The sequence below is a fragment of the Phaseolus vulgaris genome, chromosome 2 (genome assembly GCF_000499845.2).
Source record: "Phaseolus vulgaris cultivar G19833 chromosome 2, P. vulgaris v2.0, whole genome shotgun sequence".
NCBI classification, from domain to species: domain Eukaryota; kingdom Viridiplantae; phylum Streptophyta; class Magnoliopsida; order Fabales; family Fabaceae; genus Phaseolus; species Phaseolus vulgaris.
Window position 1 is genome coordinate 36,548,339 of NC_023758.2, and position 72,089 is coordinate 36,620,427.

A 72,089-nucleotide genomic window follows, 5' to 3' on the forward strand; every position below is an offset into this window, starting at 1 on the left:
AATAGTAATAGAGTTTCCAAACCGATGTAAAAATTCTTAATCATTACAAAAAATAAAAAATCACATGTAAAAGCTCTTAATCATTACATAGGGAAAAAAAATCTGAAGTGAATACTCGTAATTATTACATACGAAAAAAAATTCATATATAAATGCGTCTAGTCACTAGGAAAAAAAATCGTACGTAAAATTTCATATATTATTACTAATATTATTATTATTTATTATTTATTATTTTTATTCTTAATAATAATAATAAAATTAACAATAATAAAAATATTTTTATTATCATTAATAATAATAATAAGATAATAATAATATTAGTAATAGTAATAATATCAATATTATTACTAGATAAATTTAGTTTTTATATTATTATTACTATAATTATTATAAACATTATATTCAATTATTTCCCAAGACGAATCACCAAATCTATCAACCCACACTACCTTCACCATATTGATGTTCTTGCCTTTGAGCTGGGTACTCTAATGATTTTCAATCTTAATTGTTTTTACTTTAAAAGACATGTTATCCTTGATTTGCACATTATCCATTTCCGGTTGCAAACTCCAAAGGCTTTATCTTCTAATCTGCATATGATTTCTGCCAACTCTGAGAGGCTTTCATCCTTTCATGTATCTGTCTCACCTTCTCAATGGTATGCCTTAGTAACTCTGGCCCAACCAATGTTGTCTCATCATCTTGGTACCAACCTAACGGAGTTATGTGTTGAACCAAGTGGTATTCAATGTTTTGAAGAATCCAAATCCTTTGGAGGATGTTGAAGCCTCTGCTTTGCTGTGTGTTGTTGTGCTGGTTTAAGCTTTGTTCTGGGGTAGTTTAATGTTGTAATCCACCCTTAGATTAAATCTCAAGCAATTAGCATCTCAATCTTTATCAAAGTAAAATGTTTTTCAAACTAAGTTGAAACAACCGATTGTTTTGTCGAAACAACCGATTGTTTACACTTAGGTGTTTTGAGAAAGTTTGAAAACTGTTTTTGAATGGTGAAATCTGTTAAGTAACAAAACAACCGATTGATTCGAGGAAACAATCGATTGTTTGTTTTGAAACCATAACAGAAAAACTGTTTTCTTTGACTGAGCTTTAAATGCTTTAACTGAATACGCTCCAGTCATTAAATGCTTTGACCAATCTATTTTAAATGCAATTAAGAGTTTGTTAAGATTTGATAACAAACTATATTCTTGAATATATTCTGAAAAACTATTTTTAAGGTTTAAGAATCTTGAGACAAAGTTTAAGAATAACAACTAAGAGTTTTTCAAAGAGTTCTGAGATTGCTTAAGAGTTGAGAGATTGATCAAGGTGCTGGAATAGGATTCTACTTGTATTGATTTCAGATATTCATCTGTAACAAGTGTAATCATTTAAAACTGCTGAACAATTTGTGTGTGTGCTTTGCTGAGATTGGCTGTGTGTTCTTGAGGTGTTCAAGATCAACAATCTTAGTGTTGGCCAAGGAGAGTGTGTTTCTTGAGGTGTTCAAGGTCATTCTCTTGGTTGTGGTGTAAGTGATCAAGTGGTGATTGCTTAGTGGTTATCCTCAGGGTTTCTGAGAAGACTGGATGTAGCTCTTGTTGGAGTGAACCAGTATAAACAACTGTGTACAATTTCTCTATCCCTATCTCTTTAATTCAGTTTTGATATTTTGGAACTGGTATAAACAACCGATTGTTTTTCCAACTTTGTGCTTTTGCTGTTTGTTTTGGAAAAACTTAATCCTTAATCAAGGTTCTTTTGAAGAATTTTCATTCTAAGATTAAAAGTTTACAAAAATCTTTCTTAAACAATTCACCCCCCCCTCTCGTTTAAGGCCATATATTCTAACAATTGGCATCAAGAGCTTGGTTCTTGAAAGTTATTCAAGTTTATCTAAAATATTTTTTCTATGGCTAGAAAACTATCTTTTGAGGAGGGTGCTTCAATCTACAAACCACCTTTATTCTGTGGATTGAATTATAAGTTTTGGGTAGCAAGAATGAAAATCTTTATTGAGTCTATTGATCAAAGAATTTGGGACTCAATTGAGAATGGTCCTTACATTCCAAAATTCAAAAAGGATAATTCCTTTATTACAAAACCTTTGTCCATTTGGACAAATGATGAATGTAAGATGGCTCAGCTTGATAAGTCTGCTCAAAACATTATAGCTTATGCACTAGATACTAATGAATTTTTCAGGATATCAAAGTGCAAAACTGCTAAGGAAATGTGGGAGACACTCAAGGATGCTCATGAACCAAAGGAAGCAATGACAAAGAGTCAAACAAGAAGAAAGAGAAGGCAAAATAAGAAAAGCCTCAATCTTTGCTTAATGACCAGAAGGGAGGATGACTCATGTAGTGTAAGTTCGTCAAATTCTTCAAACTCGGAAAATTATGGTCAATTGCTTCAAGCCTTTCAAGAAACGCATGAAGAAGCCAACAGATTGGCTCTCTTGAACAATCGATTGAAAGAAAAGAATAGCTGGCTTGAAAACAGAGTAAAGGCACTGGAAGAGGATTTAGAAAATTCAAAAATGGATTTTGAGAATCTGGAAATCATTTACAAAAACTCCTCTTGCAAGTGTGATACTCCAGTTTGTGAAAATTGCGAAAATCTTGAAAAGAATGTCCACTATCTTGTTAAAACAGTGGATAAGCTTTCTAAAGGCCAATCTAACTTTGAGAGTGTGCTAGCATCTCAAAATTGTGTTTTTGGAAAATCTGGATTGGGTTTTAATCCACAAAACAAGCAAGATAGATTTTCAAAATCATTTTCGAAAATGCCAGAAAAACAATCGATTGGACCATCGAAACAATCGATTGTTACATGCTTCTATTGCATGAAAAGAGGTCATTCTGTGCGATTCTGTAAAATCAGAAAACATGTTGTTCCTAAAGGGCTTATGAAGTGGATTCCCAAGAAAAATAAAGCTTGTATTGATGAGTATAAACCAGATGGACCCACATTCATAAGGGGACCAAACCTATGTACTTGAAAATCTTTTTTGTAGGACATCTTGGAGGAAAGAAAGCAACTTTGGTACTTGGACAGTGGATGCTCCAAGCATATGACATGGGACAAATGAAAGTTCCTGAGAATATCCTTCAAGCAAGAGGGTCATGTCACCTATGGAGACAACAACAAAGGAAGAATTCTTGGAAGAGGATCCATAGGAGATGAGAGAATCTTGGTGATCCATGATGTGCTCTTTGTTGAAGGCCTAAAGCATAATCTTCTGATCATTAGCCAACTATGTGACAAGGGGTATCAAGTGATGTTCAAGAAAAACTCATGTGAAATCTGTCTGCCCAACACCAAAGAGGTAATGTTGGTAGGTAAGAGAGTTAACAATGTGTATCTTCTAGATATCTCTTCACCATGTTCAATTGGATGTCTTCTATCCAAGCAAGATGAATCTTGGCTTTGGCATAGAAGAATTGCTCATATTCACATGAATCATTTGAACAAGCTAATTTCAAAAGATCTCGTGATTGGGCTGCCAAAACTCAAGTTTGAGAGGGATCACATTTGTGAAGCTTGCCAAAAAGGGAAACAAGTGAAAAGTTCTTTTAAAACCAAAAATGTTGTCTCTTCATTGAGACCTCTTGAACTCCTTCACATGGATCTCTTTGGACCCTCTAGAACTATGAGTCTTGGTGGAAATTATTATGCTCTTGTTATTGTTGATGATTTCTCTAGGTACACTTGGACTTTGTTCTTGGAATCAAAGAGTGATGCCTTTGTTGCATTCAAAAAGCTAGCAAAAAGGCTTCAAAACACAAAGAACAACAACATAGGCTCCATAAGGAGTGACCATGGAGGAGAATTCCAAAATGAGAAGTTTGTCAAGTTCTGTGAGAAGTTGGGGATTCTACACAATTTCTCTGCTCCAAGAACACCACAACAAAATGGAGTTATAGAGAGGAAGAACAGATCTCTTGAAGAGCTTGCAAGGACAATGCTTAGTGAGTCATCACTTCCTAAGTATTTTTGGGCAGATGCAGTGAGCACCTCTTGTTATGTGATGAATAGGGTGCTTATAAGGCCCATTTTGAAGAAAACTCCATATGAACTTTTCAATGGAAGGAAGCCTAACATCAGTCACCTCAAAGTCTTTGGTTGCAGTTGTTTCATTCTCAACAATGGAAAGGAAAGTTTGGGAAAATTTGATGAGAAAGCTGACCTTGGTATTTTCATTGGTTACTCACTCACAAGCCATGCATATAAAGTCTACAACAAAAGGCTAATGACTGTAGAAGAATCAGTTCATGTAGTCTTTGATGAGGTAGATCACGAAATCAGTGAGAACCCAAAGATCAGTGCTGAGGAAGACGAACAGAGCATCAGTTTGGAGAAGCTAGATATCTGTGCAGAAAAACAACCGGTTGATTCGCAGAAACAACCGATTGAAATTCTGCAACAGAGTGAGCTGCCCAAAGAATGGAGGATTCCTAGAGATCTGTCTGTGGATAACATCATAGGGCAGATAAAGGAAGGTGTCTCCACACGTAGCTCCATCTCAAACTACTGCAGACACACAACTTTTGTTTCTCAAATTGAACCAAAGTCAATTGAGGAAGCTCTTAAGGATGAGAAGTGGGTTGAAGCTATGCATGAAGAGCTAAACCAATTTGAAAGAAATGAGGTATGGTTTCTTGTCCCTAAAACTAATGAAATGAATATTATTGGTTCAAAATGGGTTTTCAGGAACAAGCTAGATGAGGATGGAGTGATCACTAGAAACAAAGCAAGGCTAGTTGCCAAAGGCTACAATCAAGAAGAGGGCATAGACTATGGTGAAACCTTTGCTCCTGTGGCTAGATTGGAGGCTGTGAGGCTGCTGCTGGCTTTTGCTTGTATGAGTGGTTTTAAACTCTTCCAAATGGATGTAAAGAGTGCCTTCTTGAATGGCTACATCAATGGGGAAGTCTATGTAGATCAACCACCGGCTTTGAAGATCACAAGTATCCCAACCATGTTTTCAAGTTGAAGAAAGCTTTATATGGACTGAAGCAAGCTCCAAGGCAGTGGTATGAGAGACTTAGCAACTTTCTGCTATCACATGGTTATGAAAGAGGAATGGTAGACAAGACTCTCTTCATCAAGAAGTCAAATGCAGAAATAATTCTTGTGCAAATCTATGTTGATGACATCATCTTTAGTGCCACACAAGATAGGTTGTGTGAAGAATTTGTGACTGCAATGAAAGGTGATTTTGAAATGTCTATGATGGGAGAACTATCTTTCTTTCTTGGATTGTAGGACAAACAAACAAAGGATGGGATCTTCCTAAGTCAATCAAAGTATTGCAAGGAAATTCTCAAAAAGTTTGAAATGGATAATTGCAAATAGGCAAGCACTCCAATGCCATCAAGCTGCTACATGGATGCAGATGCTGCTGGAAAGAGTATAGATCAAACAAAATACAGAGGTTTGATTGGATCATTGCTTTATCTAACAGCAAGTAGGTCGGACATCATGTTTGCGGTGTGTCTATGTGCAAGATATCAAGCAAATCCTAAAGAATCACACTTCAAAGCTGCAAAAAGGATTCTGAAATATCTAAAAGGAACATCATTTGTAGGACTATGGTATCCTTCTCATTCTTTATTACATTTAATTGGTTATTCAGATTCTGACTTTGCAGGTTGCAAGCTAGATAGAAAGAGCACAAGTGGCACTTGTCACCTTCTTGGCTCAAGCCTAATCTCATGGCATAGCAAGAAGCAAGCATGTGTTGCTCTCTACTGTTGAGGCAGAATATATAGTTGTTGGTAGTTGCTATGCACAGATCCTATGGCTCAAACAACAACTTGCAGATTTTGGTTTACAAATCAGCAAAGTTCCTTTGATGTGTGATAACACAAGTGCAATAAATCTTACCAAAAATCAAATCCAGCACTCAAGGACCAAACATATTGAAATAAGACATCATTTCATCAGAGATCATGTGCAAAATGGGAACTGTGAAGTAAAGTTTGTGGAGACCAAACTGCAGCTAGCTGACATCTTCACAAAGCCTTTGCCAAAAGAGAGGTTCTTCTTCTTAAGAAATGAATTAGGTATTCTTGATCTTAATAATCTCTCTTAAATATGTCTTTGATACATGTTAAAGTCTATTTGTAAAGACAAATAGGGGGAGAATTATTGGTTCTTGTATATCTGTGTCTTATATGCATAAAATGTTTAAATCTCTGAGTATAAAAGTGTTTTCTGTTGCTGCTGATAGAAACAACCAATTGTTTCGTGTAAACAACCGATTGTTTATTATGTTTAAAGAGTTATAATCTAACTTGTTGCTGTAAGAAGCTTTGGACAGTATAAATGTTTTTTTTGCAAGAATTGCTTCAGATTTAATCAGTACAACACAAGCACCAGGGATTTGTCTTCATCAAATAGGGGGAGATTGTTGAACCAAGTGGTGTTCAATGTTTTGAAGAATCCAAACCCTTTGGAGGATGTTGAAGCCTCTGCTTTGCTGTGTGTTGCTGTGCTGGTTTAAGCTTTGTTCTGGGGTAGTTTAATGTTGTAATCCACCCTTAGATTAAATCTCAAGCAATTAGCATCTCAATCTTTATCAAAGTAACTGGAAGAAAGTGAATGCTCTTCAGTAGTCGATCAACTATCCCCTAAACTGGATCATGACCCCTTACTGCTCTTGGTAATGGGTAACAAAATCCATAGCAATGTTATCCCATTTCCACTCATGAATAATAATAAAAAAATTATATTAATAATAATAAAAAAAATTATATTAATAATAATAGTATAAATTATATTAATAATAATAGTATAAATTATATTAATAATAATAGTATAAATTATATTAATAATAATAATATAAATAATAACAATAGTATAAATTATATTCATATTATTCATATTAATAATATTATTAATACTATTCGTATTATTAATATTATTCGTATTATTAATACTATTCGTATTATTAATATTATTCGTATTATTCATACTATTCATACTATTCATATTATTAATACTATTCATATTATTAATACTATTCATATTATTAATAATAATAAGTATAATAAAAATCATAATAATATTAAAGAATTTGTTTGGTGTTGTGGTTAAAGTTTTTTTAGTTATTGAAGGAACTTTTGTTCGAATCTCATCCAATGCTGATTTTATTTTAATTTCCCTTTCATGGTGCCAAAGTTACATACGAAAAAATATGTATGTAATACCTGTTTACATACGGATTTTGATCCCCTGGATAATTCATCAAATGAAAATCATAATTTCATAAACTCCACCCATCTTCTCTACTTCATATTCAACTCCTTTTAATCAAACAAGTATTTTAGATTTTTGTGATCCTTAAACACCTGTAATTAAGCTCCATACAAATAATGTCTTCAAATCTTCAAAGTAAACACCACAAATACCAACTCTTAGTTATAAATAGGATAATTTCTCTTATGAACTTTGAGTTGCCTTAAAGCATATGTTGTCTTCTCTAACATTAAAACACAATTCAATCCTTTACGTGAAGCATCATAATAAACCTTGATAGATTTTTCTATATGAGAAATCACCAACATTGAATTACTAACAAACCTTTTCTTCAACTCCATGAAACTTTCCAGTATCTCTCAGTGCAAAAGTTTGATTTTCAGAAGTTAATTGTGTCAAGGTGCTTCTACCTTGAAAAAATATCCGAAACAAAAGTGTTGTTAATTAGTCTCAAACAGATAGGTAGTATACTGTGTTATGAAAATATTTGCAGGTTCCTTCTGTGTCCTTTTCAACTTCATCTTCTCCCTTGCAACCAGCGATATCGGTGACTTATTATCGCTTGAATCTAACTCATGAGTGAATGAAGTCCAGCTCTAGCAACTAACTCAAAACTGGGAGAGAAGGAGTTCGCGACGGAGTTTGTGGCGGAGTTTGTGGTGGACTAGGTGGTTTAATAGGCTTTAAAATACTTTGAAAAGAATGGGAAGCAGAGGATATAATGGCAGGAGGGGTAACGACGGGTACTCAAACGAGTATACCACCTTCTTCTTCTCAAATTTCCCTCATGGATATGGGGAGATGGACATGGTGAAGATTTTTCAAAAACAGGCCAAGGTGAAAGAAGTTTTTATCTCACGAAGGTTGAACAGATGGGGGAGAAGGTTTGGTTTTGTGAGGTTTTTTTACGTGAGAAATGTGGGACGCATGGAGAGAGACCTGGATAGCTTATATATCGGGAACATGAAACTTCACGTAAATATACCGAAATACCGAAGGAATACAATGGGAATACATAAGGGGGACAGGAAGGATCCAAGGGCATCTCACTCTGGAAGGAAGAGGGATGGAGGGAAGCGTAAGGAGGTTTGGGTGGAGAAGAAAAGGAATTTGTCCTATGCTGAAGCTGTGAAAGGGGAAGTGCAGTAGGAAGAGTGGAAGGGGAGAACGATAGAAGTTGAAACGCATAGTCTCCCTTGGATGGAAAAAAGTGTTGTTGGGCATCTTAAGGAAGGCATGGACTTCGATCAACTGAGTGAGGATTTAGTGAAAGAAGGCATGAATAGGTTGAGAGCAAGAATGTTGGGAGATAACCTAATCCTTCTAACCCCAAGAGAAGGGGAGAAAGCTAGGGATATTATCAAGGATAACAATGAATGGTTTGACAATGTCTTCACAAGCATAAAGTCGTTCCTGGAACGGTGAAGAGCATGCAAATCAATAAACAAAGGTGTTGTATCCTTATTGAAGAAGAGACCCCTGTTTACTATGGTGACTTGAATATGGTAAACGAGTGTGGTTATGGATCGTTTGTTAGTGTGTCTTCCTCGGACACATATGTAGAAGAAACAGCCTTTTCAACCAGAAGCGGGGAGGAGGAGATTCATTCGGGGTTTAGGGAGGTTGTTCGTTCAAAAGGGGAGGAGGTGGTAGGTGAGACGACGGAAGACGGTGAGCAGAGTAGGCAAAAAATAAATTTGCCTTTTGGGAAATCATATCCAAAAAATCTATCATGTCAGAGGAGTGGGTGCAGTTCCTTCATGAATGAAGAAAGCTTAGGCCAGAGGGTGGCTCAAGGTGCAAAACTAGATTGTGACCTTACACAAAATCGTAAATACTCATCCAACGGCTATGCTGAAAATGCTGAGCTGGCAAAAGCGGTCATAGAGGTGGAGTGTTACACCCCGATGCGAAAAATCTGGGCCACGAGCTGGAGGCCCATTATCACGTATTATAGTCCTCAAATCCAGCCCAATCCAAGGAGGATGATCCAAGGAGGATGGTTATGAGGCAGGGCCTTTGCAGAAGGGTTGTGAATGTGGGGAAGGAAAAGAAGACCGTTTGGACGACAACACGAACGGTGAAAAGGAGGAGGGAAGTGCCGATGAGAGTGAAGGAAGCGATAAAGGGAACCCAGCGAAGGCGCATATGTTAATGACGTCGAATGCGGTGAACGAGTGTCTACAAGTAGGGGGAGAGGAAAGAACTCTGATCCTGGACATTCTAGAGGAAGCAACTGAGGGAGGCAACACCTCTACTCCGCCACGAAGACGAAAGCTGAAAGGGCTCTTTGAACTAGGGGATTCGATATCCTTTCTGAGAAGATCTGTGAGACTCATTTCAAGGAGTGCTAAAGCTAAGCCCTCTTCAAGTGGTAGAGACGGTATGTGCTCAAACTCTGTATCTGATGGGGGAGTTGTCAATTGCAATTTACGTTTTTCTGGGCCTAGTGGTATGGCGGATCCATCTAAACGGTGGGAGATTGGAAAGAAAGCTGGGCTTAAATGTCGGGGGGATGAGGAAGAGGTTGTTAATGAATACATCTGTTTGGAAAAGAGAGATACAGAGGTTATGAAGAACTATGAGGAGGGAGACAAGAATGATAATATATGTTGATTGTTAATTTGAATATAAGAGGATTGGGGGGAAGTGTTAAGGCTAGGTACTTGAGACATATTATTGCAAGAGAGGATGCGAATTTTGCTTGTATTCAAGAAACGAAAGTGAATGCCATTACGGATGCAAGATGCTTCAACCTATGGGGGGGATAACAATGTGGGGTGGCTACATTATGGAGGTGATAATGGTAGTGGAAGCTTGTTATCCTTATGGCATAAAGAAGCGTTTTGCTATGAAACACATGTGATGGCGAAGAAGTTCATTGCTGTTTTTGGAAAACATATTAAATCCAATTGTAGTTGTGTGGTGGTAAATGTTTACGCAGCCTGTTCTTTAAGTGACAAGTTAGTGTTGTGGAGGGAACTGTCAGATTTAAAAAAGGCCTCCTCAGATGTGGTATGGTGTTTCTGTGGTGACTTTAATGCCATTAGAAAGAATGGTGAGAGGAAAGGTGTTAGCATGAGGGACGGCAACACGAGCGAAATGAGAGATTTTAATCTGTTCATCGAAGCTAATCTTTTGTTTGAAATCCCTTTGGTGGGTAAGCCCTTTACGTGGTTTAACTCTAATGGGAAGGCCAAGAGTAGGTTAGACAGAGTGTTGGTAACCGAAGAATGGATGCAAACATGGCCTATGTGTAAGCAGTATGTGCAAAACAGGGAGGTCTCTGATCACTGTGCAATAGTGGTGAAGTCTGTGGATAAGGATTGAAGCCCAAAACCCTTTAGAACCATCGATGCCCGGTTTATGGAAAGGGGTTTTGGTGTAATGGTTAAGGATAAGTGGAGTTCTTATGTAATACAAGGGAATGCACTCACGGTATTAAAAGAGAAGATGAAGAGGTTAAGGGTGTTCTAAAGGTATGGAACAGGGTTGAATTTGGTAATATGGAGAACACTAAGAAGGCTATTTTGAAGGAAATAGAGACGCTAGACTGCCAAGACTGCAATGGTGCTTTGATGAAAAGTGAGAGGCTACATAAGATTGGGTTGGTGAGTAAACTGAAGGAGACTGATCAGAAGTTGGAGTCCCTTATATGCCAAAAAGCTAGAGCCAGCTGGTTTAAGAATGGAGACTCATGTTCTAAATTCTTTCATTCAACCCTGAGATGGAGACGCCTCAAAAATGAAATTAAAGGGGTGGAGGTGGGGGGTCAATGGTGCGAGGAACCGCCTACTGTTCGTAAGGAAGCAAAGAAGATGTTTGAAAAAAGATTCAAAGCCTCAAGAGACTTCGAGGTAGTATTAGAAGGGGTGGAGTTTAAAGCTTTAACCCAGGAAGATAATACCAATCTGATGGCAGAGTTCTCAGAGAAAGAAATGAGGGAAGCAGTATGGCGTTGTGATGGGTCGAAGAGTCCAGGACCTGATGGGTTTAATTTTAACTTCATTAAGAATAGTTGGGAGGTCATAAAGGAAGAAGTTATGGGTGTTATGGCTGCCTTTTATGCTTCTGGTTATATTCAAAAGGGATGCAATGCTTCTTTCATAGCACTAGTTCCTAAGGTAAGGGACCCCGTAATGCTAGAACAGTATAGACCTATTTCTCTAGTAGGGGCTATGTATAAGATTATTTCTAAGGTCTTAGCAGAAAGATTAAAGAAGGTCTTACCCTCCATTATAGATGAAAGTCAATCGGCTTTTCTAAAGGATAGAGGGATTCTTGATAGTGTGCTTTTGGTCAATGAAGCGATTGAGGACCTGAGAAGGAGAGGGAGGAGTGGGTTATGTATGAAGGTAGACTTTGAGAAAGCGTACGACTCGGTCAGCTGGGCTTTCCTCTATGACATGTTACAAAAGTTGGGGTTTCATAGTAAGTGGATTGCTTGGATCCGAGGATGTATGGAAAGTACCACAGTCTCAGTGCTTGTTAATGGAAGCCCCACGGAGGAATTTAAACCCTCTAGAGGGGTGCATCAGGGCGATCCATTAGCCCCATTCCTTTTCTTAGTGGTAGCAGAAGGCTTGAATGGTATAGTAAGACAATCTCTGAAGGAAAGGCTGCTCACAGGCCTCAAGTTCGGTAGAGACGAGATCGAATTGGCTATTCTCCAGTTTGCGGATGACACAATGTTCCTATGTGAGGATTTTTACAACAATGTGGTGACTTTAAAGGCTATTCTTCGAGGATTTGAGGTGGCCTCAGGGTTGAAGATTAATTTCTACAAATCAAAATTAGCAGGTATCAATGTCCTCAGACACAATATGGCATGTTACACAAAGACTTTGAACTGTGCACAGATGAGTATTCCGTTTAAATACTTGGGTTTGGAAGTGGGAGGGAACCCTAGGAAGAAAAATTTTTGGGATCCGGTGGTTAACAATTTAAAAGCCAGACTTAATGTGTGGAAAGGGAGATTCTTATCTATGGCGGGAAGAATATGCCTTATCAAAGATGTGCTTACTGCTATTCCACTCTACTATCTATCTCTTTTCAGAGCACCGGTAGCGGTGTGTAAGAGTATCACCAGAATTCAGAGAAGGTTTCTGTGGGGTTGGGGGAAGGAGAAGGAACCCATCTCATGGATTAGTTGGAAAATGGTTTGCAAACCAAGAGAGGAAGGTGGTCTGGGACTTAGAGATATTCAGAACTTTAACATAGCTTTGTTGGCTAAATGGAAATGGCGTCTTATAGGTGAAGAGAAGGGGAGGTGGAAGGAAATGGTGGTCTCCAAGTATGGATCGGGTTAAGAAGTCCCACAAATACCAGTGAGACTCCAATCTTGGTGGTGGAGAGATCTGTCTAAAGCTTGTGGGGAGGGCGGAGATAAAGGATGGTTCCAAAAAGAAGTAGGGTGGAAAGTAGGATGTGGTGACAAAGTAAGGTTTTGGGAGGATGTCTGGATTGGGAATTCTAGCCTTAAAAATATGTTTCCTAGATTATTTACTCTGTCCCTGAATCAGGGGCAAAAGGTGGAAGAGGTTGGTAGGTGGGGCGATGTGATATGGAGGTGGAACTTAAGGTGGAGACGTGCAAGATTTGAGTGGGAATCCAAGTTGGAAGAAGAGATGTTAGTGTACTTGTCTACGACCAGTTTGCTCCGAGAAGAGAAGGATGGGCATACGTGGGGGAGTGAAGATGAAAGGTGTTTTTCAGTGAGTTCTGCATATGTGTGCTTGGCTAACCAAGGAAGAGGACCACGCCTTGGGGTGTTTAAACTTCTTTGGAAGGCTAAATCTTTCCCTAATGTGGTGACCACGGCATGGAGGGCCCTGACGGATAGTCTACCAACTAGAGAGAGGTTGAGCAAGAAAGGGGTGATGTTGAATAATCCCCTATGTGTCCTTTGTCAGACTAAGGTAGAATCCAGTCAACATCTTTTTATGGAATGTAAACATGCGCTGTGTGTATGGTCGATGTGCTTAAGATGGGTTGGTATAGTGCTTGTCCAACATAATGACATAAAGATCAACTTTGAGAGTTTCCACTTGTACCATGTTAATAATAAACAAAATTTGGTTTGGAGTGGGGTTTGGGTAGCAATTGTGAGGAGTATATGGGATCAAAGGAATGAGGTGGTGTTCAAGCAGGGAGTAGTAGATGCATATGAGATTTTCCAAAATGCCCAAATCAAAGCATGGTTATGGTTAAAACATAAATCAAACTTTTTCACTTACTCTTAGGTAGATTGGATCCTAAATCCAATGGTATGCATCACAAGCTTGAAGTAAGTGGGGCGGAAGGCAGCTACTTGGTGTGACGAAGGCAGGAGGTGGTGTAGGTGTATCTGGAGGGAGATGTTATCACAAGGAAGAGAGCTGACGTGAGAGGGATGATATGGTGAAGGAGCTCTCCTCTGCTGCAGTTGTACGATATCTGTGGAGTCATTGTATTCTGTTTTCTATGCAGGTGTGCGTAAGGATGGAATAGATTCTACGTTGGTTAGAGTAGTAAAATATGTGGAGCTATAAACTGGTGTAGCTGGAACTTGGTGGTGAATACATATGGGAGCCGAGTAGACGCAGAACAAGTTGGAGCTGCAGAAGAGGTCCCGATGATGCAGAGCTACGGTGGTAACAAGGATTCATCCTCCTTGCGACTTTGGATGCGGAAACTCTTCCTATGCCAAGGTTTTTGCTGATCATTACAGTGTTTCATGTTTGGGATAGCATCGCTGTAAGTTAGTTTAGTGCCATCAGGTTATGCTTTTTAGCAGGATGGGATTAAGAACCATTTTATTTTGTTGTTGTCTAGCTTTTATTGAAAACGTGGTGAAACCCACGTGTGTAGGGCCTTGCTGAGAGGTTCATCTGCTGCAGGTTTGGAAGCCTAAATTACATGGGAGCTCCACATGTGACGGATGGGTTGTTGTATAAGGGTTGGGACATCCCTGAAATGTTCCTATTAATTTATTTATTCTTTGCTGATAAAAAAAAAAATATTTGAAACAAAACTAAATTCACAAAACTCCTTATTTCTTTCTATGACTATCTTATATGTTTCTTAGATATTCCTTTTAAAACACTGTCTTCCACCTCGACCAAATCTACGGAGATTTCCTTAGCTGATATCACATCTTCAAGTAAATTAACTTCCTTCAGCTAGAACATCCCACTAAGTTGTATCTGTATTGTTATCAGAGTTGAATCTCCTTTCCTCTCTCAAACAACCCACAAGTTGTATCTCTATTGTCATATAATTCAATCACATTTTTAACGTGAGGCAACACGGAAGATATTCCAGCTACATTTTCTTTGGCTCTCGTTTATACACGTAAGTGAGAGTGAATATGCGGTTCCCTCAAACAATGCAGCGTACGTAAACTGTTATATATATTCATCATATATATTCAAAATCTACCCCAACATAGCACAGTGACACAACTGAAAAGTGTGTCTGCATTACAACATTAAAATGTATTTAGTATCGTACATGATCATGAGTAGCAATGTGTACTAAAAAGTTTGAGTCCCAGAGTCTTCACTGTAAGTCTGTGGCTCATTCAAACATGTCCACTCCTTTACTCTATCTCCAAAATCCTTGAAGCCAACTTCTGCATAGTCCTGGAACGGTGCAATAATTATATAAAATAACTTTTAAGATTAACTAAAATATATTTGCTTCATCTTAATTGATCATATTTTGTAATCTGTTTGGCTACAGATTAGCTTCGTGATCTGTGGATGTCACTGTATTGGTGTAGTGTTTTGTAAATTTTTTCATTGGTAGGTATATTTTATATAAGGATTGGGTTCATTTAATTTATTTCTTTTTATTGATAAAAGAAATCTTAGTTTATCCGCACGTCTTAATTTTTTTAAAAATATAAACATATTGTAAATCTTAAATTTATGCTAATATCCTTTAATATTGTTCTAGAAACGAAAAGGTGATTAGTCGTGGTAACTTTTTATTCAACGTAATTATTAAATTCTAAATCCCAAAAATATCTCATATGATTTTCTTCCACCATTTTATTTATAATGTTAAAAATACTCGTGATTCTAGTATTTCGAATTTGATAAAAATTAAAAATTAACTAGTACATTAGCAAAATATTTAATTTTAATTCATTCAATATTATTGATAAAACTATCTTAAAAACTTTTCCATGATTATGGTTGGATGATAATCGTTAATTTATAAAACTCATATTATTAGAATAGATTTTATTAGTGTAATGTTTAAATGAAAAAGAGGTTGTCAGAAAAATGTATTATTAAATTTTGAATACTGTAAATAAAACAATAAGCATTGATCAACATTCTTTATTTAATTCCTTCTACGTGCAAGCAACTTTTTCTTGTATAAAGAGCTCGATCCTACATACCGATAGCTATTAAAAATATTTATTTAACTGAGTTTTTCTTTATTAAATATGAAACAATGAAAAAAAAAATAGACATTGTCCACATCAGTTAAAATAATGTAAAAAAAATTTGGCGCTTAGGTAACCCACTATCTACACTTATCATGGAACTCACATTGGTACCTTATGTTTCAAATTCTCCCAGCAGAGCTGCATATATGAATTACAGAGACCTTGATATTGGGGTAAATAACAATGGCTACACAAGCTACACACAAGATAAATAATTTTTTAATTTATATTTTGTTAAACATGTACGATCAATTAAACTAATATTCACTACCAAGTAGTACAGTCAACTTAGTTATTTCTAAGTCGATCGACACAAATAGAATTCACTTAATATTAGACTATAATTCACTTAATATTAGACTATAATAGAGTAGGTTTAATCATTCTAAGTCGATGCTAATTATTTTAACATTCTTAACCAGTAAAAATATTTTATGTTAGTGTTAAATTAATGTTAATTTTGTCAATGCTAACTAATATAAATATTAAAATTAGTAAATGATGGAAGAAGTGTCTTCATGTGTGACAAAACTTGAATGATGGTGGCGAAAGCATATGAAAGAGGCATGCAAGGATCTCCTAAGAGATGTGGTATCTTTAAAGGTGCATGAGATGTATGATGAGTGATAGGTTAGGCCTAATCACTTGAAGGGTGAAGAATGAAGATCAAACGTCTATCCTAGGAAGAGTAGAAGACAAGAGTGTAATTGGCATAAATTTTGCAAAAATTCACTCATATGCTTAATTTTGCAAATACATGAACCAAGCTACTCATTATATAACAATTGAGGGCTGAAAATTCAAATGAGGGAAATTCAAATGAACTTTCCACCAAAACGTGGCGTCTAATGAAACACATGGGAGGGGTGTGACTAGTGTTGTACGCTCACCCCCTTTATGGGCTTTCTAAACCGACCTTGGTTAATTTAGAGGTTTTAGAAACCCTAAATTAACCTAGGTTGGTGTTTTAGGTGCCAAAATTAATTCTAAGAAAAAATACAAATAATTTCCTATTCTAATTAAATTCTACTCTACACTAGAGTTACGACATCCTTGATCATGTATTGGGAAGTTTCTCTGTTGTCAGTAGCCATATCCCAGTCTTCTTGGATCTTCTTGGCTGTAGCTCTAGTGGTAGGCCCGAATCTTCTCTTTGTTGGACTTGTATTTGAACTTGTCCTTAGACCTCTTCCATCAGTAAGGTTCGTATAAACCTAGTTGATGCTAATATTATTTATTGTCTATTTCTATTATTTATATTTATTAAGTTAGTGTAAGTTAGATCAACATTAATTTCTTTATTTTATTACTTATTTAAGTTAAGTCAACAATAGTATAATATATTTTTAATATTTATTTAAGTTAGTGTCAGTTAAAATGATGTTAATTCATATGTTATGAATTTATGTGTATTGGTAAAAATAAATATAAACCATGAATTATTTTTAATCAAAAGGCATTCATAATTTGAAAGTGAAGATCGTCCTCAACATATCATTCATAATTTCATTAGTTTTAAAAAATTACATAAAAAGAAAATAATGTAATATATTTAAGACACTGTAATAGTATATATTCTATAATAAAAGATTGAATAAACATAATAGTATATATTCTATAATAAAAGATTGAATAAACAGGAAGAACCATAATGTAGATTTTTTTTTCAAAATGGTATAGTTGATATGAAATTATCTTATGTTAATGAAAAAACACTGAATTGGAATAAATGCTTTCTCTTACACACAGAGGAGAAATTTTTCCCTATGATTTATTATAATAATGACAAAACTTAATTTTACGAAAAATTGATTCCTAAGAAGAATAAATGGAAGACTTGCATTTTTTGTTGTTTTATGTTTAATTATAGGTGAGAAAGATCTTTTTCCAGCATGATAACTTGTTAAGATTTCAACATCCAACATGTTCATGTAGAATCCACAACATAGTAATCTTGTTCCATTACATAACACAAATTTAGGGTCTATGTTTCACAAGAATGGTGCCCCTTTTATTAAGCTTTAAAATATGGGGTGGCAAGCCATCTAAAGCAATGGAGTGCAAATACTCTTGTTGGTATATATTATGTGTGTCTCCTTCAACCTCATCAAAAGACAATAAATGGTGTTGTTTTCCCGAATAATTATCAATAATCATGTCATTAATTTTTTTCAGCAACTTCATGTTTTGGAGTCAATACTCTCTTAACCATATAAAATGCAATCCATATATGAAATTGCAATTGAGGAAATGTTTCTTGTGTAAGTTTTTGTATTAAACTCACTCATTCCCATGGTATTGCTAGTTAATGGAGTATTTTCACCATTTTTTTATTAGCAAAGAATAAATAAAATAAAATGAGGCACTCAAGGGTGTCCCCAACCCTTATACAAATAATCCCAACACAAGCTTCTTATCACCCAACCAATTGGAGATCCAACAAACATTATGACACATCAACAACATTAACATACCATAATAAGATACAAGAGAACATCAATATACAATTACATCAACCCTCCAAAGGAACACATTCTCAAGACAAGACACAAAAGTCCAACAACTAAACTCAGTCTTTGTCAGTAAACAGAAGTAAACCAAACACCCAAGCGCCAAATCCATCAAGTCGACCCTACGATGAGGATATAGTAGTCAAAAATCCTGCACAAAACACACCACGTCTTCCAAATCTGGACAAATCATTGAACAAGAATCATCAAACATCAGTCTCTTAAATATCTCATATAACATAAAGGTTTCAAATACCAATCCGAGTAGGATAAATCAACTAATCTTTCCTTTACCAGAACCCAAGACCAAAATTGGAGTATTTTCACCATTTCATCAAGAATTGTAGGTTCAATCCCTTCTCCGATGTGCTTGAGATATTCTACAAAATTGTGATCTTGTAATGATCATATGTTTTGTTGTAAATGTAACACCTTTGTGTTACTTCATAAAGGAGATTTGACAATACATGCATAAATCATTTCTATCTTTGTACTCTTTTGAACGATTAACAATACTCAACAAAAATCTCCTCCTAATATTCTCACTTTTACCTCAAATGGAACATCACAACTAGAATCTCATTTAATGATCGATCTTATGTCTTCAAAGCATATCTGTTAGTCATGGGTGTTTCATCACAAATAATTGTTTTTGTTTCTCTTAATAGATTTGCAAGATCTAATTATTTGCTTATTGAACAAAAGGAACTAAAGAATGTGAAATTCGACAACTAGGTAACAATGTTGCTGCTATACTAGAGAAGTTTGTTGCTAAAATAATTTTTCCTTTACATTTGTAATATGCAATTTATGTACGGTAAAGGAATGTTTTACTAGTTCCTCTTAGTCCATCCAAAAAAAATATTTGAATTTGCTTATAATGGATTATATCTAAAATGGTATTAAAAGCAATCAAATGGTCAATGTTTAACACTACAAAAAAACTTGTATGTGGTGGCGGTTATTAAAAACCGCTACAGTTAGTTGTATAATACGACAACTTCATAACCGCCATAATTTTTCTTTAAAATGTGGCATGTAGAATCACCATAATTATCCTCTGAAATAAATGTTCTCCCGCATTTTGTTCCCTAAGTAACCTTCCTCTTTCCTAATGTTTTTTTTTTCGTATTTCATTTTTTCACTCTTAAATATACAACTTTGACTCTTTTTTCGTATTCGGCCCTCACTCACTGAATTTTCCCCTCTTTTGTATTCCCCTCGCTGAACCTTCTCACCGTAACACAACCTCTCTAACTAAACCTTCCTCTATTTTGTATTCCCCTCTCTTAGTGAACCCTTTTCATTGCAACTGTTCTCATTCTGTGCAACCCTTCTCTTCTCACTCTCATTAGAAATCCTTCACATTCTCAATCTCACTGAAAGCCTTTCATAGTCTCACCACAAACCCCTCTTCTCACTCTAAACGAAAACCCCTCTTCTCATTCTTACCAGAAACTCTTCTTCTCAATCTCATCGCAAAGTGTTCTCACTCTCACTGTTTTCAGCCTCATTGCAAACCATCTCACCCTCTCACTCTTCACACCGTAATTTTTTACCGCCATTGCCGTCGCAATCATTGGTTTGTTGTTGCAACAGGTACATCGTCGCAACGAATCTACTTTTTTGCAATGTTATGATTTTGAAATTGGATTGAATATATATTTGTTAAATACTGTTTGAGGTATGAGCTGAAATGCATTGAATATGATTTTGAAATTGGAGTAAATGTATATTGCTAATATAGTTTGAGGGATGGACTGAAATGCATTGAATATGATTTTTAAATTGGATTGAATATATATTGGCAAATACAGTTTGAGGGATGTGCTGAAATGCATTGAATATGATTTTGAAATATTGGATTGAATATATATTGATAAATACAGCTTGAGGGATGGCCTTAAATGCATTTTTTTTATCAACAAAAGCCTGAAATGCATTGAATATATATTGTTAAAGTTTCGTGTAAATATCCTTATCTAAGGTTTGGGAGACTATAAAAGATGTTGTGTTGAGTGATATGAAAATAAAATGTTTTCAAGGATAAAATATAATTAAAGGGTTGACAACAGTTTATTTGTACCTTGTAATGCGATGAATGGGGTTGACTTTTGTTGAATCTTAAATGTAATAATAAAGTATAATGTTAAACTGATTATCTCTTTTCAGTCCTTAAGCATTTTGCTGTCCTTATGCATTTCCTTTTTCATAAATGTAATAATAAAACATGATGTTAAACTTCATATGTAAATGCTTCTAGTTATTATATATGGAGAAATTTTCACACCTAAATGCTTCTGATTATATAGGGAAATTACATATGAAAAAACTTCAACATGTATACGCTCCTAATCATTATATAAAAAAATAAAAATTCACACGTAAAAATTTCTACTTGACTATGACGTCATTGTCTACCAAAATATTCGTATATGAATAAAAAAATTGTATATAAATTCCAATTATATTCAAAATATATAAATGCGCCTAGTCATTAAAAAAATTATTATCATTAATATTATTCCTATTAATAATAATAACAATATTATTTATTATTAATTGTTATTATTATTGATAATAATAATCATAATAATAGTAAAATTATTATTATCATCATTAATAATAATAATAATTATAAAAAACTAAATTAATCAGTAATTTTTGTTATATATTTAGTTATAATATTTGTGTTCGATTCTACTCTAACAACACAGTAATATTAATAAAAATAAAAATATTAATAAAAATAATTGTAATAATAAAATTAGTTATAATCAAAATAATGATATTAATGTCCAATCATTGCCTAAACAGTTTATAAAATTTTAATACCTAATGATATTTGTTGATAATTTTTGAATGTTCTTTCCTCACAAATAACGTGGTATCTATATATTGTCAGAACAACTGGTCATTTATAATTCTCTCGGTGTGCTCTGGAAGTTTGTTTGCTGCAGATTTATTGCAGCTCAATAGAGGACGCAATGCTGCAGATGATGTGAAAGAATTAATTGCAGTAGGTGTTTCAACCACAACTGATGAAGTTCTTTTATATCACGAACATATGGATGGTGGCCTGATTGTGATTTTGGTTGAGTGATACAAGGTGCAATCTTGGTACACAGGAATAAAGCTGAAGATCTCGGCAGGAAGTAATTCTGGTTGCTGCTATAGGTAGTTGAGAGAGGTAGCACCAGTTATTAAGCTTTGGATGTGGAGGTTGTGTTGCAAGCCACTCGTTAAGGTAGTTGTCAAGTTGGTGGGAGGATTACGTTGGTTTTCTGGTGGTTTTGAAATCCTGTTTAGTGTTATTTGCACCAGTCCAACAGAATAATAGAAACAGAATGGAGGCTGGTGTAGGTTGTTTATTTATGCAGTAGTTTTTATTTTCCTCCTATTTTGGGGAGTTCTTTTTAGAGGTCTTAAAACATGATTGAGAGTGTGTAAAGGGTTAGGATATCCTTTTCTATCTCTCTTAATTTAATTTCATTCCTGATAAAAGAAAATGTAATATATAATTCAATAACATTTTTAACGTGACGCAAAACACGGAAGATATTCCAGCTACATTTTCTTTGGCTCTCGTCTATACACGTAAGTGAGAGAGTGACTATGCGGTTCCTACAAACCATGCATGCAACGTACGAGAAATCTCATATCTATTCAATCATATCTATTCAAAATCTACCCCCAACATAGCACAGTTACAAAACTGAAAAGTGTGTCTGAATTACAATATTAAAAGTATTTAGTCTCGTACATGATAATGAGTAGCAATGTGTACTAAAAATACTTATATGAACTAATTCTAGTATTTCGAATTTGATAGAAATTAAAAATTAACTAGTACATTAGGAAATACTTTAATTTTAATTCGTTCAATTTTATTGATAAAACTATCTTAAAAAAAATTCCGTCATTATGATTGGATGATAATCGTTAATTTATAAAATTCATATTACTAGAAAAGATTTCATTAGTGTAACATGTTTACATGAAAAAGGAAAACTTATCTTTTCACACTAAAACACACACTTTACAATTCTTTATAATAATATTTTTAATTAAAAAATAAAATAAAAATAATAAAAATATTAATATTTTAGGATGTTACATTTCACAACTCTTTATAATAATATAATAATATTTTAAATCAAAAAATAAAATAAAATAAAATAAAAATATTAATATATCACTTCTCAATAAAAAAAAGTTGTCAGAAAAATATATTATTAAATTTTGAATATGGTAAATAAAACAATAAGCATTGAACATCCCTTATTTAATTCCTTCTATGTGCAAGCAACTTTTTCTTGTATAAAAAAGTTCTAGTCTCTATACTTCTGCACTCAGGATGTTAACATAAAGGAAATAATCTCGGATGCTGATATGTTACCACTAAAAAAAATCTACTTCTCAAATTAATAAAATAATATTTTAATCATATTTAATTTATTTTTTTAATTTTAAATATTATATTATTATTATAAGATGACTTTTTTTATATATATTTTACTGTGTATGATGTGGAAGAAATCTTTCCCAACAACCTCATTCTTCAAATATATTTTTTTTTAATAAAACGTTATATTATAATAAAATAATAATTTATTGAAATATAAAGTAAATGTTCCAGTTAAGGATATCAAAGAATGAGTGGTCTAACATCAGACTCCAGACTACTATAAATTAGGGACTCCGCATTGCTCTTTCTCAAATTACAATTCTCATATCAACAACAAACCATACATAGAAATGAAGTATCTAAGCTCCTACTTTACCTTTGTTACTGCCATTGCACTCTTTTTTTCCTTTCAACCTTCTTCAGCAGATTCTCATGAAAACTTTGTTCGATGTCTTTACAATTATCCCCACATCACCAACACAATCTCCAATGTTGTTTACACCCAAACCAACTCTTCATACTCCTCTCTCCTAGATCATACCATTGAAAATCGTAGATTCTCCAACTCAAGCTCAAAACCCCTTGTCATTGTCACACCACTGGATGTTTCCCAAATTCAAGCCACTATAATCTGTTCCCAACGCCATGGCCTGCAGATTCGAACCCGAAGTGGAGGCCATGATTACGAGGGTCTCTCCTACGTTGCCCAGGTTCCATTTGTCCTCCTTGATCTCTCAAACCTTCGACAAATCGCAGTTAACGAAGAAAGCCGAACTGCATGGGTTCAATCTGGGGCAACCCTTGGTGAACTTTACTACAGCATTAACCAAAAAAGCAAAACGCTAGGGTTCCCAGCTGGTGTGTGCGCCAGTGTGGGCATTGGTGGCCACTTCAGTGGAGGTGGTTATGGACTCATGATGCGTAAGTACGGTATTGCTGCAGATAATGTCATAGATGCTCACATAATCGATGTGAATGGTAATCTTCTTGACAGACAAGCCATGGGTGAGGATCTGTTTTGGGCCATTAGAGGAGGTGGTGGAGCAAGCTTTGGAGTCATTGTGTCTTGGAAGGTAAAACTGGTTCCAGTTCCATCAACTGTGACAGTGTTCAATGTTTCAAGGACATTGGAAGAGAATGCAACCGAGATCATTCAAAAGTGGCAGCTTGTGGCCCATAAATTGGACGAACGCATAATGATTAGGGTGGACATAGCAAGGGTTAATTCAAGTCAACATGGAAAGCTAACAATACAAGCCAGTTTTGTGTCCTTGTTTCTGGGAGGAGTAGAAGAGCTTATTCCATTGATGCAAAACAACCTCCCAGAGTTGGGTTTGGACAGAAACGACTGTAAAGAGACGAGTTGGATTGGGTCAGCTATTTTCACCAATGCTGTGTTGATTGGATCTTCAGGGAATGAATCCCCCGAATCTATGCTCAACCAAACTCAAATTCGTTCTGGGTATTTCAAAGCAAAATCTGATTATGTGAAACAACCCATTCCTATTGAGGGATTACGAGGATTATGGCGTTTGCTTTGTGACGTTAAGGTTGAATATGCTCAACTTCAATTGGCTCCTTATGGGGGCATAATGAACGAGATTTCAGAGTCTGAAATTGCGTTCTCGCACAGATCTCAATACATTTTTCATATCGAATATGGGGTCACCTGGCAAGAGGAAGGGGACGAGATAGCACAAAGGCATATGGATTGGATTAGAAGACTCTATAAATATATGGAACCTTATGTTTCAAATTCTCCAAGAGCTGCATATATAAATTACAGAGACCTTGACATTGGGGTAAATAACAATGGTTTCACAAGCTACACCCAAGCCAGCATTTGGGGTTTGAAGTATTTCAATAATAATTTCAAGAGATTGGCTAGAGTGAAGACCAAGGTTGATCCTGAAAATTTTTTCAGGAACGAACAAAGCATTCCTATACTGTCGATGGAAGAATATTAAATTATTTTTAAACCATCTAGTATGTAAAATTCAAATAAAATAAATTTAATGAATGGTAAACCATCTAGTATCTACCATTCAAATAAAATATGTTGTTATGCTTTTAATATATGTTTTTTCTGAAGTAATTCAAATGTTTAGAATTATACCTAATAAGAAATATAACATTGACTTCACACCGCTTGCGTGACATTAATTTACTTTACAGACGTGACATTTGGTGAAGATGTGACACTGACTCTATATTATAATATATGACATAGTATACGCAAAATTGGTTACCCATGTGTGTAAGTAGTTAGTTATGTGACGTACGCAAAACTGGTTACCCAGCCATAGGTTCCTCCACATATACTGGCACACGCAAAACTGGTTACCCGTGTGTCTGTAAGTAGTTACTTATATGACGTTTATGGCTACTCACTCTTCATTGAAAAAAAATCTTTTTTTTAATAAAAATCATATATTACATCGGTTACATGGCTTAACCGGTGTAATAACCCTACTAGAACTGGTTACCCAACCACAGGTTCCTCCACATATACTAGCACACGCAAAACTGGTTACCCGTGTATATATAAGTGGTTACTTATGTGACGCACGCAAAACTGGTTACCCGTGTGTCTGTAAGTGATTACTTATATGTGACGTTTATGACCCACCCACTCTTTATGAAAAAAAATCAATTTTTTTTAATATAGGTCATATATTACATTGGTTAACCGATGTAATATGAGTCATTTTGAGTAAAAACAAATATATTACACCGGTTATTACTAATAACTAATGTAATATATTCTTTTTTACCCTAATTTGAAGTCCGCGCTGCTAATTCGCGCGCAATCTAACTCTGTCACGTCATTGCCACGTCTGCAACGTCAAATGTGTGTTAGTGTTAGAGGGTGTTAATATATCAAAACTCACTTAATAATAATGTTCACAAAAATGTCATCTTATTAGAGTATTATTGACAAAAGTGAAATATTATTATAGTTGAAGATTACTCTAAAATGATACATAAAACTTCTTATTTCTATGACTATCTTAAATGTTTCTTAGACATTCCTTTTAAAACACTGCCTCACCTCGACTAGATCTACGGAGATTTCCTTAGCTGATATTGCATCCTCAAATAAATTAACTTCCTTCAGCTAGAACATCCCACTAAGTTGTATCTGTATTGAATCTTCTTTCCTCTCTCAAACAACCCACAAGTTGTATCTGTATTGTCAGAACAGCTGTCATATAATTCAATCACATTTTTAACGTGAGGCAACACGGTAGACATTCCAGCTACATTTTTTTGGCGCTTACGTAACCCACTATCTAGACTTATTATGGATGTTGACATTAAACTCACATTGGTTAAAATATCTATATATACATTGGCGCATCTTGCTTAAAATAATATAAAAAGCAAGTTTGGCTCATGCAGTGATAAGTCTAGTCTCTGCACTTATGATGTGGACATAAAGGAAATAACCTCACTCTTCAAATATATATATATATATATATATATATATATATATATATATATATATATATATATATATATATATATATAATATAAAAAGCAAGTTTGGCTCATGCAGTGATAAGTCTAGTCTCTGCACTAATGATGTAGACATAAAGGAAATAACCTCACTCTTCAAATATATATATATATATATATATATATATATAATATAAAAAGCAAGTTTGGCTCATGCAGTGATAAGTCTAGTCTCTGCACTTATGATGTGGACATAAAGGAAATAACCTCACTCTTCAAATATATATATATATATATATATATATAATAAAATAATAATTAATTGAAATATAAAGTAAATGTAGATTACAGTTATGGGTATCCAACATTAGACTCCAGACTACCATAAATTAGGGACTATTGGCATTGGTCTTTCTGAAATTACAATTCTCATATCAACAACAAACCATAGATAGAAATGAAGCATCTAAGCTCCTACTTTACCTTTGCTACTGCCATTGCACTCTTTTTTTCCTTTCAACCTTCTTCACAAGATACTCATGAAAACTTTGTTCCATGTCTTTACAATTATCCAAACATCACTAACTCAATCTCCAATGTTGTTTACATCCAAACCAACTCTTCATACTCCTCTGTCCTAGATCTTACCATTGTAAATCGTAGATTCTCCAACTCAAGCACAAAACCCCTTGTCATTGTCACACCACTGGATGTTTCCCAAATTCTAGCAACTATAATCTGTTCCCAACGCCATGGACTGCAGATTCGAACCCGAAGCGGAGGCCATGATTACGAGGGTCTCTCCTACGTTGCCGGGGTTCCATTTGTCCTCCTTGATCTCTCAAACCTTCGACAAATCGCAGTTGACGAAGAAAACCGAACTGCATGGGTTCAATCTGGGGCAACCCTTGGTGAACTTTACTACAGGATTAGCCAGAAAAGCAAATCGCTGGGGTTCCCAGCCGGTGTGTGCGCCACTGTGGGCATTGGTGGCCACATCAGTGGAGGTGGTTATGGACTCATGATGCGTAAGTACGGTATTGCTGCAGATAATGTCATAGATGCTCACATAATCGATGTGAATGGTAACCTTCTTGACAGACAAGCCATGGGAGAGGATCTGTTTTGGGCCATTAGAGGAGGTGGTGGAGCAAGCTTTGGAGTCATTGTGGCTTGGAAGGTAAAACTGGTTCCAGTTCCATCAACCGTGACAGTGTTCGATGTTTCAAGGACATTGGAAGAGAATGCAAGCGAGATCATTCAAAAGTGGCAGCTTGTGGCCAATAAATTGGACGAGCGCATAATGATTAGGGTGGACATAGGAAGGGTAAATTCACGTCAACATGGAAAGGTAACAATAAAAGAGCGCATAATGATTAGGGTGGACATAGGAAGGGTAAATTCACGTCAACATGGAAAGGTAACAATAAAAGCGAGGTTTGTGTCCTTGTTTCTGGGAGGTGTAGAAGAGCTTATTCAATTGATGCAAAAGAGCTTCCCAGAGTTGGGTTTGGACAGAAAAGACTGTAAAGAGATGAGTTGGATTGGCTCAGCTGTCTTCTTCAATGCTGTGTTGATTGGAACTTCAGGCAATGAACCCCCTGAAGTTATGTTGAACAGAACTCAACTTCATTTATGGAAATACAAAGGAAAATCTGATTATGTTAGCCAACCCATTCCCGTTGAAGGATTACAAGGGTTATGGCATTTGCTTTATGATGCTAAGGTTGAAAATACTCAGCTTCAATTGGCTCCTTACGGGGGCAGAATGTATGAGATTTCGGAATCTGAAATTCCATTTTCTCACAGATCTAGATACATATTTCATATTCACTATAACACCAAATGGCAAGAGGAAGGGGATGAGATAGCACAAAAAAACATGAATTTTGTTAGAAGAATGTATAAATATATGGAACCATATGTTTCAAATTCTCCAAGAGCTGCATATATGAATTACAGAGACCTTGACATTGGGGTAAATAACAATGGCTACACAAGCTACACCCAAGCCAAAATCTGGGATTTGAAGTATTTCAATAATAATTTCAAGAGATTGGCTAGAGTGAAGACCAAGGTGGATCCTGACAATTTTTTCAGAAACGAACAAAGCATTCCTACGTTGTCCATGGAGAAAAATTAAATTATCTTTAGACCATCATCTAGTGTTGTTGTATGTTTTTAATTTATGTTTGTGAGAGTAACTCAAATGTTTAAAATTACGTAGACTAAATAATAGTGTTCACAAAAATGCCAAGTTATTAGAGTTGCATTGACAAAAAAAAAGCAATCTGGAAGACTACTCTAACAAAGTTATTTTTTTTAAAAGTTGACAACGTAAAATAAATAACTTTTTAATTTCACAACTCTTTATACTAATATAATAATATTTTAAATTAAAAAGTAAAATAAAATTAATTAAAATATTAATATTTTAGAATGTTAAGTGTATATTGATTATGTGAAAAAGTTGTCAGAAAAATATATTATTAAATTTTGAATACTGTAAATAAAACCATAAGCATTCAACATCCCTTATTTAATTCCTTCCATGTGTAAGCAACTTTTTCTTATATAAAAAAAGCTCGATCCTACATACCGATAGTTATTAAAAATATTTATTTCACTGAGTTTTTCTTTATTAAATATGAAATAAACTTCTTTTAAAATGTATCCGTGTCGGATGCACATATTGGTGTCGACACTCGTAGGACACTTAACGGTTAAGTATTCAATTCAAAAAATATTTGTTGTATTTTTTAAAATTCTAGCATGATTTTAACACAATTTTAAAAGGTATAAATACAATAATTTTCTAAAAACTCAAATTTTTGTATAAATTTTTATTAAAAATAAGGAACAAATTCTTTTGAACCAGTCATGAAAAATATCTTACATTCTCTCAAAGGAATATGAAACATATTTTTCCACATAAATATTTATTTTCAATTTATATAATTCAAAATTATATAATATATAGAATCGTGTCCCCGTATCCTACATTTTAGAAATTATACGTATTTTCGTATCCGTGTCATGTCACTGTCCGTATCCATATCTATACTACGTATCATTAAATGGTTAAACATGGGTGTTGATATATATTAATACTCTCTATACTAAAAACATTCACTTTATATCATAATAAATTAATATCTTATTTTATTTATTTAATATCAAATGTATATCATGTACTTTAAACAAAATTTGGTCAAAAAAAATACATACATTGGCCCATTTGTCGCATCTTGCTTAAAATAATATAAAAAGCAATATTATAATAAAATAATAATTTATTGAAATATAAAGTAAATGTTCAAGTTAAGGATATCAAAGAATGAGTGGTCTAACATCAGACTCCAGACTACTATAAATTAGGAACTCCGCATTGTTCTTTCTCAAATTACAATTCTCATACAGAGAAATGAAGTATCTAAACTCCTACTTTACCTTTGCTACTGCCATTGCACTCTTTTTTTCCTTTCAACCTTCTTCAGCAGATTCTCATGAAAACTTTGTTCGATGTCTTTACAATTATCCCCACATCACCAACACAATCTCCAATGTTGTTTACACCCAAACCAACTCTTCATACTCCTCTCTCCTAGATCATACCATTGAAATTCGTAGATTCTCCAACTCAAGCTCAAAACCCCTTGTCATTGTCACACCACTGGATGTTTCCCAAATTCAAGCAACTATAATCTGTTCCCAACGCCATGGCCTACAGATTCGAACCCGAAGTGGAGGCCATGATTACGAGGGTCTCTCCTACGTTGCCCAGGTTCCATTTGTCCTCCTTGACCTCTTAAACCTTCGAGAAATCACAGTTGACGAAGAAAGCCGAACTGCATGGGTTCAATCTGGGGCAACCCTAGGTGAACTTTACTACAGCATTAGCCAAAAAAGCAAAACGCTAGGGTTCCCAGCTGGTTCGTGCGCTAGTGTGGGCATTGGTGGCCACTTCAGTGGAGGTGGTTATGGATTCATGATGCGTAAGTACGGTCTTGCTGCAGATAATGTCATAGATGCTCACATAATCGATGTGAATGGTAACCTTCTTGACAGACAAGCCATGGGTGAGGATCTGTTTTGGGCCATTAGAGGAGGTGGTGGAGCAAGCTTTGGAATCATTGTGGCTTGGAAGGTAAAACTGGTTCCAGTTCCATCAACTGTGACAGTGTTCAATGTTTCAAGGACATTGGAAGAGAATGCAACCGAGATCATTCAAAAGTGGCAGCTTGTGGCCCATAAATTGGACGAACGCATAATGATTAAGGTGGACATAACAAGGGTTAATTCAAGTCAACATGGAAAGCTAACAATACAAGCCAGATTTATGTCCTTGTTTCTCGGAGGAGTAGAAGATCTTATTCCATTGATGCAAAACAGCCTCCCAGAGTTGGGTTTGGACAGAAACGACTGTAAAGAGACGAGTTGGATTGGCTCAGTTGTTTTCTACAATGCTTTGTTGATTGGATCTTCAGGCAATGAACCCCCCGAATCTATGCTCAACAAAACTCAAATTCGTTTTGGAAATTACAAAGGAAAATCTGATTATGTGAAAAAACCTATTCCTATCGAGGGATTACGAGGACTATGGCGTTTGCTTTGTGACGCTAAGGTTGAATATGCTATACTTCAATTGGCTCCTTACGGGGGCATAATGAACGAGATTTCAGAGTCTGAAATTGCGTTCTCGCACAGATCTCAATACATTTTTCATATACACTATTGGGTCACCTGGCAAGAGGAAGGGGACGGGATAGCACAAAGACACATGAATTTTATTAGAAGAGAGTATAAATATATGGAACCTTATGTTTCAAATTCTCCAAGAGCTGCATATATAAATTACAGAGACCTTGACATTGGGGTAAATAACAATGGTTACACAAGCTACACCCAAGCCAGCATTTGGGGTTTGAAGTATTTCAATAATAACTTCAAGAGATTGGCTAGAGTGAAGACCAAGGTTGATCCTAACAACTTTTTCAGGAACGAACAAAGCATTCCTATACTGTCCATGGAAAAAATATTAAATTATTTTTAAACCATCTAGTATCTAGTATTCAAATAAAATAAATTTAATGAATGGTAAACCATCTAGTATCTACCATTCAAATAAAATATGTTGTTACGCTTCTAATTTATGTTTTTGAGAGTAATTCAAATGTTTTGAATTACTCTTAATAATAGTGTTCAAAAAAATGTCATGTTATTATTAGAATATTATTGACAAAGTGCAATATTATTAGAGCTGATGACTACTCTAAAATGATAAAAAAAAGTTGATAAACATAAAATTATTAGATTTAAGAGAGTCAACTTTGCTAACTCTAAGTCAACATTAACTTTTCAATAAATAAAATAAAAGTATACGTATCAATGTCAAATTAATATTGGATTATCTAAAACTAATAAAGCTCACTTAATAATATTATAGTATAATAATGTAATTCTTTAATAAATAAAAATATTTATGTTAATGTTAAATTAGTGTCAACTTAGTCGATACTAGTTGGAGTCAATATTATTTATTTATTATTTATATTTATTAAGTTAGTGCAAGTTAGATCAAAGACAGATCAAACAATCTATTAAGATGTAAATTTGTTATACAATCTTGTAATATTAAAATTGTTAGACGGTCTATCAGTGTCAACCTCATTAGACAATACCTGGGTGTTTCTGTGTTATTAAAAGAATAGTAAAAAACATATAAAGCATTGATTCATTAAAATATCCAACTATGCATAGATCCACATTTTTTTTATCGATAAGAAAGAATAAATAAATATGAACCATTTCAGGGGTGATCAAACCCTTATACATAACACTACCTCCCAACGACTGCAAAGGGCACACCCACCTACACCCAAACAAGGAAAACAAAACTCAAAAACACATTTAGATCTAATACATGCAAGCTAAAGGATCAAGACACCATTCAAAATAAGAGAAAACAACTGAAGGTACCTTGGAGACAACCCACGACCAAGACTTTAGTTGTAAAGCGTAAACACTTTCGAAACATCCATCACTCCCCCTTTAAAAATTACCTTATTCCTGCGCCTCCAAATCTCATTTAATACAATAATCCAGATGGTTCCCCAAATCACATTAAAAAATTCTTATGCATTACACATCCTAAACTGTAGGAAGTGAAAGAAAGCATCAGAGTGGTCCACGGATGCCAAACCTAACCAAGCGTAAGACTGACTCCTTTCCAGCCAAGCTATTCTGCACTAAAAAACAAATGACTATAAGACTCCTATTCCACCCTGCACATAATACATAAAACATTTATGAGCTCTACCCCTCTCCTTACCAAATTTCCTTTGGTGGCTAACTTAATTTCAAAGACCCTCCAAGCAGTAACTTGGGCCGAAGGCAAAGCCTTAGTCTTCCAAAACATAACAAACCCAATATTGATCCCCCCTTCAGGCTCACCCCTTAAGAGAACATAAGCAGAATTAATTGTGTACATATAGAACTCACCATTCTTCCAGACCCAGTCATCATCCATATCCAAAACTAGCCTCAGTCCTTGGAGCATCTAAAAAACTTTCCTTTCTAGATCATTTTCCCACTCGAACAAGTTCCTTCTCTAAAGAAGATTCCACTTCCAAACTCCGTCAACCCAATACCCACACTCAACCACTTTAGACTTTGGTAGACAGCTTAAAGAACACAATCTTGAAAAAACACTCTTCAGGTTACCGCGCCCCTCCCAATTGTCTTCCCAAAAACTGATAGACTTCCCATTTCCAATAATAAAAATATTAATATTTTAGGATGTTACATTTCACAACTCTTTATAATAATATAATAATATTATAAATTAAAAAATAAAATAAAAATAATTAAAATATTAATATATCACTTCTCAATAAAAAAAAGTTGTCAGAAAAATATATTATTAAATTTTGAATATGGTAAATAAAACAATAAGCATTGAAAATCCCTTATTTAATTCCTTCCGTGTGCAGGGAACTTTTTCTTGTATAAAAAAGCTCGATCCTACATACCGATAGCTATTAAAAATATTTATTTAACTGAGTTTCTCTTTATTAAATATGAAATCTAACAAAAATTAGACATTGGTCCACATAAGTTAAAATAATGTAATTTTTTTAGCGTTTACATTTTTTTTATTAACAAAAAGAATTAAAAATTAAAAATAAATCACTTCAGGGGTGCTTCTACCCTTATACAAACAACACTTTAAACTCTTTCTCACTCCCAAGAAACACCTACTGAACAAACAAGACCACAATACTAACATAAGACACTCACATCAAAAGATCTAAAAGTCAACCTCATACAAATCATCGGATCGAAACACCAATTAGAAAAAGAAAACATCCTAAAATGAGACTTAGAATAAATCAAAGACCAAACTTTAACTTGAACCATTGCAAACATTTCAGACACATCGGTCTTTCCCCTATTAAAATGACATTGTTCCTGTGTTTCCAAATTTCACTCACGACTCCAACACAAATTGGGGAGGGAAGTTTGAAGATCGTTTGAATTTGGAGGTCGGAAACGGGAGAGAGGTTATGTTTTGGTCAGACAATTGGATAGTCTCAGAAGGCTTGAAGAGTAGATTTCCAAGGTTATTTTATTTGTTTGTTAATAAGGAGGCAAATTTATGTGATTGTGGAATATGGGAGAACGGGACGTAGGAGTGGAACCTAAGGTGGTGAATGGGCCTGTTCGCTTGGGAAGAGGAGCAAGAAAGTAAACTTTTAGAGTTGACCTCTAAGAAGACGCTAGAGATGGAAACAGTGGATATATGGGTTTGGAAGGATGGTGATTCAACAGAGTTTTCAGTTAAGTCCTTTTATGGGTTTTTTAAGGGAGAAGGAAGTGAGGAAGACTTAAAAAGATATAAATTTTTCTGAAAAATTAAGGCGCTCCCCTCAGCTCAATCACAACATGGAGAGTGATTGAAAACAAGGTTGCTTGTAGGGTTAATCTGGAGAGAAGAGGAATCGGGATCGAGAGTAATTTGTGTTGCTTGTGTAGGAGGTCAGATGAGACAACAAATCATTTGTTCTGTGAATGCATAGTTGTTTGGCTAATTTGGAATCTTTGTTATGACTGGTTAGGAATAAAATCAATTGATTGTATGGACCTGGGTCTCATTTTGAACATTTCAAGATTCTAGATGCACCTATTTCAGTTAATCTTATTATGGACAACTTGTGGATTGCGTGGGTTAGCGAGATATGGAGGCACATGAATAACTGTTTATTTAGGTGGAGTGGTTGATCATACTGAGGTTTTCTCTCTGACACAAATTAAGGTTTGGTCTTGAATCTCATCAAAGATACCGTCAGCTAATTTCTCATATGATTGGTGTCTTGAACCCTTGCTATGTATGCATTCAATTTAGTTTTATTTAAAAGGTTGATCCTCGTGATTCTTTTATGTTTGGTAGAGATGAGATAGACAGTAGGAGGTATTTTTGATTGAGATGTAGATGGAAAGGTTCTTTGGGAGCATCATTTTGCTGTATAAGGATTGAACCACCCCTGAAGTGGTTTCATTTAATTTCATTACTATTTGCTGAAAAATAAAGCATAATAATTAAGAATTAGTGTCTAAAACAATCTCCTTTTTTTCTCATTAACATGTATTCAAAACCTTATATATTGTGTACAGTTGTGACATTCATAGAAAGTCTCTCTGTATCTAGTGTGGTAGAAATTGAATAGCATCCTCCTTCCATCCAACCTTTATTATGCTCTCTTGCACAATATATTATCCATAAACCCTATGATGATCTACATTTGCAATAAATTGCTACATATCCATGTTTTTCTTTTTCAAACTTTTACTTACCTTTTCTCTTTTATTTTCTACAACCCTATTCTTGAATTTCTTGCGTTTTAAGAAAGATTCTAAAAATGTTCACAAGTCACTATGTCTTTGTTCCTTTTGGCATTCCAACTTTCAAGCTGTAATATTGTTGATGACACTGATTTTTCTTCTCACCACAGGGAGACTATGACAAAGTTGGGGTGTATTACATGGCATTTTTCAAGGAAGTCAACAAGCCCCACGAATTTATATTTCCTTAATATGGTCAGTTGCTCAATAATGTTTGAAACTCTACCATTTCTCCAACTTTGAATGTACAATTATTAGATATGAAAGCCAATGTTGTAAAATCTTCATTTGTTACATGCTTTTGTACCTACCTATTGACACTTTAATATGTTTATTGTGTTCTTTAAATAATTAATCTGCTTTTGTTTAATGACGTGATTTAGAAGTTATTTTCAATATCTCTGATATTTTTGAAAATTAGTTTCTATTTAATTTTACACTTTAGAAGATTCTTACTATCTATGTTACAATCCTACAACTAACTATCTTTCATCCCTTCTCGATCCTATATGAAATCTTCATTTTGACAACATTGCTTCAACATTGCTCACTTAATTCACTATTTTAATTTTTATTGCTTCCAGGTATGAGACAAGTGCAGGTAAAGTTGGGAGATTTTAAAAGTGCACTAAACTTTGAAAAGGTCCTATAGGTATACCTGGATAATTGTGAGACATTGAAGGTAAGTGCTTCAAATTGAAAGAAATTTTAGTTCACAACCCTCTCCCTCTCTTGCATCATTTCTCTTTCTAGGACTTGAATGCTTTTGTAGGAACAACCTAAGACTAATTTAACATCTAACATTAGGTATGCCATAGTGAAAGGTGCTAGATTGGATAAAATCATTTGGGTACACCTCTTTCTCTTTGGAGAAATTGGTTTAGACCATAAATTGTAAAACAATCTTTAAAATCATGCATCGTTGAACTTCAATAACTCTTAATTTCATGATCATATATTTATGTATGCTAACAAGCTTGCACTAATTGTTTTCTTCAAATCTGTTTGGGAAATTCATGGTAAAAATATTAGTTAAAGAAGGATTGGTTTACAAAATGCGAAAGATTTAACATTCTTACAGAGACCTTGACATTGGGGTAAATAACAATGGCTACACAAGCTACACCCAAACCAAAATTTGGAGTTTGAAGTATTTCAATAATAATTTCAAGAGATTGGTTAGAGTGAAGACTAAGGTGGATCCTGACAACTTTTTCAAAAACGAACAAAGCATTCCTACGTTGTCCATGGAAGAAAATTAAATTATCTTTAAACCATCTACTGTTATATGTTTTTAATTTATGTTTGTGAGAGTAACTGAAATGTTTAAAATTACGTAGACTAAATAATAGTGTTCACAAAAATGCCATGTTATTAGAGTTGCATTGACAAAAAACAAAAAAGCAATCTGGAAGACTACTCTAACAAAGTTACTTTTTTAAAAGTTGACAACCTAAAATAAATAACTTTTTAATTTATATTTTGTTAAACATGTACGTTATTAAACTAACATTAACTGTAGTATAAAGGGAACTTAGTAAATTCTATGTCGATGTTAAGTTTTCAATATATAAAATTATATGTGTCAATGTCAAATTAATATTAACTTAACCGACACAAATATAATTCACTTAATATTAGATTGAAATAGAGTAGGTTGTTAGTGTTAAATTAGTATGAACTTTATCAAAATATTAACTAATATAAATATTAAAATAAGTAAGGTTCGCGTAGATATAGGTGATGCTAATATTATTTATTATTTATTTTTATTATTTATATTTATTAAGTTAGTGTAAGTTAGATCAATATTTATAATGAAATTGTCTCATTTTTTTTAGGTATGTATAAGGGTTGAACCACCCCTTAAGTGATTTCTGTTATTGAATTTTTTTTTTATCAATATTAATTTTTTTTATTACTTATTTAAGTTAGTGGCAATTAAGTCAACATTAATATAATATATTTTTAATATTTATTTAAGTTAGTATTCGATAAAATGATGTTAATTCATATGTTATGAATTTATATGTATTGGTGAAAACGAATATGAACCATGAATTATTTTTAATCAAAAGGCATTCATAATTTGGAAGTGAAGATGATCCTCAATTATCATTTATAATTTCTTGAGTTTTAAAAAATTACATAAAAAGAAAATAATGTAATGTATAAACAGGAAGAACCATAATGTAGATTTTTCTTTTGTAAAATGGTTACAACAACTATGAGTTCATATGAAATTCTCTTATGTTAATGAAAAAAACAATGAATTAGAATAAATGCATTCTTATATGCACACACAAATAAAAAGGACAATACTTGATTTTGAGATAACAAAATTTTTGTATAAACAACATTTTTGGTAAAATTTACATCTTCACCTTTAAGGTGTCGTTCTTTAATAAGATTTTTTTGTTAAAGGCTGAAAAAACCTCTTGAAAATGCAACATATAATTGACCATGACTAAAATCGTGTCATGACTGGTAAATTCCAACATTATGTATAGTTTGTCCCTATAATTTATCATAGCAATGACAAGACTTATTTTCACGGGAAATGGCTTCCTAAGAAGAATAAATGGAAGACTTGCATTTTCTGTTGTTTTATGTTTAATTCTAGGTGAGAAAGATCTTTCTCCAACATGATGACCTATTAAGATTTCAACATCCAACATGTTCATGTAGAATCCACAACATAGTAATCTTGTACCATTACATAACACAAATTTAGGGTCTATGTTTCACAAGAACATTAATGGTGCCCCTTTTTTAAGGTTTAAAATATGGGGTGGCAAGCCATTTGGAGCAATGGAGTGCAAGTACTCTTATTGGTATATATTATGTGTGTCTCCTTCAACCTCATCAAAAGATAATAAATGGTGTTGTTTTCCCGAATAATTATCGATAATTATGTCATTAATTTTTCAGCAACTTCATGTTTTGGAGTCAATACTCTTTGAATCATATAAGATGCAATTCATATATGAAATTGCAATTGGGAAAATGTTTCTTGTATAAGTTTTTGTATTAAACTCACTCATTCCCATGGTATTGCTAGTTAATGGAGTATTTTCACCATTTTTTTTATTAGTAAGGAATAAATAAAATAAAGTGAGGCACTTAAAGGGTGCCACAATACAACCCTTATACAAATAATCCCAACACAAGCTTCTTATTACCCAACCAACTGGGGGTCGATCCAATAGACATTACAACACCTTAACAACATTAACATACCATAATAAAATACAAGAACCCATCAATATACAATTATTTCAACCCTCCAAAGGAACACATTCTCAAGACAAAACACAAAAGTCCAGCAACTAAACTAAATCTTTGTCAACAAACAGAAGTAAACCAAACACTCAAGCGCCAAACCGATCAAACCGACCCTGCGATGAGGATATAGAAGTCAAAAATCCTGCACAAAACACACCACATCTTCCAAATCTGGAAAAATAATTGAACAAGAATCATCAAACATCAGTCTCTTAAATATCTCATAACATAAAAGTTTCAAACACCAATCCGAGTAGGATAAATCAACCAATCTTTCCTTTACCATAACCCAAGACCAAAATTGGAGTATTTTCACCATTTCATCAAGAATTGTAGGTTCAATCCTGTCTCTGATGTGCTTGAGATATTCTACAAAATTGTTATCTTGTAATGATCTTATGTTTTGTTGTAAATGCAACACCTTTGTGTTACTTCATAAAGGAGATTTTACAATGCATTCATAAATCATTTCTATCTTTGTACTATTTTGAACGATTAACAATACTTGACAAAAATCTCCTCCTAATATTATCACTTTTACCTCAAATGGAACATCACAACTAGAATCTCCTTTAATGATCGATCTTATGTCTTCAAAGCATATTTGTTAGTCATGGGTGTTTTATCACAAATAATTGTTTTGTTTCTCTCAGTAGCTTTGCAAGATCAGATTATTTGCTTATTGAACAAAATTAACTAAAAAATGTGAAATTCCACTACTAGGTAATAATGTTGATGCTATACTAGAGAAGGTTGTTCTCCTTCGGTTGGGTTGTTTGTTGTTCTAAGCTTCTATTGTTCTTTTTTCCCTTGTTGTGGTTGCAAAGAAATTGTATTGGGTTTGGTTTTGAGTTTGTACGGGTTAGATTTGAATTTGTACGGGTTAGTTTTGAATTTGTACGGGTTAGTCTTGAAAGTATACAAGCTGTACAGGTTTTTAGTGGTAAATTTGTTTGTCTCTCTATTTGTTGGTTTGGGAGACCAGATAAATTGTCTCATTTTTTTAGGTATGTATAAGGGTTGAACCACCCCTTAAGTGGTTCCTGTTATTCAATCATTTTTGCTGATAAAAAAAAAATTAGAGAAGGTTGTTGCTAAAATAATTTTTCCTTTGTAATATGCAACTTATGTACAGTAAATGAATGTTTTACTAGTTCCTCTTGGTCCATCCACACAAAATACTTGACTTTGCTTACAATGGATTATATTTAAAATGGTATTAAAAGCAGTCAAATGATCAATATTTAACACTACAAAAAAACTTGTATGTGGTAGCGGTTATTAAAAACCGCTACAGTTAGTTGTATAATACGACAACTTCATAATCGCCATAATTTTTCTTTGAAGTGTGGCATGTAGAATCACCATAACTATCATTTTAAATAAATTTTCTTCCGCATTTTGTTCCCTAAGTAACCTTCCTTTTTACTAATGTTTTTTTTCGTATTCCCTTCTTTCATTTTTAAAAGTATACCACTTTGACTCTTTTTTCGTATTCGCCACTCACTGAACCTTCCCCTCTTTCGTATTCCCCTCACTAAACCTTCTCACCGTAACACAAACCCTCTAACTGAACCTTCCTCTCTTTTGTATTCCCCTCTCTTAATGAACATTTCTCACTGCATCTGTTCTCATTTTGTGCAACTCTTCTCTTCTCACTCTCATTGGAAATCCTTCACATTCTCAATCTCACTGAAAGCCTTTCGCAGTCTCACCACCAACCCCTTTGTCACTCTGATAGAAAACCCCTATTCTCACTCTTACCAGAAACTCTTCTTTTCAATCTCACCGCAAAGTGTTCTCACTCTAACTGTTTTCAGCCTCACTGCAAACCATCTCACCCTCTCACTCTTCGCACTGCAATTTTTGACTGCCATTACTGCCACTATCATTGGTTCGTTGTCGCAACAGGTACATCGTTGCAACGAACCTACTATTTTGCAATGTTATGATTTTGAAATTGGATTGAATATATATTTGTTAAATACTGTTTCAGGTATGGGGTGAAATGCATTGAATATGATTTTGAAATTGGATTAAATGTATATCAGTAGTACAGTTTGAGGATGGGCTGAAATGCATTGAATATGATTTTTAAATTGGATTGAATATATATTGACAAATACAATTTGAAGGATGTGCTGAAATGCATTGAATATGATTTTAATGTCATTGTCTACAAAAAAAATTCATATATAAATAAAAAATTTATAAGAATTCCAGTTATATTCAAATATATAAATGCGCCTCGTCATTACAAAAATATTATCATTAATATTATTTCTATTAAAAATAATAACAATATTATTTATTATTAATTATTATTATTATTGATAATAATAATCATAATAATACTAAAATTATTATTATCATTAATAATAATATAATAATAATAATAATTATAAAAAACTAAATTAATCAGTAATTTTTGTTATATATTTAGTTATAATATTTGTGTTCAATTCTCTCTAACAACACAGTAATATTAATAAAAATAATTGTAATAATAAAATTAGTTATAATCAAAATAATGATATTAATGTCCAATCTTTGCCTAAACAGTTTATAAAATTTTAATGCCTAATGATATTTGTTGATAATTTTTGAATGTTCTTTCCTCACAAATAACGTGGTATCTATATATTGTCAGAACAACTGGTCATATATAATTCAATCACATTTTTACGTGACGCAACACGGAAGGTATTCCACCTACATTTTCTTTGACTCTCGTCTATACACGTAAGTGAGAGAGTGACTATGCGGTTCCTACAAACCATGCAATACGAGAAATGTTATATATATTCAAAATCTACCCTAACATAGCACAGTTACAAATCTGAAAAGTGTCTCTGCATTACAATATTAAAAGTATTTAGTCTCGTACATGATCATGAGTAGCAATGTGTACTAAAAGTACTTATGAACTGATTCTAGTATTTCGAATTTGATAGAAATTAAAAATTAACTAGTACATTAGAAAATACTTTAATTTTAATTCGTTCAATATTATTGATAAAACTATCTTAAAAACTTTTCCGTGATTATGATTTGATGATAATCGTTAATTTATAACATTCGTATTAGTAGAAAAGATTTCATTAGTGTAACATGTTTAAATGAAAAAGGAAAACTTATCTTTTGACACTAAAGCACACACTTCACAATTCTTTATAAAAATATTAAATAAAATAAAAATAATAAAAATATTAATATTTTAGGATGTTACATTTCACAACTCTTTATAATAATATAATAATATTTTAAATTAAAAAATAAAATAAAACAAAATTAAAATATTAATATAACATTTCTCAATAAAAAAAAAGTTGTCAGAAAAATATATTATTAAATTTTGAATATGGTAAATAAAACAATAAGCATTGAACATCCCTTATTTAATTCCTTCTATGTGCAAACAACTTTTTCTTGTATAAAAAAGCTCGATCCCACATACCGATATAGCTATTAAAAATATTTATTTAACTGAGTTTTTCTTTATTAAATATGAAATATGAAATAACAAAAAAATTAGACATTGGTCCAGTTAAAATAATGTATTTCTTTTTTGGCGCTTACGTAACCTAGTATCTACACTTATTATGGTTGTTGACATTAAACTTACATTGGTTAAAAAAAATATGGTTGCTGATATATATTGATACTCTCTATACTAAAAACATACACTTTATATCTTAATAAATTAATATTTTATTTATTTTTAGTTATTTTTTAATTAAAAATATTATTATATTATTATAAATAATATCAAATGCATATTATTTACTTTAAACAAAATTTTGTCAAAAAATATATATACATTGGCGCATGTGTCGCATCTTGCTTAAAATAATATAAAAAGCAAGTTTGGCACATGCGGTGATAAGTCTAGTCTCTATACATCTGCACTCATGATGTTAACATAATTGAAATAATCTCGGATGCTGATATGTTACCACTAAAAAAAATCTACTTCTCAAATTAATAAAATAATATTTTAATCATATTTAATTTATTTTTTAATTTTAAATATTATTATATTATTATAAGATTACTTTATATATATATATATATATTTTACTGTGTATGATATGGAAGAAATCTTTTCCAACAACCTCATTCTTCAAATATAATTTTTTTTAATAAAAGGTTATATTATAATAAAATAATAATTTATTGAAATATGAAGTAAATGTTCCAGTTAAGGATATCAAAGAATGAGTGGTCTAAAATCAGACTTCAGATTACTATAAATTAGGGATTCCGCATTGCTCTTTCTCAAATTACAATGAAATATCTAAGCTCCTACTTCACCTTTGCTACTGCCATTGCACTCTTTTTTTCCTTTGAACCTTCTTCACCAGATCCTCATGAAAACTTTGTTCGATGTCTTTACAATTATCCCCACATCACCAACACAATCTCCAATGTTGTTTACACCCAAACCAACTCTTCATACTCCTCTCTCCTAGATCATACCATTGAAAATCGTAGATTCTCCAACTCAAGCTCAAAACCCCTTGTCATTGTCACACCACTGGATGTTTCCCAAATTCAAGCCACTATAATCTGTTCCCAACGCCATGGCCTGCAGATTCGAACCCGAAGTGGAGGCCATGATTACGAGGGTCTCTCCTACGTTGCCCAGGTTCCATTTGTCCTCCTTGATCTCTCAAACCTTCGACAAATCGCAGTTGACGAAGAAAGCCGAACTGCATGGGTTCAATCTGGGGCAACCCTTGGTGAACTTTACTACAGCATTAGCCAGAAAAGCAAAACGCTAGGGTTCCCAGCCGGTGTGTGCGCCAGTGTGGGCATTGGTGGCCACTTCAGTGGAGGTGGTTATGGACTCATGATGCGTAAGTACGGTATTGCTGCTGATAATGTCATGGATGCTCACATAATCGATGTGAATGGTAACCTTCTTGACAGACAAGCCATGGGTGAGGATCTGTTTTGGGCCATTAGAGGAGGTGGTGGAGCAAGCTTTGGAGTCATTGTGGCTTGGAAGGTAAAACTGGTTCCAGTTCCATCAATTGTGACAGTGTTCAATGTTTCAAGGACATTGGAAGAGAATGCAACCGAGATCATTCAAAAGTGGCAGCTTGTGGCCCATAAATTGGACGAACGCATAATGATTAGGGTGGACATAGCAAGGGTTAATTCAAGTCAACATGGAAAGCTAACAATTCAAGCAATTTTTGTGTCCTTGTTTCTGGGAGGAGTAGAAGAGCTTATTCCATTGATGCAAAACAGCCTCCCAGAGTTGGGTTTGGACAGAAACGACTGTAAAGAGACGAGTTGGATTGGGTCAGCTGTTTTCACCAATGCTGTGTTGATTGGATCTTCAGGCAATGAACCCCCCGAATCTATGCTCAACCAAACTCAAATTCGTTCTGGAAATTACAAAGCAAAATCTGATTATGTGAAACAACCCATTCCTATTGAGGGATTACGAGGATTATGGCGTTTGCTTTGTGACGCTAAGGTTGAATATGCTCAACTTCAATTGGCTCCTTATGGGGGCATAATGAACGAGATTTCAGAGTCTGAAATTGCGTTCTCGCACAGATCTCAATACATTTTTCATATACACTATTGGGTCAGCTGGCAAGAGGAAGGGGACGAGATAGCACAAAGACACATGAATTTTATTAGAAGAGAGTATAAATATATGGAACCTTATGTTTCAAATTCTCCAAGAGCTGCATATATAAATTACAGAGACCTTGACATTGGGGTAAATAACAATGGTTACACAAGCTACACCCAAGCCAGCATTTGGGGTTTGAAGTATTTCAATAATAACTTCAAGAGATTGGCTAGAGTGAAGACCAAGGTTGATCCTGAAAACTTTTTCAGGAACGAACAAAGCATTCCTATACTCTCTATGGAAGAATATTAAATTATTTTTAAACCATATAGTATGTAGAATTCAAATAAAATAAATTTAATGAATGGTAAACTATCTAGTATCTACCATTCAAATAAAATATGTTGTTATGCTTTTAATTTATGTTTTTTCGGAGAGTAATTCAAATGTTTGGAATTATACCTAATAAGAAATATGTTTTATTAATGTAACATCCCCATATTTTATATTTACCCACATCTAAAAAATAATAATCTATGTAAAATATTAAAAAGAATATGTAAAACTTAATAAAAAAAAGTCCATAACTCTTTCTTAAAATGTTTCAAAACATATTTCACTTTATAATACTTTAAATATTTAAAAAAAAACATTAAAATAATTGTTCAAAATGAAATAAAATATTTCCTCATTCAACTTCTCATTGGGAGCACCTGTAACACCATCTGCTTCCGTGTAAATACACGGTCATCACAGATAAAAAAACAATACAAACAAATAACAGGGTAAGTTAGCTCTATAAAACAAAATTCTATAAAATTTCAATTTGAAATTAATAAACATAAATCATCAAGTCTCATACAAATTATCAAATCATTAAGTATCTATTAAAATTCAATATTCATTTTTCACATGTCAGACTTCCACTTACTCATATCACATACACACTTAACTCTACTTCCGAAAGACTCAAGCTTTAATTTAGACTCGTAGTTATAATATTTGTCTTCGATTCTGCCGATAAAAAAAATAAAAAAAATAAATTTGTCTTCTATTCTCTCTAACAACACAGTAATATTAATAAACAAAATAATATTAATAAAAATAATTGTAATAATAAAATTAGTTATAATCAAAATAATGATATTAATGTCCAATCATTACCTAAACAGTTTAGAAAATTTTAATGCCTAATGATATTTGTTGATAATTTTTGAATGTTCTTTCCTCACAAATAACGTGGTATCTATATATTGTCAGAACAACTGGTCATATATAATTCAATCACATTTTTAACGTGACGCAACATGGAAGATATTCCAGCTACATTTTCTTTGGCTGTCGTCTATACACGTAGGTGAGAGAGTGACTATGTGGTTCCTACAAACCATGCATGCAACGTACGAGAAATGTTATATATATTCAAAATCTACCCCAACATAGCACAGTTACAAATCTGAAAAGTGTGTCTGCATTACAATATTAAAAGTATTTAGCCTCGTACATGATCATGAGTAGAGTAGCAATGTGTACTAAAGAGTTTCAATCACCGTAACTGTAAGTCAACATGTCAATATTTTTTATACAAATTAAAATTTAACTAGTACATTAGGAAATACTTTAATTTTAATTCGTTCGATATTATTGATAAAACTATCTTAAAAACTTTTCTGTGATTATGATTTGATGATAATCGTTAATTTATAACATTCATATTAGTAGAAAAGATACATTTGACAGAGCCTGCTGCATCTTAAAGCATCATAAAATGGCAATGATATGACCCCAGCCTCTACTGCTAGATAGATTCCATAGCCTCTTACTTCTTACTTCATGTCATAATCACTACTTTGATATGCTAAACTCTTGATTTCACCTTGGAACTACCTCAGTTGCCACCAAGTTTATCAAAACAGCAGCAACCACTGAGTGAACAAGACGCACCAACACTTTATGAACAAGACGCACCAACACTTTAGCGCTTAGTGCCCTCCATCCCTGTAATTTGATTATGTTGTACCAAGGTAGTGTATATTGCTAATTTTGAGCTAACTTTGTCCAGAGGCAGGTTTAAATTTACTTGTGATTCAACCTCATCACCAAACATTAAATAACCAATTATAGCCATAGATGCATAACCCACAGTGATTATGAAAAAACAAACAAGCAGGACGTTAGAGAACTGATGTTTGTTTGTCATAGAAATGTGGGAAACACAGGATGATGTGATTCCAATAGCCACATAGAACAAGATTCTTGACATTTTTAGGAATCACCTTGAGCTGGAAAATATAGAGGCACTTTCTTAGAAGTTGGATCATGGTTCTAAGTCAAGAACTCACCAATAACAAGTACCAAATCCCAAACTCATTTGGATGAACCAAATATTGTCAAATTGAATCAACAAAGGAATTTAAAAAGAAAAGACCGAACAGAATTAAGAAACAAACAGAATATAGGTGCTGGAAAATTAGAAGAACCGAAACAAAAACAACTCAAAACACAAGGCAACATGAACAAATTGAAGAAGAAGAAAGGAAGGAGAAGAGAATGCTCATGGAGATGGAAGAATGGTTGGATGATCACGCCACTAGAAGTATGGATGCTCCTAGATGAGTGTGGAAGCCGCCACTTGAGGAAACCATGGTCCTTCAAGATAAGACTAGAGAAGAAGCTCAAAGCTCTCCAAATGCTCACTCCAATTTTGAGTATAGTTTCTTTAGATAAAATTCAAATCTGAATTTTACAAAGGAAGCACCTCTATTTATAGCCTAAGGTGCTGAAAAATAGGTGGGAAATTTCAAATAAACTCATTTGAAATTCCCACCAAAAACAAGTCACATGGGAGGTGTGACCTTTTTCTACTATGACACCTCCCAAAAACTACACCTACACCACTCTCCTAAGTCACATGGGTAATGTGACTTTATTTTACATTTTCACACTCCTTTATTTAATAACCACACCTCCTAAAACTATACAAGAGTATTTCAAAGCTTGGCCTTGCCCCTCATGGGATGGACTTGGGCTCTTTGGGCTTTGGTCTTCTTGGGCTTGGGCTTGGGCTTTGGGCTTGGGCCTCATCTTTATTTTATGTCTTCTTTTAATTTTGAGAAGACTAGAAGGAAGAACTTCAAATGTGAGGGTGGATGTCCTCTTCCTCCATTAATAAAAGCCTTCTTTATTTGATTCTCATCATACTCCTCGAGTTGGAGAGAATTCGTCCACGAATTCTGAATCCCTGCATATAACAAAGTCAGTTTAGTTTTACAATTAAAAGTGGAAGAAAAATGTAAACATGACTTAGCATTTGTAAACAATGGGATTTCAGAAAAGGATGTTCTATAAATCGACCAAGTTGGAAAAATTTGTTTGGGAATGATGTGATGTTTTGGAAAAAGACCTCTTAAATGGTGACAACCATTAGGAGGTATGAACAAATCATCCCTAACATTTTTTAACCAAGATGGTGGTGAAATAGGAACCTTGGGTAATGAAAAAGATAAGGAAGGAAAACACCTTGGAGGTGAAAGGATAAGACCCATGTCAATTTGGCCTTCTTTGTCTATTTCATTTTTACTTGTGGTAGGTGGGTGAATTAAGTCTTGTTTGACCTTGTTTATCTTTAAGATTTGCTTTTGTGGACAATGAAGAGCTATGTGCCCAAAACCTAAACATTTAAAACATTTGATATTTGAAGTTTTGGTAGGTGACTTAGGAGTAGAAGGATTTGTAGTAGAAACTTTTTTTGGAAACATGGTTTGTTTGGAATAATTGGAAGGAGAATTTTGAGTAGAAATTTTGTTGACATCCTTCCTAGAAGAGTTGTAGAAAGCATCATCATGAGTATTTTTGAAAGTTTTGTTCAAAAGATATGATTCTACCTTGATGGCTTTGCGAAACACGCTCTTTAAAGAAGAATATTCTTTTAATTCTACAAAGTCTCTAATATCTCTTTTCAAACCACGTACAAACCATTTAATCTTTGACTCTTCATTAGCATGCATATTCATTTTAGTCAAAGTTGTTTCAAAATCTTGAAAGTATTCATCTACCATCCTATGTCCTTGAGGAAGCCTTTGGAACTTCAACAAGTGTTCCTTCCTAGAAGGAGGAACAAACCTCGCGCGCATACACTCTTTCAAAGCATTCCAAGAAACCACGGGAGGTTTCTTGCGATATATAATGTCCATTACAATTTTATGCCACCATTCTTTGGCATAGCCCAAAAAGGATAAAGAAACTAATCTAAGTTTTTGGTCATCTTGGACCTTATACACATGAAAATAATGGTCAACCTTAGTCTCCCATTCTAAATACACATTAGGATCACTATCACCATTAAAACTAGGGACTTTTTTACAAGCAATGTTGAACACTTGGTGATATCTTTGGTCACGGTTATAGCTCTCTTCATGAGAATGATGGTGATGCCTCCTTCTTCTATGTTCTTCTTCACCAAGGACTGAAGCTTTGGAAGGAGAATGCTGTTTGTAAGATGCACCACTTGAATAGCCAGCCATTTTGCAAATAAAAAAACAGCAAACACACAAAAACAGCAAACAAGTTAAGAAACAAAATTAGCAAAAACAGTGAGCTTTTTGGCAATGAAACTGCCGAAATGAACTAAGGCTGAAAAGATATCACTCTCAAAGAAATAATGTTCTTGCACCAATCTGATCTTGAGGCCTTGGAATCCTCAAATGAAATATGTCAAAGCAAGCACACCAATCTTAAGAGCAAACCACCACAAAACCAAAGAAACAATAAAGACAAACAAGAAAAGGTATAAGCAAGGAAAGGTAATTGCAAAAGGAATACTATATGTAAGACAAACTCAAAGAGTAAGAATGAAAGACAATCAAGAAAATAAAGAACTCAATGAGAAAAGTAGGCACACAAAAGATTACCTAAGGAAAAGCACTAGAGTAGATGAAGAAAACAAAAAAAATTTAGCTACTGGAAATTTTTTTTTTTATGCAAACTGTGTTTGATATTCACTGATTTAACTGGAACGTTGTAGAGCGAACTGGATTATGAAATTTATACCACAGAAACTTCAAGATGTTAACTCAAAAATGGCACTGGAATCAATTAAAAACAGTAAGCCAATTGAGAGAAATAAATTTTTTAAAATCACTGCCAGATTACCGTATTTTTTTCGGCAGGAATGTACACTTTTTTTATTTTATTTATCATTTTTTGTGTACTTCATATTTTTGAATGATTCTTTTTTCTATTCTTTTCTAACACTTTCAATATCTCAAATCCAGAATTTCAGAATTTTACAGTACGTAAATCAATTGCAATAAGGAAAAACAGTAAGCACTTTTTTCAGAAACAGAGGAATCCTAATAGGAATAAAAAAACAGGATGATGAACTAGCAAAGACATAATAGAAAAAGATGTATTGGAACTTGTATAGGTCTAGAATACAAGTATGAACTCAATTCTAAAAAGAAAATGCACAAAGGATCAACATCAATTCAGAAAATTATATGACACTAAAGCAAGAAACAATCAAAACAATAAAAGTACTACTAGAAGTAATGACATATATGGAATAACATGACTTAAGACAAAACTTGACATGATTCAAAAATTAAAAGACACAACACAAATTGTAACAAGTGAAAGGAAGCTTAAGGTAAACTCTAGGAAGGATAATGCCATTCCAAAAGAGCAACCATACTCATAAGAATTATGAGTGCCATAAACCTTTCCACAAACACTTGGAGCAAAAGAAAAACAGCAAGAAAACTCAATTAAAATTCTAAAACAGAAACTTAAATTGCAAGAAATTAAAGAGCTCTTGAAATTAAAGTGCACACAACTCAACAATTAACAAGAATGAACCTAAGACTCATGATACCACATGATGTGATTCCAATAGCCACATAGAACAAGATTCTTGACATTTTTAGGAATCACCTTGAGCTGGAAAATATAGAGGCACTTTCTTAGAAGTTGGATCATGGTTCTAAGTCAAGAACTCACCAATAACAAGTACCAAATCCCAAACTCATTTGGATGAACCAAATATTGTCAAATTGAATCAACAAAGGAATTTAAAAAGAAAAGACCGAACAGAATTAAGAAACAAACAGAATATAGGTGCTGGAAAATTAGAAGAACCGAAACAAAAACAACTCAAAACACAAGGCAACATGAACAAATTGAAGAAGAAGAAAGGAAGGAGAAGAGAATGCTCATGGAGATGGAAGAATGGTTGGATGATCACGCCACTAGAAGTATGGATGCTCCTAGATGAGTGTGGAAGCCGCCACTTGAGGAAACCATGGTCCTTCAAGATAAGACTAGAGAAGAAGCTCAAAGCTCTCCAAATGCTCACTCCAATTTTGAGTATAGTTTCTTTAGATAAAATTCAAATCTGAATTTTACAAAGGAAGCACCTCTATTTATAGCCTAAGGTGCTGAAAAATAGGTGGGAAATTTCAAATAAACTCATTTGAAATTCCCACCAAAAACAAGTCACATGGGAGGTGTGACCTTTTTCTACTATGACACCTCCCAAAAACTACACCTACACCACTCTCCTAAGTCACATGGGTAATGTGACTTTATTTTACATTTTCACACTCCTTTATTTAATAACCACACCTCCTAAAACTATACAAGAGTATTTCAAAGCTTGGCCTTGCCCCTCATGGGATGGACTTGGGCTCTTTGGGCTTTGGTCTTCTTGGGCTTGGGCTTGGGCTTTGGGCTTGGGCCTCATCTTTATTTTATGTCTTCTTTTAATTTTGAGAAGACTAGAAGGAAGAACTTCAAATGTGAGGGTGGATGTCCTCTTCCTCCATTAATAAAAGCCTTCTTTATTTGATTCTCATAGGGAGGTGTCATAGTAGAAAAAGGTCACACCTCCCATGTGACTTGTTTTTGGTGGGAATTTCAAATGAGTTTATTTGAAATTTCCCACCTATTTTTCAGCACCTTAGGCTATAAATAGAGGTGCTTCCTTTGTAAAATTCAGATTTGAATTTTATCTAAAGAAACTATACTCAAAATTGGAGTGAGCATTTGGAGAGCTTTGAGCTTCTTCTCTAGTCTTATCTTGAAGGACCATGGTTTCCCCAAGTGGCGGCTTCCACACTCATCTAGGAGCATCCATTCTTCTAGTGGCGTGATCATCCAACCATTCCTCCATCTTCATGAGCATTCTCTTCTCCTTCCTTTCTTCTTCTTCAATTGTTCATGTTACCTTGTGTTTTTGAGTTGTCTAGCTTTCGGTTTTTTCTATTTTCAGCACCTATATTCTGTTTTGTTTTTAAATTCTGTTCGGTTCTTTTGTTTAGTAGCTTAATTCTGTTCGGTTGATCTAGTTACTATTTCTTTGTTGATTCAATTTGACAATATTTGGTTCATCCAAATGAGTTTGGGATTTGGTACTTGTTATTGGTGAGTTCTTGATCTTAGAACCATGATCCAACTTCTAAGAAAGTGCCTCTACATTTTCCAGCTCAAGGTGATTCCTCAAAGTGTCAAGAATCTTGTTCTATGTGGCTATTGGAATCACATCACGTTTGATCTTCATTCTTCACCCTTCAAAGTGATTAGGCCTCACCTGTCACTCACCATACATCTCATGCACCTTTAAGGATACCACATCTCTTAGGAGATCCTTGCACGCCTCTTTCATATGCTTCCGCCACCATTATTCAAGTTTCGTCACACATGAAGGCACTTCTAGCATCATTTACTAATTTTTATATTTATATTAGTTAGTCTTGACAAAGTTGACATTAATTTAACGCTAACATAAAATATTTTTATTGGTTAAGAATGTTAAAATAATTAGCATCGACTTAGAAGAATTAACTAAGTTGACTGTACTACTTGGTAGTGAATATTAGTTTAATTGATCGTACATGTTTAACAAAATATAAATTAAAAAATTATTTATTTTACGTTGTCAATTTAATAAAAAATATAACTTTTTGTATCATGTTAGAGTAGTCTTCCATATTGCAATTTTTTTTTGTCAACACTATTATTTATTATGTAATTTTAAACATTTGAGTTACTCTCACAAACATAAATTAAAAAACATTTATTTTATTTGAATTCCAGATACTATATGGTTTAAAGATAATTTAATTTTCTTCCATGGACAACGTAGGAATGCTTTGTTCGTTTCTGAAAAAGTTGTCAGGATCCACCTTGGTCTTCACTCTAGCCAATCTCTTGAAATTATTATTGAAATACTTCAAACCCCAAATTTTGGCTTGGGTGTAGCTTGTGTAGCCATTGTTATTTACCCCAATGTCAAGGTCTCTGTAATTTATATATGCAGCTCTCGGAGAATTTGAAACATAAGGTTCCATATATTTATACATTCTTCTAACAAAATTCATGTGTTTTTCTGCTATCTCATCCCCTTCCTCTTGCCATTTGTTGTTATAGTGAATATGATAAATGTATTGAGATCTGTGAGAAAACGGAATTTCAGATTCCGAAATCTCATACATTCTGCCCCCGTAAGGAGCAAATTGAAGCTGAGCATTTTCAACCTTAGCTTCATAAAGCAAACGCCATAATCCTTGTAATCCTTCAACGGGAATGGGTTGGGTAACATAATCAGATTTTCCTTTGTATTTCCATAAATGAAGTTGAGTTCTGTTCAACATAACTTCAGGGGGTTCATTGCCTGAAGTTCCAATCAACACGGCATTGAAGAAGACAGCTGAGCCAATCCAACTCGTCTCTTTACAGTCTTTTCTGTCCAAACCCAACTCTGGGAGGCTGTTTTGCATCAATGGAATAAGCTCTTCCACACCTCCCAGAAACAAGGACACAAACCTCGCTTTTATTGTTACCTTTCCATGTTGACGTGAATTTACCCTTGCTATGTCCACCCTAATCATTATGCGCTCATCCAATTTATTGGCCACAACCTGCCACTTTTGAATGATCTCGGTTGCATTCTCTTCCAATGTCCTTGAAACATCGAACACTGTCACAGTTGATGGAACTGGTACCAGATTTACCTTCCAAGCCACAATGACTCCAAAGCTTGCTCCACCACCTCCTCTAATGGCCCAAAACAGATCCTCACCCATGGCTTGTCTGTCAAGAAGGTTACCATTCACATCGATTATGTGAGCATCTATGACATTATCTGCAGCAATACCGTACTTACGCATCATGAGTCCATAACCACCTCCACTGAAGTGGCCACCAATGCCCACAGTGGCGCACACACCGGCTGGGAACCCTAGCGTTTTGCTTTTCTGGCTAATCCTGTAGTAAAGTTCACCAAGGGTTGCCCCAGATTGAACCCACGCAGTTCGGTTTTCTTCGTCAACTGCGATTTGTCGAAGGTTTGAGAGATCAAGGAGGACAAAGGGAACCCCGGCAACGTAGGAGAGACCCTCGTAATCATGGCCTCCGCTTCGGGTTCGAATCTGCAGGCCATGGCGTTGGGAACAGATTATAGTGGCTTGAATTTGGGAAACATCCAGTGGTGTGACAATGACAAGGGGTTTTGAGCTTAAGTTGGAGAATCTACTATTTCGAATGGTAAGATCTAGGACAGAGGAGTATGAAGAGTTGGTTTGGGTGTAAACAACATTAGAGATTGTGTTGGTGATGTGGGGATAATTGTAAAGACATGGAACAAAGTTTTCATGAGGATCTGGTGAAGAAGGTTCAAAGGAAAAAAAGAGTGCAATGGCAGTAGCAAAGGTAAAGTAGGAGCTTAGATACTTCATTTCTATCTATGGTTTGTTGTTGATATGAGAGTTGTAATTTGAGAAAGAGCAATCCCGAGTCCCTAATTTATAGTAGTCTGGAGTCTAATGTTAGACCACATCATAAGTGCAGAGACTAGACTTATCACTGCATGCCCCAAACTTGCTTTTTATATTATTTAAGCAAGATGCGCCAATGTACAGAATGTACACACATTTTTTTTTTAACCAATGTGAGTTCCATGATAAGTGTATAGATAGTGGGTTACGTAAGCGCCAAATTTTTTTTACATTATTTTAACTGATGTGGACAATGTCTAAAATTTTTTTTGTTTCATTGTTTCATATTTAATAAAGAAAAAGTTAGTTAAATAAATATTTTTAATAGCTATCGGTATGTAGGATCGAGCTTTTTTATACAAGAAAAAGTTGCTTGCACGTAGAAGGAATTAAATAAAGAATTTTGATCAATGCTTATTGTTTTATTTACAGTATTCAAAATTTAATAATACATTTTTCTGACAACCTCTTTTTCATTTAAACATTACACTAATAAAATCTTTTCTATTAATATGAGTTTTATAAATTAACGATTATCATCCAATCATAATCATGGAAAAGTTTTTAAGATAGTTTTATCAATAATGAATTAAAATTAAATTATTTCCTAATGTACTAGTTAATTTTTAATTTTTATCAAATTCAAAATACTAGAATCACTTCATGAGTATTTTTTAACATTATAAATAAAATGGTGGAAAAAAATCATATGAGATATTTTTGGGATTTAGAATTTAATAAATACGTTGAATAAAAAGTTACCACCACTAATCACCTTTTCGTTTCTAGAACAATATTAAAGGATAGTAGCATAAATTTGTTGCAAGATCTACAATATGTTTATATTTTTTTAAAAAATAAGACTTGTGGATAAACTAAGATTTTTTTTTATCAATAAAAAGAAATAAATTAAATGAACCCAATCCTTATATAAAATATACCTACCAATGAAAAATTTACAAAACACTACACCAATTAATACAGTGACATCCACAGAGCACGAAGATAATCTGTAGCCAAACAGAATGCAAAATATGATCAATTAAGATGAAGCAAATATATTTTAGTTAATCTTAAAAGTTATTTTATATAATTATTGCACCGTTCCAGGACTATGCAGAAGTTGGCTTCAAGGATTTTGGAGATAGAGTAAAGGAGTGGACATGTTTGAATGAGCCACAGACTTACAGATACGTCTCTGCACTGAAACTTTTTAGTACACATTGCTACTCATGATCATGTACTAAATACTTTTTAAAGTTGTAATGCAGACACACTTTTCAGTTGTGTCACCGTGCTATGTTGGGGTAGATTTTGAATATATATGATGAATATATATAAAAGTTTACGTACGCTGCATTGTTTGTGGGAACCACATATTCACTCTCACTTACGTGTATAAACGAGAGCCAAAGAAAATGTAGCTGGAATATCTTCCGTGTTGCCTCACGTTAAAAATGTGATTGAATTATATGACAATAGAGATACAACTTGTGGGTTGTTTGAGAGAGGAAAGGAGATTCAACTCTGATAACAATACAGATACAACTTAGTGGGATGTTCTAGCTGAAGGAAGTTAATTTACTTGAAGATGTGATATCAGCTAAGGAAATCTCCGTAGATTTGGTCGAGGTGGAAGGCAGTGTTTTAAAAGGAATATCTAAGAAACATATAAGATAGTGATAGAAAGAAATAAGGAGTTTTGTGAATCTAGTTTTGTTTTAGATATTTTTTTTTTATCAGCAAAGAATAATTCAATTAATAGGGACATTTCAGGAATGTTCCAACCCTTGTACAACAACCCATCTGTCACATGTGGAGTCCCCATGTAATTTAGGCTTCCAAACCTGCAGCAGATGAACCTCACAGCAAGGCCCTACACACGTGGGTTTCACCACGTTTTCAATAAAAGCTAGACAACAACATAATAAAATGGTTCTTAATCCCATCCTGCTAAAAAGCATAACCTGATGACACTAAACTAACTTACAACGATGCTATCCCAAACATGAAACACTGTAATGATCAGCAAAAACCTTGGCATAGGAAGAGTTTCCGCATCCAAAGTCGCAAGGAGGATGAATCCTTGTTACCACCGTAGCTCTGCATCATCGGGACCTCTTCTGCAGCTCCAACTTGTTCTGCGTCTACTCGGATCCCATATGTATTCACCACCAAGTTCCAGCTACACCAGTTTATAGCTCCACATATTTTACTACTCTAACCAACGTAGAATCTATTCCATCCTTACGCACACCTGCATAGAAAACAGAATACAATGACTCCACAGATACCGTACAACTGCAGCAAAGGAGAGCTCCTTCACCATATCATCCCTCTCACGTCAGCTCTCTTCCTTGTGATAACATCTCCCTCCAGATACACCTACACCACCTCCTGCCTTCGTCACACCAAGTAGCTGCCTTCCGCCCCACTTACTTCAAGCTTGTGATGCATACCATTGGATTTAGGATCCAGTCTACCAAAGAGCAAGTGAAAGAGTTTGATTTATGTTTTAACCATAACCATGCTTTGATTTGGGCCTTTTGGAAAATCTCCTCTGCATCTACTACTCCCTGCTTGAACACCACCTCATTCCTTTGATCCCATATACTCCTCACAATTGCTGCCCAAACCCCACTCCAAACCAAATTTTGTTTATTATTAACATGGTACAAGTGGAAACTCTCAAAGTTGATCTTTATGTCATTATGTTGGACAAGCACTATACCAACCCATCTGAAGCACATCGACCATACACACAGCGCATGTTTACATTCCATAAAAAGATATTGACTGGATTCTACCTTAGTCTGACAAAGGGCACATAGGGGATTATTCAACATCACCCCTTTCCCGCTCAACCTCTCTCTAGTTGGTATTTTATCCGTTAGGGCCCTCCATGCCGTGGTCACCACACTAGGGAAAGCTTTAGCCTTCCAAAGAAGTTTAAACACCCCAAGGTTTGGTCCTCTTCCTTGGTTAGCCAAGCACACATATGCGGAACTCACTGAAAAACACCTTTCATCTTCACTCCCCCACGTATGCCCATCCTTCTCTTCTCGGCGCAAACTGGTCGTAGACAAGTACACTAACATCTCTTCTTCCAACTTGGATTCCCACTCAAATCTTGCACGTCTCCACCTTAAGTTCCACCTCCATATCACATCGTCCCACCTACCAACCTATTCCACCTTTTGCCCATGATTCAGGGACAAAGTAAATAATCTAGGAAACATATTTTTAAGGCTAGAATTCCCAATCTAGACATCCTCCCAAAACCTTACTTTGTCACCACCCGATCCATACTTGGAGACCACCATTTCCTTCCACCTCCCCTTCTCTTCACCTATAAGACGCCATTTCCATTTAGCCAGCAAAGTTATGTTAAAGTTCTGAATATCTCTAAGTCCCAGACCACCTTCCTCTCTTGGTTTGCAAACCATTTTCCAACTAACCCATGAGATGGGTTCCTTCTCCTTCCCCCAACCCCACAGAAACCTTCTCTGAATTCTGGTGATACTCTTACACACCGCTACCTGTGCTCTCAAAAGAGATAGATAGTAGAGTGGAATAGCAATAAGCATAGATTTGATAAGGCATATTCTTCCCGCCATAGATAAGAATCTCCCTTTCCACACATTAAGTCTGGCTTTTAAATTGTTAACCAACGGATCCCAAAACTTTTTCTTCCTAGGGTTCCCTCCCACTTCCAAACCCAAGTATTTAAACGGAATACTCATCTTGCACAGTTCAAAGTCTTTGTGTAACATGCCATATTGGGTCTGAGGACATTGATACCTGCTAATTTTGATTTGTAGAAATTAATCTTCAACCCTGAGGCCACCTCAAATCCTCGAAGAATAGCCTTTAAAGTCACCACATTGTTGTAAGAATCCTCACATAGGAACACTGTGTCATCCGCAAACTGGAGAATAGCCAATTCAAGCCTTCTGCTACCACTAAGAAAAGGAATGGGGCTAATGGATCACCCTGACGCACCCCTCTAGAGGGTTTAAATTCCTCCGTGGGGCTTCCATTAACAAGCACTAAGACTGTGGTACTTTCCATACATCCTCGGATCCAAGCAATCCACTTACTATGAAACCCCAGCTTTTGTAACATGTCATAGAGGAAAGCCCAACTGACCGAGTCGTACGCTTTCTCAAAGTCTACCTTCAGACATAACCCACTCCTCCCTCTCCTTCTCAGGTCCACAATCGCTTCATTGACCAAAAGCACACTATCAAGAATCCCTCTATCCTTTAGAAAAGCCGATTGACTTTCATCTATAATGGAGGGTAAGACCTTCTTTAATCTTTCTGCTAAGACCTTAGAAATAATCTTATACATAGCCCCTACTAGAGAAATAGGTCTATACTGTTCTAGCATTACGGGGTCCCATACCTTAGGAACTAGTGCTATGAAAGAAGCATTGCATCCCTTTGGAATATAACCAGAAGCATAAAAGGAAGCCATAACACCCATAACCTCTTGTTTTATGACCTCCCAACTATTCTTAATGAAGTTAAAATTAAATCCATCAGGTCCTGGACTCTTCGACCCATCACAACGCCATACTGCTTCCCTCACTTCTTTCTCTGAGAACTCTGCCATCAGATTGGTATTGTCTTCCTGGGTTAAAGCTTTAAACTCCACCCCTTCTAATACTACCTCGAAGTCTCTTGAGGCTTTGAATCTTTTTTCGAACATCTTCTTTGCTTCGTTACGAACAGTAGGCGGTTCCTCCCACCATTTACCCCCCACCTCCACCCCTTTAATTTCATTATTGAGGCGTCTCCATCTCAGGGTTGAATGAAAGAATTTAGAACATGAGTCTCCATTCTTAAACCAACTGGCTCTAGCTTTTTGGCATATAAGGGACTCCAACTTCTGATCAGTCTCCTTCAGTTTACTCACCAACCCAATCCTATGTAGCCTCTCACTTTCCATCAAAGCACCATTGCAGTCTTGGCAGTCTAGTGTCTCTATTTCCTTCAAAATAGCTTTCTTAGTGTTCTCCATATTACCAAATTCAACCCTGTTCTATACCTTTAGATCACCCTTAACCTCATCATCTTCTCTTTTAATACCGTGAATGCATTCGCTTGTATTACATAAGAACTCCACTTATCCTTAACCATTACATCAAAGCCCCTTTCCATAAACCAGGCATTGATGGTTCTAAAGGGTTTTGGGCCCCAATCCTTATCCACGTACTTCACCACTATTGCACAGTGATCAGAAACCTCCCTGTTTTGCACATACTGCTTACACATAGGCCATGTTTGCATCCATTCTTCGGTTACCAACACTCTGTCTAACCTGCTCTTGGCCTTCCCATTAGAGTTAAACCACGTAAAGGGCTTACCCACCAGAGGGATTTCAAACAAAAGATTAGCTTCGATGAACATATTAAAATCTCTCATTTCGCTCGTGTTGCTGTCGCTCATGCTAACACCTTTCCTCTCACCATTCTTTCTAATGGCATTAAAGTCACCACAGAAGCACCATATCACATCTGAGGAGGCCTTTTTTAAATCTGACAGTTCCCTCCACAACACTAACTTGTCACTTAAAGAACAGGCTGCGTAAACATTTACCACCACACAACTACAATTGGATTTAATAAGTTTTCCAAAAACAACAATGAACCCGTTCCCCATCACATGTGTTTCATAGCAAAACGCTTCTTTATGCCATAAGGATAACAAGCTTCCAGTACCATTATCACCTCCATAATGTAGCCACCCCACATTGTTATCCCCCCATAGGTCGAAGCATCTTGCATCCGTAATGGCATTCACTTTCGTTTCTTGAATACAAGCAAAATTCGCATCCTCTCTTGCAATAATATGTCTAAAGTACCTAGCCTTAACACTTCCCTCCAATCCTCTTATATTCAAATTAACAATCAACATATATTATCATTCTTGTCTCCCTCCTCATAGTTCTTCATAACCTCTGTATCTCTCTTTTCCAAACAGATGTATTCATTAACAACCTCCTCCTCATCCCCCCGACATTTAAGCCCAGCTTTCTTTCCAATCTCCCACAGTTTAGATGGATCCACCGTACCACTAGGCCCAGAAAAACGTAAGTTGCAATTGACAACTCCCCCATCAGATACAGAGTTTGAGCACATACCGTCTCTACCACTTGAAGAGGGCTTAGCTTTAGCACTCCTTGAAATGAGTCTCACAGATCTTCTCAGAAAGGATATCGAATCCCCCAGTTCAAAGAGCCCTTTCAGCTTTCGTCTTTGTGGCGGAGTAGAGGTGTTGCCTCCCTCAGTTGCTTCCTCCAGAATGTCCAGGATCAGAGTTCTTTCCTCTCCCCCTACTTGTAGACACTCGTTCACCGCATTCGACGTCATTAACATATGCGCCTTCGTTGGGTTCCCTTTATCGCTTCCCTCACTCTCATCAGCATTTCCCTCCTCCTTTTCACCGTTCGTGTTGTCGTCCAAACGGTCTTCTTTTCCTTCCCCACATTCACAGCCCTTCTGCAAAGGCCCTGCCTCAGAACCATCCTCCTTGGATTGGGCTGGATTTGAGGACCGTAATACGTGATAATGGGCCTCCAGCTCGTGGCCCAGATTTGTCACATTGGGTTGTAACACTCCACCTCTATGACCGCTTTTGCCAGCTCAGCATTTTCAGCATAGCCGTTGGATGAGTATTTACGATTTTGTGTAGGGTCACAATCTAGGTCTGCACCTTGAGCCACCCTCTGGCCTAAGCTTTCTTCATTCATGAAGGAACTGCACCCACTCCTCTGACATGATAGATTTTTTGGATATGATTTCCCAAAAGGCAAATTTATTTTTTGCCTACTCTGCTCACCGTCTTCCGCCGTCTCACCTACCACCTCTTTCCCTTTTGAACGAACAACCTCCCTAAACCCCGACTGAATCTCCTCCTCCCCGCTTTTGGTTGAAAAGGCTGTTTCTTCTACATATGTGTCCGAGGAAGACACACTAACAGACGATCCGTAACCACACTCGTTTACCATATTCAAGTCACCATAGTAAACATGGGTCTCTTCTTCAATAAGGATACAACACCTTTGTTTATTGATTTGCATGCTCTTCACCGTTCCAGGAACGACTTTATGCTTGTGAAGACATTGTCAAACCATTCATTGTTATCCTTGATAATATCCCTAGCTTTCTCCCCTTCTCTTGGGGTCAGAAGGATTAGGTTATCTCCCAACATTCTTGCTCTCAACCTATTCATGCCTTCTTTCACTAAATCCTCACTCAGTTGATCGAAGTCCATGCCTTCCTTGAGATGCCCAACAACACTTTTTTCCATCCAAGGGAGAGTATGCGTTTCAACTTCTATCGTTCTCCCCTTCCACTCTTCCTGCTGCACTTCCCCTTTCACAGCTTCAGCATAGGACAAATTCCTTTTCTTCTCCACCCAAACCTCCTTATGCTTCCCTCCATCCCTCTTCCTTCCAGAGTGAGATGCCCTTGGATCCCTCCTGTCCCCCTTATGTATTCCCATTGTATTCCTTCGGTATTTCGGTATATTTACGTGAAGTTTCATGTTCCTGATATATAAGCTATCCAGGTCTCTCTCCATGAGTCCCACATTTCTCACGTCAAAGAACCTCACAAAACCAAACCTTCTCCCCCATCTGTTCAGCCTTCGTGAGATAAAAACTTCTTTCACCTTGGCTTGTTTTTGAATAATCTTCACCATGTTCATCTCCCCATATCCATGAGGGAAATTTGAGAAGAAGAAGTTGGTATACTCGTTTGAGTACCCGTCGTTACCCCTCCTGCCATTATATCCTCTACTTCCCATTCTTTTCAAAGTATTTTAAAGCCTATTAAACCACCTAGTCCACCACAAACTCCGCCACAAACTCCGTCGCGAACTCCTTCTCTCCCAGTTTTGAATCAGTTGCTAGAGCTGGACTTCATTCACTCATGGGTTAGATTCAAGCGATAATAAGTCACCGATATCGCTGGTTGCAAGGGAGAAGATGAATTTGAAAAGGACACAGAAGGAACCTGCAAACATTTTCATAACACAGTATACTACCTGTCTGTTTGAGACTAATTAACAACACTTTTGTTTCAGATATTTTTTCAAGGTAGAAGCACCTTGACACAATTAACTTCTGAAAATCAAACTTTTGCACTGAGAGATACTGGAAAGTTTCATGGAGTTGAAGAAAAGGTTTGTTAGTAATTCAATGTTGGTGATTTCTCATATAGAAAAATCTATCAAGGTTTATTATGATGCTTCACGTAAAGGATTGAATTATGTTTTTTAATGTAAGAGAAGACAACATATGCTTTAAGGCAACTCAAAGTTCATAAGAGAAATTATCCTATTTATAACTAAGAGTTGGTATTTGTGGTGTTTACTTTGAAGATTTGAAGACATTATTTGTATGGAGCTTAATTACAGGTGTTTAACGATCACAAAAATCTAAAATACTTGTTTGTTTAAAAGGAGTTGAATATGAAGTAGAGAAGATGGGTGGAGTTTATGAAAGATTATGATTTTCATTTGATGAATTATCCAGGGGATCAAATTCCGTATGTAAACAGGTATTACATACATATTTTTTCGTATGTAACTTTGGCACTATGAAAGGGAAATTAAAATAAAATCAGCATTGGATGAGATTCGAACAAAAGTTTCTTCAATAACTAAAAAAACTTTAACCACAACACCAGACAAATTCTTTAATATTATTATGATTTTTATTATACTTATTATTATTAATAATATTAATAATATGAATAGTATGAATAATATTAATAATACGAATAGTATGAATAATACGAATAGTATGAATAATACGAATAGTATTAATAATACGAATAGTATTAATAATATTATTAATATGAATAATATGAATATAATTTATACTATTATTATTATTTATATTATTATTATTAATATAATTTATACTATTATTATTAATATAATTTATACTATTATTATTAATATAATTTATACTATTATTATTAATATAATTATTATTATTATTATTATTATTATTAATATATATTTTTTTATTATTCATGAGTGGAAATGGGATAACATTGCTATGGATTTTGTTACCCATTACCAAGAGCAGTAAGGGGTCATGATCCAGTTTAGGTGATAGTTGATCGACTACTGAAGAACATTCACTTTCTTCCAGTTAATTTGAGGATAGTTATGGCCAAGTTGGCACAATTGTATATCAAAGAGATTGTGAGATTGCATGGAGTGCCTTCCTGTATTATTTTTTATAGAGATTCCAGGTTTACTTACGGTTTTGGAAGACTTTACAAGATGCATTGGGAACTCGATTGAGAATGAACTCTACATATTATCCTCAAATAGATGGGGTAGTCTGAGAGAACGATCCATCTCTTAAAAGATATATGAAGGACATGTGTGTTGGATAATTTGGGAAGTTGAGATGAGATGTTGGATCTTGGGATGACACCATATGAAGCTTTGTATGGGAGGAAGTGCATAATCCGTTAGGTTGGTACCAAGATGATGAGACAACATTGGTTGGGCCAGAGTTACTAAGGCATACCATTGAGAAGGTGAGACAGATACATGAAAGGATGAAAGCCTCTCAGAGTAGGCAGAAATCATATGCAGATTAGAAGATAAAGCCTTTGGAGTTTGCAACCGGAAATGGATAATGTGCAAATCAAGGATAACATGTCTTTTAAAGTAAAATCAATTAAGATTGAAAATCATTAGAGTACCCAGCTCAAAGGCAAGAACATCAATATGGTGAAGGTAGTGTGGGTTGATAGATTTGGTGATTCGTCTTGGGAAATAATTGAATATAATGTTTATAATAATTATAGTAATAATAATATAAAAACTAAATTTATCTAGTAATAATATTGATATTATTACTATTACTAATATTATTATTATCTTATTATTATTATTAATGATAATAACAATATTTTTATTATTTTTAATTTTATTATTACTATGATTATTATAAGTAGTAATGATATTTATTATTATTATTATTATTATTAATAAGAATAAAAATAATAAATAATAATAATATTATTAAGAATAATATAATAATAATATATGAAATTTTACGTATGATTTTTTTTCCGCATTTATATATGAATTTTTTTTCGTATGTAATAATTACGAGTATTCACTTCATATTTTTTTTCCATATGTAATGATTAAGAGCTTTTACATGTGATTTTTTATTTTTTGTAATGACTAAGAATTTTTACATTGGTTTGGAAACTCTATTACTATCGGCAGTTTGAAAATCTCGTAATTCTTGATAGTTTGAGAACTTAGTAATTCTCAACGGTTTGAGAATTTCCATAATTTCTGACGGTTTTTAAATTTCTGTTATTCTCGACGATTTTAAAATCTTGTTATTTTCAGTACTTCTAACTCATTGTTGTCATTGATTTTTAAACCCCCGTTACTTATAGAAGGTGTTTATATAAAAAAAATAGGTGATAAATAATAAAAATATTGAGTCAAAATAGCCCAACAGTTTTCTCAAACCCTCTGTTCTTCTTCTACCACCAAACATTAATACATTATTGTCCTTCAACTTTTTTTTATTTACTTTCCAGGGTTTTATAATACTATATAGGTGTAATTTCGTATTAATACCAAATAATTATATTGATATTTCTTAAATAATGATAAATTACTAAATCATTCATATTATTCCTTAAGATCCATTTAGTGACCGATGTTAGAATAATATACATAAAGATTTAGGTTTGATTCTTATTATAAAAAAATAAATTCATTATATTGATAATTTTTATCAAACAAAATTTATGAAAATAAACAATGCTATCCTCTAAAAAAAATATAATGTTTTCTTTTTCAAATAATGCAGATTTACTTCGAACCTATTCTACATTGACCAAAATTCTAATACAGCTATGAATACAACAAGTATGGGTATTTGTGTATCTAAGAAATTGCACTCAATTAATATTAGTCTAGGAAAGGGAATAGTATTTACTAAAGGTCTGTCTGGATAATGTTTTCTATAAACACTTACAAGAGAAAAGAAAAAGAAAAAATGCAATAAGGTTTTTTAATAAGCTAAGACTACCTTACGCAAAAAAAATAAAATAAAAAAAAACGTTTTTGGGCAAGTTAGTATAAAAAAAAATTTGTGGAGAAGTTTATTCAAATAAACCAAAAGTCTGAACATATGAATGATATGTAGAACCTATGAACTATATTCTCTCAAACAATGTTGTTAAATAATCCTTATAGTAACACTATATTCTCATTATTGAATAATAAAGTGAATATTTTCCACTTCTAAATTCAACTATCCAACAACAATTATGTTGAGAAAAAAGAATGACATATAAGTTACAACTAAAAAAATCAAGCTTGAATCCTTTCAAAGTGAAGCACACCAATATTATTTAGTAATTCAATTGGTACTTCTTGACCTCTCTTCAGCCTCTACCACAATTACAATATCTATATCATAACAAATTATGAAACTTCAAAAGTCTATTCATAAAGATAAAATTTTCAAACCAAAAAGAGAACATATGATAAGCTCTTAATCCCTCACATTTTTTAATGCACTCCTGTGTTGGAAAGAATTAACAATTCTCCCAGCTCAAGAAATGCCTGCAAGACAATGAATCTTTTTCAAGAACAAACCAAAAGGTGAAGTTAGATCAAGAATGTTGATTCGATTATCAATTTCACTTTTAGTTACACCAAAGGAATCAATTCGAAATCTATTGAATTTTAATTAATGAAATTATATATCAAGAAATGAAGAATTGCATTGGAAAAAGGAAGAGCTAAGAACAATATTAATTGGAAAAAAAATACTTCACCAAAAACAAAAGACACAAAGCAAATGACAATTTTTATTCTAATATATCTAGTCTCATATTTAGAAAAAGAAATATTAAATATCTCCACCAACTCAAATAAAAGCATAAATAACAGCTTGAACCTAATAAAGTTTTTCATCGTAGAACAAGGACTCAACAAGTAATGAAACAACTGTAGCAAAACATTATACTTCACAACACATGGAACACTAAATGATGTGATTCCAATAGCCACATAGAACAAGATTCTTGACATTCTTAGGAATCACCTTGAGCTGGAAAATATAGAGGCACTTTTCTTAGAGTTGGATCATTGTTCTAAGACAAGAACTCACCAAAATTAGTACCAAATCCCAAACTTATTTGGATGAACCAAATATTGTCAAATTGAATCAACAAAGAGAATGAAAAACTGAATTGACCGAACAAAATTGAACAAGTATTCATATGAACCGAACAAAATAGGAATTAGAAACAAAAACAGAACATAGGTGCTGGAAAATAGAAAAAACCGAACCAAAACAACTCAAGAACACAAGGCAACATGAACAATTGAAAAAGAAGAAAGGAAGGAGAAGAGAGTACTCATGAAGATGGAAGAATGTTGGATGATCTCGCCACTAGAAGTGTGGAATGCTCCTAGATGAGAGTGATGCCGCCACTTGAGGACTCCAATGATCCATCAAGATAAGACTAGAGAAGAAGGCTCCAAAAGCTCTCCAAAGGTCACTCAAAATTTGAGTAGAGTTTTCTTAGATTAATTCCAATATGAATTTTACAAGGAAGGCACCTCTATTTATAGCCTAAGGTGCTGAAAATGTAAGCTAAACAATTTCAAAATTCCCTCCTAAAGTATTCTAGAACCGGCGCCTATTTGCAAAGCAAGGAAGGTGTGATCCTTTCCTTTACTTTGGCACCTCCTATTCTACTCCTACACTTATCTACTAATACACCCCCCTAAAACTCCTAACTAAAGCCTAAAAGATGTTTTAACAAAAGAGGTTTCTAAAGTTTCCCTCTAAACACCTTCAACTAAAGATATTACAAAAAGAGAAAATAAATGTCCTCTAGCTCCCAAAGCTTTGAACATGCTTCTTGTAATCCTTTGAGGTGGACTTTGACCTCCATGGGCGTCTTCTATTTGTGCCTCCACCTCGTCTTGATCTTGTTGATTGGCCTCCATGTCCTCTTGAGCTTGATCTCCATCATACTCCCCGAGTTGGAGAGAATTCGGCCACGAATTCTGGAGACCTACAGAAAAAGGAGTTAGATCGCTGACATTAAAAGTATGACTACCTAAGAATGTATCAGGCATATCTAACTCATAAGCATTGTCATTAATCCTCTTGAGGACTTGGAAAGGTCCATCCCCTCGAGGCATTAGTTTGGACTTCCTTTGAGTAGGAAAACGATCCTTCCTCAAGTGAAGCCAAACCCAATCGCCCTCATCAAACAACAATGCTTTTCTCCTTTTATTGGCAAGTTCAGCATACTTGCCAACCTTCTTCTCAATTCTCTTCTTGATGTATTTATGCAAAGTTTTCACAAAAGAAGCCTTTTCATCCCCATCTTTGCACAAGACATCTCCAAGAAGGGGAATAGGAAGAAGATCAAAAGGTGTTAAGGGATTAAACCCACAGACCACCTCAAAAGGAGAATGGGAGGTGGTAGAATTTACCACTCGGTTATATGCAAACTCAACATGGGGTAGTAAATTCTCCCACACTCTAGGATTCCCCGAAATAAAGCATCTCAATAGTTGTCCCAAAGTTTTATTCACCACCTCGGTTTGACCATCAGTTTGTGGGTGGCAAGTGGTAGAAAATAAAAAGCTTAGTTCCAAGCTTGCCCCACAAGGTCTTCCAAAAGTGACTCAAGAACTTAGGATCTCTATCGGACACTATAGACCTAGGAATCCCATGCAAGCGAACCACTTCTTGGAAGAAGAGGTTTGCAATGTGGCATGCATCATCCACTTTGTGGCAAGGAATAAAGTGAGCCATCTTTGAAAAACGATCCACTACCACAAAAATGGAGTCCTTTCCCTTTGATGTCTTGGGTAAGCCTAAGATGAAATCCATAGATATATCTACCCAAGGCATTGAAGGGATAGGAAGAGGAGTATAAAGACCATGGGGATGCATTTTAGACTTAGCTTTGCGGCAAGCTATGCATTTATCACACAAACTATGAACATGTTTATGCATATGAGGCCAAAATAAATGTTCATGCAACACATCCAAAGTTTTAGCAACCCCAAAATGTCCCATTAAACCCCCCTCATGAGCTTCTCTAACAAGAGATAATCTAATAGAGCATTGGGGAACACAAAGACGTTTTCCTTTTAAAAGAAAGCCATCTTGAATAAAAAAGTCTTTGTGTCCTCCTTTAAGACACTCTTGATAGATGAGAGAAAAATCAAGGTCATCATGATAGAGTTCCTTAATGTGATCAAAACCAAGATATTGAGAGGTTAAAAGATTTAGCAAGGTGTATCTTCTAGAAAGAGCATCCGCCACAATATTTATTTTGCCTTGCTTGTGTTTGATCACATAAGGAAATTGCTCAATGAATTCCACCCACTTAGCATGCCTCTTGTTAAGTTTGTTTTGGCTTTTCAAATATTTAAGAGATTCATGATCACTATGTATCACAAACTCTTTGGGAAAAAGATAGTGTTGCCAAGTAAACAAAGCCCTAACAAGTGCATATAATTCCTTATCATAGGTGGAATAGTTGAGATGACTTCCCTTCAATTTCTCACTAAAATAGGCTATGGGGTGGCCCTCTTGAAGGAGAACAACCCCAATACCTATACTTGAAGCATCACACTCAATCTCAAATGTCTTAGTGAAATTAGGAAGGGCCAAGATGGGAGCATTAGTCAATTTTTCTTTCAAAGTATCAAAAGCATTTTGTTGTGCTTCTCCCCAATGAAAGACCACATCCTTTTTCACTATGTCATTGAGTGGTGCGGCAATGGTACCAAATTTTGGGACAAATCTTCTATAGAAAGAAGCTAGTCCATGAAAACTGCGGACCTCATTTAAAGATTTCGGTGTAGGCCAATTTTGAATGGCCACCACCTTTGTTTTGTCCACATGGACCCCTTTACAACTCACAACAAACCCTAGGAATTCTATATGATCAAAAGCAAACATACATTTAGCAAGGTTAGCATACAAATGTTCCTTCCTAAGGGTTTCTAAAACTTGCCTAACATGCAACCTATGGTCATTCAAAGATAAGCTATAAATGAGAATGTCATCAAAGTAAACCACAACAAACTTACCAATGAAAGGTCTAAGAACATGATGCATGAGGCGCATGAAGGTACTTGGTGCATTAGTTAAACCAAAAGGCATAACTAACCACTCATATAAACCAAAGTTGGTCTTAAAAGCCGTCTTCCATTCATCACCCGGTTTGATACGGATTTGATTGTAGCCGCTTTTAAGATCAATCTTTGAAAAGATTTTTGAACCATGTAATTCATCCAACAAATCATCTAGTCTAGGTATGGGATGCCTATACTTAATGGTTATGTTGTTGATGGCCCTACAATCCGAACACATTCGCCATGTGCCATCCTTTTTTGGCACTAAGATGATAGGCATAGCACAAGGACTCATGCTATCTTGCACCCACCCTTTCTCAATCAAAGCCTCAACTTGTTGGCGAATTTCCTTGGTTTCACTTGGATTGGTCCTATATGCTGGACGATTTGGTAAAGAAGAGCCCGATATCAAATCAATTTGGTGCTCAATCCCTCTCAAAGGTGGAAGTCCATTTGGAGGATCTTGAAACACATCTTTGAACTCTTCTACCAAATTTTCCAAGCAATGAGGACTATCAACAAGTGATTCTACTCTAAGAGTTCTAGGGATGGCTAAGAAAAGAGGATGATGAGCCACTATTTCCCTTTCAATGTCACGCCTAGACACAAGGAGTGTAGGCTTAGAACTCTTATCTTTTTTATCTTTTTCACTCTCCCTCTTTTTCTTCATGATAACTTGGTCCTCATGGACTTCTCTTGGAGAGAGAGATTTTAAAGTAACCTTGTGACCATGGAATTCAAAAGATAGTTTGTTGGTAAAGCCATCATGTAAAACTTTTCTATCAAATTGCCAAGGCCTTCCCAAAAGAACATGAGTGGCTTCCATGGGCACAACATCACATAATACCTCATCTTTGTATTTTCCAATGGAGAAATGGATGAGGACTTGTTTATTAACAATTATTTCTCCTACTTCACTAAGCCATTGTAATTTGTAGGGCTTTGTATGAGAGATAGTAGGCAATCCAACTTATCTACTACTCTTGTACTAGCCACATTTGCACAACTACCCCCATCCACTATCAAGGAACAAATGTTGTTTTGAATAAGACATCTTGTATGGAAAATATTTTCCCTTTGACTTTCATCAAAAGGTTGTGAAACTTGGCCAAGAAGTCTTCTCACAACTAACAAGTCCCCTTCAAGTGGACATTCGCTTTCTTCCTCACTAGATGCATGAGAATGCAATTAATGCTTTGGAGAATCTGAATCATGCTCACTAACTACAATGCCCTCATGCATGTACATACTTCGTTTGGAAGGACAATTTGCAGCAATATGACCATAACCCATACATTTAAAGCATTTAGTGTTAGATGTTCTAGTGGGAGACTTAGGTCTAGAAGTAGATGGCTTAGATTCCTTGGGTTTGAAAGAAGAATCTTTGGAAGGATGTTTAGAAAAAGAAGTTTTGTTTCTCCAAGACTTGGAGTAGTATCCATCATTGGAAGCATTTTTAAAAGAGTTTTTCTTAGCAAAGTTGGGCTTCCACCTTCATTGCAAGATGAACTAAAGAGCCCAATGATGAATACTCTTGTAACTCAACAATGTCTTGAATATCCTTCCTAAGACCACTCACAAACCTAGCAACCATGGCTTCTTCACTTTCTTCTAATTCAATTTTAAGCACAAGCGTCTCAAGCTCCTTATAATATTCATCCACATTTAGCGTGCCTTGTTGAAACCGTTGGAGTCTCAACATGAGGTCTTTCCTAAAATGTGGGGGCACAAACCTAGCGCGCATATGATCCTTTAAAGAGTTCCAAGAGTCCACGGGAGGACCCTTGTGATAGATAATGTCCTTTACAATTCCATGCCACCATTTCATGGCATAATCACTAAACTCTAGGGTGGCTAGCTTGAGCTTATGCTCATCTTGAATCTCATGGATCTAAAAAATTTGATGTGATTCCAATAGCCACATAGAACAAGATTCTTGACATTCTTAGGAATCACCTTGAGCTGGAAAATATAGAGGCACTTTTCTTAGAGTTGGATCATTGTTCTAAGACAAGAACTCACCAAAATTAGTACCAAATCCCAAACTTATTTGGATGAACCAAATATTGTCAAATTGAATCAACAAAGAGAATAAAAAACTGAATTGACCGAACAGAATTGAACAAGTATTCATATGAACCGAACAAAACAGGAATTAGAAACAAAAACAAAACATAGGTGCTGGAAAATAGAAAAAACCGAACCAAAACAACTCAAGAACACAACGCAACATGAACAATTGAAAAAGAAGAAAGGAAGGAGAAGAGAGTGCTCATGAAGATGGAAGAATGTTGGATGATCTCGCCACTAGAAGTGTGAAATGCTCCTAGATGAGAGTGATGCCGCCACTTGAGGACTCCAATGATCCATCAAGATAAGACTAGAGAAGAAGGCTCCAAAAGCTCTCCAAAGGTCACTCAAAATTTGAGTAGAGTTTTCTTAGATTAATTCCAATATGAATTTTACAAGGAAGGCACCTCTATTTATAGCCTAAGGTGCTGAAAATGTAAGCTAAACAATTTCAAAATTCCCTCCTAAAGTATTCTAGAACCGGCGCCTATTTGCAAAGCAAGGAAGGTGTGATCCTTTCCTTTACTTTGGCACCTCCTATTCTACTCCTACACCTATCTACTAATACACCCCCCTAAAACTCCTAACTAAAGCCTAAACGATGTTTTAACAAAAGAGGTTTCTAAAGTTTCCCTCTAAACACCTTCAACTAAAGATATTACAAAAAGAGAAAATAAATGTCCTCTAGCTCCCAAAGCTTTGAACATGCTTCTTGTAATCCTTTGAGGTGGACTTTGACCTCCATGAGCGTCTTCTATTTGTGCCTCCACCTCGTCTTGATCTTGTTGATTGGCCTCCATGTCCTCTTGAGCTTGATCTCCATCACTAAATAGTTAAAAATATCTATGCAAACAGTGTTCAATAAATTAAAAAAAAATACCAAAAGCATTCACTTAGGCATCCTGGGAATCAATTTTTGTAGCTCTCCTAATAAAGTCTTGCCCTTTGTCAGTTTGACCAAGCTAAACATATATATACCCAAGCACCTATAAGAAAAGACAATATATCAACACAACAATATGAGAGAAGGAAAAAAGAACATCCAATGACAGATAAAAAGATATGATCTAGTTGTTCTAACAACTTTCACTTTATACACAAACTTAATCATCAATTTTGTACCTTAGTCTACAACTTTGTTTTACATTGATTACCCTTTAGTATCATTCAATAACTTTCGATGAAAATTTGGGGAA

General features: G+C 34.7%; 6 protein-coding genes across 6 annotated transcripts; 4 read left to right on the forward strand and 2 right to left on the reverse strand.

The window, feature by feature from the left end:
* The first annotated feature begins 22,931 nt into the window (after positions 1-22,931).
* LOC137811772 (tetrahydroberberine oxidase-like) lies at positions 22,932-24,708 on the forward strand. Its single transcript, XM_068613605.1, has one exon. It carries the CDS (start codon positions 22,981-22,983, stop codon positions 24,595-24,597), a length of 1,617 nt encoding a protein of 538 aa, XP_068469706.1. The 5' UTR covers positions 22,932-22,980; the 3' UTR covers positions 24,598-24,708.
* Positions 24,709-26,487: 1,779 nt separating this feature from the next.
* LOC137809735 (tetrahydroberberine oxidase-like) lies at positions 26,488-28,350 on the forward strand. The gene has a single exon (XM_068610823.1). It carries the CDS (start codon positions 26,547-26,549, stop codon positions 28,230-28,232), a length of 1,686 nt encoding a protein of 561 aa, XP_068466924.1. The 5' UTR covers positions 26,488-26,546; the 3' UTR covers positions 28,233-28,350.
* A 1,145-nt stretch (positions 28,351-29,495) lies between these two features.
* On the forward strand, positions 29,496-31,311 carry LOC137809736 (tetrahydrocannabinolic acid synthase-like). The gene has a single exon (XM_068610824.1). The coding sequence runs from the start codon at positions 29,514-29,516 to the stop codon at positions 31,140-31,142; it is 1,629 nt and encodes a 542-aa protein (XP_068466925.1). The 5' UTR covers positions 29,496-29,513; the 3' UTR covers positions 31,143-31,311.
* An 11,197-nt stretch (positions 31,312-42,508) lies between these two features.
* On the forward strand, positions 42,509-44,359 carry LOC137811773 (tetrahydroberberine oxidase-like). The gene has a single exon (XM_068613606.1). It carries the CDS (start codon positions 42,564-42,566, stop codon positions 44,178-44,180), a length of 1,617 nt encoding a protein of 538 aa, XP_068469707.1. The 5' UTR covers positions 42,509-42,563; the 3' UTR covers positions 44,181-44,359.
* Positions 44,360-51,978: 7,619 nt separating this feature from the next.
* Positions 51,979-53,599, reverse strand: LOC137809737 (tetrahydroberberine oxidase-like). Its single transcript, XM_068610825.1, has one exon. The coding sequence runs from the start codon at positions 53,597-53,599 to the stop codon at positions 51,983-51,985; it is 1,617 nt and encodes a 538-aa protein (XP_068466926.1). The 3' UTR covers positions 51,979-51,982.
* A 5,093-nt stretch (positions 53,600-58,692) lies between these two features.
* Positions 58,693-59,304, reverse strand: LOC137809438 (uncharacterized). The gene has a single exon (XM_068610549.1). The coding sequence runs from the start codon at positions 59,302-59,304 to the stop codon at positions 58,693-58,695; it is 612 nt and encodes a 203-aa protein (XP_068466650.1).
* Between the last annotated feature and the right edge of the window lie 12,785 nt (positions 59,305-72,089).

Bases quoted from the DNA above. Each gene is read 5' to 3' on its own strand.
- LOC137811772 (XM_068613605.1), top strand. From the start codon at position 22,981: ATGAAGTATCTAAGCTCCTACTTTACCTTTGTTACTGCCATTGCACTC.
- LOC137809735 (XM_068610823.1), top strand. From the start codon at position 26,547: ATGAAGCATCTAAGCTCCTACTTTACCTTTGCTACTGCCATTGCACTC.
- LOC137809736 (XM_068610824.1), top strand. From the start codon at position 29,514: ATGAAGTATCTAAACTCCTACTTTACCTTTGCTACTGCCATTGCACTC.
- LOC137811773 (XM_068613606.1), top strand. From the start codon at position 42,564: ATGAAATATCTAAGCTCCTACTTCACCTTTGCTACTGCCATTGCACTC.
- LOC137809737 (XM_068610825.1), bottom strand. From the start codon at position 53,599: ATGAAGTATCTAAGCTCCTACTTTACCTTTGCTACTGCCATTGCACTC.
- LOC137809438 (XM_068610549.1), bottom strand. From the start codon at position 59,304: ATGGGGAACGGGTTCATTGTTGTTTTTGGAAAACTTATTAAATCCAAT.